Genomic DNA, 72,089 nt, shown 5'->3' on the forward strand with positions numbered 1-72,089 from the left:
ATGTTCTCTGGGTAGTAAAAGATAATTTTTCCCATTTGTCTGGATATGTCAGCCCAGAGAAAAGGTAGCTGTCTGGCTGCCAGATGTCCAGCAGCCCCAGGCAAGTGTATGTGCAGATCACCAGGTGGATGTATTATTTGATGTAGTAAGTCAGATAGACCCAAACCCATAGATACTTTTGTGTATAGGATCTGTGCCACTCCTCAGTTTGGGAAATCTGGCACAGAAAGATTGGAGCCCTATTAGCTAAAATTCCTTGGTTTCACATTAAAAAGCAGTATAGTAGTGATAGCCGATAATTTATTTTCTTAAAATACTTGTGCCTGATTTTCTACATTGCCAGCACCTTCCCTCCACTTGAAACTATCAGACTCAGCGCTCCCTACTGCAACAATAATTTCAACTAGTCTGATGATAAGTGTTAGATTTAAGAGATCTCACCAGTGGGAAAACCCCAGCCCATGTCTTGGAGAGTGAGGGGGGTTCTGGTAGTGCATTGCTGCTGGGATGGCTCCTATAGCATCACCTAATCAACTCCATCAATTTTTGGCTGTCTGAACAGCCTGAAGTTGCTGGGAACTGGGCCAGTGGCTGAACCACTGAAGGCAAGGGGTGGATCAGCAACACATGCTCCTGACCTCTCAGCATAATGAGAGTTCAGACGTTGATCCATAGTCTGTGTATCTATGGAAATGGACCTAGTCTGTGGAATTCATGACTCTAGCTGTCTATAGGAGTTTTCCTGTATGTTTTACACACTGCCATATACTGATTTAACTTGTATCCCTAGTTTTGATCACAAACTCCCCAGTAAGAAATTGGCTAAGTATATGTGGATGTGGTGGCTCATGGGGAACATAAAAGGAGACAAATGCAAAATGGGCATTAGTACTGCTGAGAAGGGGGTCTAAGATGTGATGTCAGAAGCAGATTTTTATGCTTTGCTGCGGCCCTAATTTCACCCAGTGGAGTGAAAGGAAAGCAGCTGGTGTCATGTTGTCTTGTAACTGATATAACACGCTTATGAATTCTCCTCATCCTGCCCTACACACTTTGTTCTCACTGCTCTATGCTTTTTCCAGTGGGAAAAAAAAAAAAATAAAAGTAAATGTTCTTTTTCTCTATAGCCTCAAAGCTACAGAGCTCTACCCTACATTGTTATCAGATGATTTCCTTGAGGCTGCAGGTCAGCCTCCCAAATTTTCTTTGTGTACTGGGAGCTAAAATGACCTAACCTTCTGTCAAGTAACAAACTCTGGGACATTTTTTCCACTTTTGCAAACATTAGTCTGTTTAAGTGAATCAAGTACTTAACATGGTACAATGAGAAGGAACTCTGGGGAAAAACTAGTGAGCTCATAGTCCAGAACTGATGAAGTCATAGTACTCAAAGAAAAAGAAAGAAAAAAGCCCTCAAATTTTCCACTATGATAAAAACAGAAGCAAGTGCTAGAATAAGTATGTTTTGACATCCATTGTTCGATGTCACTAGAGTGTTATTTCTTCCAATATAGCAGAACAGTGGTTAATTCACAGCTCTTGGGATTTTTTTCAAGCATAAATCACTATATGTTTTTTTCCCTATATCCATCAGTGGTTTGTAAAAATCCATGGGGAGAAATAAACCATACAAGCTGGCAAGTAGTTTTAGTGGCATTTAAAACAACTGTGGTAGTTATAAACAGTAAACAAAACATAGTAACCAATTAAAACACTAGAGATTGTTGTATCATATGAGCATAAATCATTAAGTTAATAATTTCAGCAACAGTGACTCAAGTACAAAATTAAGCCAACAGTACCCCCTGTGGCAATAATGAAGTACTGTACATGTTACAGAAAAAAACTGCCACGATTTGTGGTTGATCCTTGGAAGAGAGACCTCCAAGTCACTTTAGCACAAAGTACTTCTATAAGGAATTAGGTTTCAGACATATTTTTGTAAGCACCATTCTGATCCTATGAACAATCCTAGCCTTATCTCAGGCTAGAAGCATTTAAAGGAGAGATGTACACATGTAAACATGATGGCAGGTCACTGCTGAGATGCAGTCTGTTCTGTATTTTTAGAGAACACTGCTGGCTGTTTTTCTGAAAAACCTAGTGACACGCCAGTGTCACACAGTAGCAGATTAAAACATAGAAGGGTCTGAAGATGCAGTGTTGACTCTGGCCAAACTCCTAGTACAGTAGGACTGAAGGGTTCAGTTCCAAATATCCCAGCTGGCCCTTTACAAAACACTGAAGCATAACTGAAACGAAACTGCACTCTCCTCCCCTCAGCCAAATTCATCCTACAGCACTTCCTGCTGCCTGAAAATGACGCTCAGAGGGAAGGCTTCTCTCCGGGCATTAGTCATGAGTCTAAAGTGGATGAATCTTAGTTTTAAGTCTCCTTAGTTTTCAAAGCAAATTGCAGAACTACTAGGAAATGTAAATACTGCTCAGCCAAAATTTAATTATCATCCTTAGATTTTGATAGCTCTTCAAAGAGATGAGAAAATCAAATAATGGCTGCCAGAGTTGGTAGGCAATACAATCAACTTTAACCTTCTATCTTTTTATGTTACTATTTCTCTGCTATTACTACTTCCAGTCCTGCTTTTTATTCTGTAAGACTGTGTCATGACATACACTACAGATGGCAAGAAATATGAAGTCATTCCCTGTATACTAAGGGAGATACAGTCTGAAAAGTATGCAAGTGACTGCAAGTATTCCTGAACGTAAATCCAGACTATTGGTTCAGGTTTATGTATCATAATTAGCTTATTCATTAGCAAATAAAGGCGATGGAAGGAATTTGCAAAAACGACAGGCTGCAGTGCTATGTACTCTGGAACCCAGTTTCTAAGATTTAATCTTATAGAACTCATCTAAGAAACTATCATCAGCTGCAATGGTTTTAACAATATTACAGAATCCTCTTTAAACATGTCTGGAAGTCCCGGAACAATATGAGGTATTTTTATTCAGTGTAACAGAGGAGAGAAGACGAAGCAGAGTGCTGGAGTGCTGCTACTACTGGTAAGTAACGTGGGCAATTTGTCTGGGAACCCATCGAGGGCAATGGTGATCCCCAGCTACCTGAAAGCCTTTCTCCTGGGACAATCTCCTGAAAATCAAAGTGCAGCATAAGGAAAAGAGAAGAAATCCAGGATGGATGCAGATCATTCTGAAGCTTGAAACCAACACTTCTGTCAGGTTATTAGGTAACAGAAGAGCTCAATTTCCAAACCTGTGGCAAAGCCATCACGCATGCAGGTGGTACAACTGCAGTGAACCTACGCACCAGAGGGGCCAAGGGGAAAGACCAGGGGAAGACAGGCAAGTGGCCATGGTAAAGGGAATCCAGGACTCACATCGGTAAGCCCAGGCAATTGTAAAGAGCTGCAGAGACATAATGTCTACTGTTAAAAGATAGCCAGCACTATTCTCTATATATTTACAGGTAAGACCATGTAAACAAAGAAGGGGTACTTTGACATTTAAGGTAGCTTTAAGATGGTGTCATTTAAGTGTTAACAGGTAAAAGACCAGAATCCTTCAGCCTCAGAGCTCCAGAGTGAATTTTCAGATCACCTTCCAGAGTGATCACTCAGATTTATATCCATTTAATACTACTTCGATAATAACCTGTTGATGTGGATATTACCAGTTACCTCTAAATCTAAACTATACATGAACCATGGGAGTGAGACATGCAAATCTTTGAAAGGGATGAATCCAGTCCATATACAAACATCTATCCATCACATCTAGCAATAACATGTACAAAAATATCAAGTACCTTGTTTGGTTTGAGATTTTCTCCTTTCAGATGTGACCTAGTGTTTGCCTTATTTCTGAAGCAGTGTTAGCCAAGAAAATCCTGACAATGGCTGGCCATCATAGCTGTGCAGCCAGACTGAGAATTAATAACACACTGAGCCCAAAACAGAAGGTTTAAGGATACTTCCTAGCTGAAATATTTTTTTAGGTAAAAAACACTGCTATAGATCTTTGCATGCAAAAGGATTCTGCATCACTCACTGAGAAAAATACCATCACCAAGATGATTCCTCAGAGAAGACCGAAAGCTAAATAGATGGGTCAGCACTAGCTGCTAGTAACAAGCTGTTTAAGAGGAAGAGGTGGTGTGTGGATCTTTGCATTGTTTGCATTGCAAACAGAATGCCCTGTTTGTTTTAGCTCAAGACTATTGGAATCATTGGTTATCTGTAAAGTCATAAATATTGCCCAGGACTCCAGCTGTGAACCCTTTGGGAGATTTAGTGAAGAACGAATGCTCCACAAGTGAGTACTCCACCAAAGTCTACACCCTCACTTTTTGGAATGAGTGGGATTTTCTTTACCAGTGAAGGCCAGCCATAGTTTTACATAATAGAAGCTAGTTCAGGCCCCAAAGCCATCTCTACCTAGCACTCAGGTGGCTCACTATTTACTTACAGACATACATTTAAAAAAAGTCCTAAGAATTTATTTGAGATGCAGAGTTCACAGATTTGTAAAGTATGACAAAATGATGATTTTTTTCTTCAAAATGCTGATGTTTTTTACAACTGAAAACCAAAGGGGTCTTGTTCTGTTGTACATAAGCAGCAAACACACTCGTATTCTGGGTATGGATTAATACACATCCTTGGAAGAAAATAATTAGGTTCTTAAGTGTGAGTCAAGTGTCACTTACATTACGAACAGTGCATTTCAGTGTGATGAAGAAATGCTGAATATATATGAGATCAGTCTCCTAACTGAATTCTCAGCCAAAACTGCCAGAAGTTACTTAATATGTGTGAACAACATAAACTGTAAACAAACCTAAAGAGGGAAATTTGGTCCACGAAATATAGCGCTTTAGGTTCCAGAGATTATTAAATCAGACAGTTTGCTCTACCATTAGTTTCTGTTGAACAAAGGTGGTCTACTGGTGTCTTAAGTGTGCATGACAAACAATGAGATAACGTTGTGACAAAGTGGTAGGATGCCAGGCAGTGCTGCAATGTTATATTAGAGGGCACAGTGCTGTTCTTCAACTCCTATCAAGAAACATCACACATCTTTAAAAAGATTTATTTTGTAAATATTGTGTGAGATTTTACCAAAGTGGAATGCTAAATAAGGTAAAATCATAACAATGCTACTAGACAAGACGCCAACATATCTTAATTTATCCAATTCCTTATAAATTCTCACAAATCATGTTAATTTATCTTTAGAAATGCCCGAATGCTCTCAATGTGCCATAGTGCTTAGTCAGACTGGGAAACAGGTCATCGTTCTGTAAACACCTTTCTGAAAAAACACCCACACTTCTCTTCCAAATTGTCATCCGGGATGACATCTCACTGCAAAGTCATTGCTCTTGTTCCCTTTTTTGGTCACAATCTTTCTACTTCCTTTCCCTTTTTCTAAAGAGTACATAAACAAAATTTCATCTAAAATGACAAGTCCAGTTCATGATAACTCTGCTGGTGAACTACTAGGAAGGACATTTGTAAGCATTTAATCTTGATTGCCAAAAATGTTGTTCTGTCATCTGGAAACATGTCTCACCATCAGGAAAGGCTGGAACAAACCTGACTGCAACTAACACACTGTCATTATTTTGGTGACATGAACATTCTGTTGCAAGACAGCCCACTTTTATGCACATCAACGCATAACTTGATTGGGTTGCTTTGACTGCCACTCCAAGTATCTCGCTAAAACTTATACAACCCATATTATATCTCTATAATAGAAAAAATCTGCTATTTTAATGGAACATGCAAAAGAAAACACCCAAAGCCATGCATGTTTAAGTGATAAAGGAAAGTGTGACTGTTAATGTTTTCATAAAAATTAGAAGTGAAAAAACTTTAGCTTGCCAAAATTATCTTATGAAGAGCCTTATGCTTCCTTATATTTTTAAAAATATGATCTTGTCTCTCTTTCCTGTACAGCCAAAATTCTGGGATGGCAGCATGATGAATTGTATTATAAAACATATTTAAGGATAGAAATCCAGTATACATAATGCGTTTGAACTCTGTGAGTAACTCATAATGCAAAACATACAATCGTTCCAAAGAAAATCTATTTGTGATTCCTATTTAGTACTCCAAAATCAAGTGAAAAAGTAAAATATGTCAATATAAAAATGCAGTGACAAGCCATAACCACAGAGATCACTTCAGCATAAACTTTGAAGATCCTGCATGAGACCAGGGATAATTATAAATAAACATGTATTCAATAGTCAATATTACCTTTTGATGCTGTTTTGATGCCTATAAAATAGGCCCAATACAAGCAGAATGGAAAAACATAACTGTATCTAGTCGTGTTAGAAGCAATGACTTTCTTGAACACCACAATCAACACGCTTGAACACTCAACATTTCTAACTTGCCTTGTCTGTTGAAACACTGAAAAAATTCACAAATATGTAATGGAACCATGTACTAGCAGTAGCCAGGTATGTTCAGGATTGCATTTGCATTGTTGTCATACATGGAATTGCCCATCAAAGTCTGACCCAATACAAGGTACTATTCAAAGACAAGAGAAAATAAAAAAATGCTATCAAGCTAAGACAAGGTGCCATAAGGGCGTAAAGAGAATAGTGCAGCCAGGATGAGAGAAGCAGCATGAGAAAATGCCTATGTGGAATCAATGAATGTCTATAGTTAAGGTGGGCAATCTATTCTGTCCTTTGCTGCTATATCTCTTTTATATATTTATATCTTTTTAGCCTGATGCCTAAAAGGGGGGATAGACAGATTTCTTTTTAAGTGAAAAAGGAAGTAGTGAGTTCTCTATTCTATTACGTCAATATTTTGTCTGACAAAGTAAGATATATTGATGGAAAAATTCTGTGTATGTTTACATTATGAATCTAAATGGTAGCATACACTTTGAGGCAGTCTAAAGAACCGGGCATCATTTGAGAGTCCTTTAGGAAACTAAGCTTGTGCTTAAATTGTTGATTCACTCTTGCATAAACTGTCTATTCCATAGATTTATGCCTTACAATAGCAATTAGAAGCCACACAAACAAGATTTCCAAACATTTACAAAGGACTTGTTTGTTCTTCAGTTTCTGTTGTACCTTCCAGCCTTCTCCAGTTGCACAACAAAAGAAGAAGCAACAATCACAGGTGATAGGAAGGAAAGGTCTGGCTGGACTTCTGAGAAAAAAAAAATAATGAAAAAAGAATCACACTGCAGGACTGGAATAAGTGCGCAGAGGGGCTGTGAAATCTCCATTGCTGGAGATACCCAAAATTCAATTGGACAAGATCCTGAGCAACTTTGACTTTGCAATTTGACTAAGAGGACTCCACGGGTGTAAAAGTATACAATTCCACTAGTGTGACAGGGGCCTTGTCACATTACACCAGCAGAGACTGGTGTGTAGGGCCCGATTTTCTAGAGGGAGTAAACTTCAGTTGTTTCCGCTGAAGTCTATGAGAGATGTCGATTTTCATTAGCATGAGGAAATTAAAGGTAGGTCACTGAAGATTCAAGGACTGGATTTTTAAAACTCCTTTATGGAAGGTATTAATCATTGAGACAATTGCAGACACATTGATCCATTTACCTACCCTAAAACTGTTACTAAAACTCCATAGAAAATTAGGCCTTCATTGTCTTACGTGTCTCTTTTTTTAGTTACAAGGCTCAGATCTCTTTTGCTATCCCACAGTGCTAATATGTGGTGCTGTGTTTATTTTCCAGGTCAAGTAGTTTCATGCACTGGAAATTTAACTTTGTACAAATAATATGAGGGAAAAAAAAAAAAAAAGAAAAAAAAAAAGAAAAAAAAAGATAATCTTAAATCTACTGAGTTTAAAGGGAAGAGAAAAAACTTCAGTTCACATGATTAACTGTCATAAGCACAGTACATACCATCAGAGGTGCCAAAGCCCAACTTAAAAGGTTTTAAATGTTTCAAGCTGTGCAAGCATGCATTTCTTCAAACAGGCAGAACTGATTATGATGATCACAGGCAAAACCTTAGTTAAACAGAGGATGTGCAATTTTTGTAAATTGTTATACTGTGATTACTAACTATTCAAGTAAATGGTTTGAAAGTTTATTAGCATTAGAGTCTTTTTTTCCCTTCTGTATCGCTGTGAAGAATAAAGAATGTTGCAGGTGAAGAAAATTTTTGTCATCAACAAAGAGTAGGCAATGAGTTCGGGGAAAATCAAACTTTCAATAGATTCAATAGATTTCAATAAGTTTGGTAAACTTTGGGATACTTTTTATTCCTGAATAACTCATTTTTTAACAGCTAAAGTAAAAATACCACAAAAATGCTGATTTATAGATTTTTTTACCCCTTTATTACTTAAAGTCTATACTTTCTGTTAGTACCAAGAAGCTGAATGAACACCTGCTCCCCGCTGTGTCAGGAGATGTCAGGAGTATTCTTGACATATTAGATGAATGGACAAAACGAAACACAAGAAATATTGAAAGTAAGGATAGGGTCACAAAGTCCATACATTATATCTTACCATTCATGTTCTTAATTCTAAATAAAATGTTACTCAGCTGAAATATATATATTTTAATACTTTGCTCAATCAGATAATGACAGTACAAGGGGGGATGGTTTTAAACTAAGTGAGGGGAGATTTAGATTAGAGGTTAGGAGGAAATCTTTCACTCAGAGGTTACAGAGGCACTGGAACAGTTTGCCCAGAGAAGTTGTGGATGCCCCATCCCTGGAGGTGTTCAAGACCAGGTTGAATGAGGCCCTGGCCAACCTGATCTAATGGGTGGCATACCTGCCCATGGCAGGGGATTTAAAATTAGATGATCTTTAAGGTCCCTTCCAGCCTGAGCCATTTTATGATTCTGTGATTCTATGATATTTTTAAAAATTAACTTATTTAAACTGGTACAGATCATTGTTTGGCTATTCCCAAATCTCATTTAACTTGTACAACAGACTGAATTGACAAAGATATTGACCAAGCTAAGTATTTAAATACGGCTTTGTAAGGGGTAAGTTATATCAAACTCAAGTTAAATTTTAAGTTAAACTTAAAGGCACATATTATTCTAGCTAAGTAGTACCTGATAAACAGCTAAATCCTCCCAGCCTACCTCCAGAACATCATCTTCACAATTCAGCTGCAGAAGCAGATGAAAACTTCTGGAGGCTGTGGAGGAGAACATCTGAAACTGGAAAAGCTCTTTGCCTGGAAGATGATGGAGTTTACATCTTCAGCTTAGTTGAAGGCTAAATCTGCTCCTTGCTGGGAGCCTCCTCCCATCATATGGCCCAATTAACCGGTAGTTCCCTAGTACAGAAAGGTCTGCCTGTGTAGATAAGATCACAAACGGAGACTTAAACGCATACTTGGTATGTTGTGTATATCAGAGTCAGAAATTTTAGGAATAACATTGTGACTTTCAACCTCTCCAAACAACAAATGATCAAAACTTATTTTCCAGAGAAATATGAGATTGTTTTTTTCCAAAGGGCCTAGTTTTACAGTCCTATCATTTGCTCTCCCAGCTGGAGACATCTGAAAGAGGCCTCATTTTCAATAAATGGTAAACATACCCTTCTTTTTAAAATGTTGCTACCATTAGCCTTCCATAATACAATGCAGCGTTCCACTTGTGGTTCATGAAACTGTCCATTGTCAGGATGGACTATGCTTAAGTCCACTGAAATAATGATGTGCTTAATATTTTCCTGGTGGGATTTCCTGACTAGTGAGATTCAGAGCACCTGGAATAAGCCAAAATTATTTGCTCAATTTTTTTGGAATATGAGCAAATTTGATTTGTTCAGGGTGACAAAACATCCTGACTCCTATGCCTGGCTCTTAGTCATAGTTTCTTCTTTCTTTCATTTAATTATCTATTACATGAAATAGGATCTATAACCAGCAATAAAAAACTGGGTTTGTGTTTTTTTTTTCTTTAAACCAAGCATCCCATAATGAACTGATGCACCCATTGGCAAGCATCTCTCTTCCTCTCCAAATACAGATACATACTTGTCTGTCTATTTATACTTAGCCATTTCTCATATACACATAAATATTTGTACACTTTATGAATATGTATCAATTTCTGCACGCATTATTCAGAAGGATAACATACAACCCCTAGTATATTGAGGTTGTCATTCTAAAATATCGTTAAATTTGTAATGGAAAAAGTCAGATCCAAAGGGAAATCTAAGAGGTTGATTAATACCAGAAAAGGAATAAATAAGATTGGAAACAGAGTAGATGCCTGAAAATCTTACTTGTTTCTACCTAAGGTCACTAATTTAATTTTCTCCTACCGTCCATGTGGTTTTTGTTTTTTAATTTCCAGGAATTCCTGACTGTTTATTCTATAGCAAACCAATGGGATTTTGAGGCCACGGTATGTTGTGGGAAATGTCTCAGTAGTATGTGTTCTTTGTTAAAAGTTGCTGTGGAGCTGCCTTGGTGTAATTGAATAAACACTAACTATCCCACTTTTAAAAGGGAGTGTAATCACTACATCAATTAAAGCCAAATGTCTGCTTAATGGTTAAGACAGAGCTATGTGTCATCCTCCCAATATTCAGTAAAGAAGTGTTCCATAAGTGCCTTGTAATCAAATTGCCAGCTTAAAAAAAAAAAAAAAAATCTTCAAATAGATGTGTGAAGGCAGATGGCTTGTTTATATGCGATTTTAATAGGAACAATGTTTTTCTAATAAAATCTTGTGTGATTCATCCAACATGTACAGCACAACAAAGGAAAACAAGGAGCGGGCTATACACACACACATACCAGGCTCTGATTATGCTAAGTGCTCCAACGCCTGCCCCATGCCCGGCCAGCAATGCTCTCCCTCCCTCCAGCCCAATGCCCCAGCTGTCTGGGTCAGGGTGCTGAGCTGGGGTTCAGCCTCATACTGATAACTGGGAACCTCCTCATTTTTACCCTCACCACATCCCTCCCCACCATGGAGAAACCCTTAATTATAAATGCAGATGAAAGACATAACAGAGGTGCTGCCATTGGCACTTGGTAAATATCTGTCCCTGATCTGGGTCCAACTTCATTTGTCCCTCCTTACCTCCTCCCATTGCTAATACTCTTCCTAGTGCTTCACAGATGTTTTCTTATCAAGCTACTGAGCGGTTATTTTTCAAGTGGCTTCTTATAGCAGATGTTCTCCAGGCATGTGCTCTTCAGCCTTCTGTTGACATTATTTCTCTTACAAAAGAAGCGTAGTGCTGCGCTACTTTTAAAAGGAGGAAAAATAAAACCCAGAACTTCAAATAAACAAACAAATCATTGGGGATTTTAAATACCTACTGATAATATTATGACATCCCTAATCAGCTTGGATGTTGTTATTATTGCATACTTTACAAAGCAGCTCTTTCAAAATGTCTCTTGCTCAAAGGCTCTAGTCATCCTATCTAGTTGCAAGACAATTCTTTTAGCACTTAGCAATAAAAGCTACATGACAAATAAAATGTGCCATGCATATATTTACTCTTTAAACACACTGTTTCACTACCATATTTTGACTAGTTTCTTTATCAAAAGAAGTCCGAAAATAAAACAATCTATGTTTGCTTTTATGCTAGCATGTGAATTAATGCACGCTTCATGTACTGGGGCTTGTTCTCTTACTTATTTGGCCTGAGCATCTTTCTGGTGTTTCATTTTGGTTGCTAAAGCAGATAAACTTGTGAGGAAGAACTCATTGCAGAGAAATACCATTGGAGGCTGGATTTCAAATAGAAATGTGCAGCAAAGTAGTCATGTGGAAATAAAACTGGGTTGGAGGCACTACCTGGGTGGAGAAAATAAACAAATATCATACAAGTTTGGGAGCTACAGCCAGTGGTCTGGTTTCCTGGCGGGTATAAGCTGGAATTGCTCCATGAATTAAGACTTGGCTTCACAGGATCTCTGCCAGTTAAAACCAGCTGAAGAGTTAGCCCACAGCCCACAGCTTTTGGCTTTGATGGAATTGCACAACCCAGTACATGCCCTTGATGTGGAAGCATGGCCTTGAAGAATGAGCACAAGAGTAGAAAATCTTGACTCAAGCCACCTAGTGCCTCTGCTCCAGTTGGCCTTTCTATACAACCAGTTTATTAAACAATGCTTAAAGTGCCTGATTCATCCTCTTTTATGCCAGTGAAATTGTTGGACCCAAACCAACATAAAACTGGAGCCACACACGGCTCAATTAAGCCCAAGGATTTTGAAAGGGTTGAATTAGCTAATGCTTTTTCAGTTCTTGTTCATTTAAAGCAGCAAATTCATCTCTGTCTCAGAGACTTCTTTGACTTCAGGAAACTTGGACTGTGGGGTTGACAGAGAGCTGCGGTGTGACAATGACAGGGAACAAGGGAACAAGGCAGTCCACCCACCGGGTAGCCTTCCGTAACTCTCTGAGACTTCTGCTCTGAGGCTCAGTTTTAGCCCTGAACTCACCAGTTTAGGGAAAAAGAATCCAACTTTTTCTGTTCACAGACTCTCTGTCCTCAGCCTAACATCACTCCTTTCTCACTGTCCCACATACCACCAAAACATCTGGGCTGGAGGCCTGTGCCAGAACTCACACCAAGATGTCCAATCAGTCAGGATGTCCCCAAGGACAGGACATATGCCTCCTATCTGACGACTCTCTATTCCACTACTAGTTTTGCTACACAAGGAAAATCTCAGTGCAATGGTCAGAGGAAAGAGTAGGATGTAAGCAAAAAAGGCTAAATACAGTTCTGTGTGTGCATTCACGTGTATATTTACACACACACACACATATATAAGCTTGCCTCAAAATATATAAGACGGATGAGAAATTTCAAGGGTGAGTAAAAAATATTACCATAAAGCATAAGAGAAATAAAGTAGCTGACTTCGAAAAAGTGGAAAGTACTTTTGATTGGATTTCTACTAACTGTGGGAAAGCTGCTAGGGGAAAAGTGGGAAATGTTTAAGCAACTGTTGGAAAGAGTGCAGTTGAAATTCTTCCCACTTCAATCTAAACAGGGAAAAGTGCAACATAGGCCATTGTGGTTAGGTAAGGAATGAAATGCAAAGAGTTTTACAAGCAGAGAGCTGAAAGCTTTTAAAAAAGATAAACAAATCTGGTGCAGAGGATTTTGAGGCACTGTATGTAAAAATAAGCAGAAGTAAGTTAAAGGATCAAATTAAAGGAGCAAATGGAATTACTGAATGCTAAACTACATAAATATTTCAACTGACAACAATGGGCTCTTTAGACATACTCATATTAAAGAAAAAGGAAAATATAATAGTGGTCTCCTAAAAATGCACCAGAAAAAAAATGAGAAACAGGGACAAAGGAAATGGTCTAATAATAGTATAGAGAAGCAAGGGAAAAAACAAGGATTACATTACTGTTCCTGATTTAGAGCCCAGTCCTACAGGAACTGAAATGCATCTCTTTACTCCTTTAGGGACAGATCTTCAACTATGCCAGGTGGAGGCGAAAACAGAAAAGGCAGGAAAAAGTGGACACTTTGTCCACCTTTTCCCCCCATTCCCCCACCTTGGGGTGACTAGGAGGGTAGTTCAGGTTGTAGGGGATGGAGGGGAGGCATGAAATTCCTGCACATTTCACCTGGCTGCAGTGATCCTGGAGACACCTTTCCGATATTTGGGAGTCACTGGGATCAACTGTTTCCTAATCACTTACTAAATAAAGCCCCAAGCTGATGCCAGAGAGCAGGGTGCTATAAAGCCATTACGCTTCAGCACCCTCTTCTTTAGAGAAATCCCAAGGCAGCCTAGTAACACATAGATTAACCTCCTAACTATTTTGTTTATACCTTGTGTCCATGAAAGGGAAAATGGTTATTTCAAGAAAATATCAAATCTCAGTATAATGGAACAGATTGTAAAATGCTATGAATGCCAATCAGGTGGCCAGTGGCCTGGGATTTTTGGACAGCAAAGATTTGCTTTACTTTGCTCTCAGTCCCATGGGCCTCCAAAGCAAGGCACTCATGCAGAGGAGGATTTAGAGAGGCAGTGGACTAAGAAGACTATACCCCCTTGGCATTAATGTATGCTCATGTTGTTTGATGGAGAGAGCCCTCTGCACTGCACTGCAGTGGATATACTAGTATTTTTCCTTCAAGTTTTCTCTCCCCATCTGGCTCCACACCTGGTATGTGTTAGACTTATTTTCAACGATGATGAAAAACATTTAGGATGACCTAATGGATGTGTACAAAATAATGAAGGAAGTGATAATGATGCACATGGCAAAACATCCTCCCATCCAAGAGGCTCAACAGCCATGAAATGTGGCAGAAGCACTCTAAACATAAACATCAAAAAAAAAAACAGTAAGAGCCTTTTTCACTAAGAGATATAAACACCTGGAATAAGCAGTCACACTGGGCAATAAAAACAAATTGCAACAGTGATTTAAGTATTTTCATGCTGCTGCAAATAAAAATATGAAACACTGGAAAGCAGGAATGATATAAATAGAACGAAAATAGAAAGAAGACACTTGGACACATCCATATACAGGCCGCAGATGAAATAAAAGTGACTGTAAAAGAACAACTGTTTATTATTATTAGTTATCATTATTTATTTGTATGAAGCCAAACGTATACGAAATCAAAGCCAGATACTTAGAGTAGAACTTTATGCATTTACTTACTAGCCTCACAAGAACAAATCCTGTTTTCTTACTTTGAGCTATCACTGTTCAGGATGTTGGCACTGACATATTATGCCCGACCACTCAGGAAAGATGCCAACCTTTCAGAGGTTACGACCACTGTTACCAAGAGTATGTTCTTCTTTGAAAAACACCCTCCTGGCCTCTCAAACTGATTAGCTCCATTTCAAGCTAAGTCTGAATCCAAACTCCAAATCTAAAACCTCAAAGGTGTAGTTTTGCCCCTAAATCTGAAACTTGGACCCTTTCCTGGTCCTCCTTCTTAATAGCCTTATGGGTGCCACAACAATTTACACTTGCTGAGTGTGTAGCTGTGTTCATTTCCTAAAGACTGAGGTGAAAAAATACATCATATATCCTATGCTTATATACGTTTTGACACAGCTTTTGAAAGTAGTGTTAAAACAGTAATAATGTTAAAAATATGGAAGTAAATTAAATTTCTTCTTCAACAGCTCTACTCTCTCTCAGTTCTGCAAATTTTTGCCCTGAGGTGGAATGCTCACATGCTCAGATAATACTACCCAAACACACTGGATGACAACCCTCTGTTTATACACAGGACAACTCTCAGTCCAAGTTTCTCTTCTCAGTCCTCACAAGCTGCTTTTTGTGTTGTTCTTGACAGATGGTGCCTCGGGGCCAGAAGCAACATGGTTTCGTTACTGCGTTGCCTCGATGACTGCTAATTACTGCCCGCTCTGGATGTAGGCTTTTGTGATGTCTCAGCCTCAGCATGCTGCAGCTCCCGCCCCACGTCCCACAGCCAGAGCAGCAGAAGATGGAGAAGGCTGGAGAAGGCTGTCAGTCCTCACTGCTCATTGCTCTCTGCTGCCTTGGGAGCTGGCCACTGAGAAGCTGCATCTCATTACTGCCTCTGGACAGTGCCGAGCCACATTCACGGATGATGATTAATTCAATGAATTTGGCACGCAGAAATGTATTGAAATTGCATTATTCCAGTGAAAACACCTGGATGCCCTTAGGAAACAAATATAACAACACTAGTATTGAGAGAAAAAGAATTACTAGGAATTTCAAAAGGGGGAAATAATTCGAAGCCATAGCTTTTTTATATCAGAACCAGCTTGGTAAGCCAGACCCTTTTGTAATGTTATCAAACGCTGACACATGGATGACATGCACAGTACATGTTTCCTTTTCTGCTAAGATATTAGGGCAGAACTTTCATTTGTTGAACTAACAAGTTCTGCTTCAAAATTAAGTTTTTGCAGATGTTTTCTACACCATCACAAAACAAACAACAAAAAATATCAAAAGGAGTTATACTTGTAAGCCCCTTAAATTATATGAAAATCTACAATTTTGCCTTACTCCTTCATCCTTATGCTTTTTGTTAAGATAAGGCACTGGACAATTTGTGTGTCACTCAGTTTTCTTGCTTCTCTCTTAATAAAATAGAGTAATATTGGAAGATGCAATAGATTTACGAACCCCATCCTCATCTAGCAAGAGTGAAAGCTCCTGATAAAACTCAGAAGGCAGGGTATCTAAACCCATAATTCTTCTACGTTACCACTACAAAGGCTCTACTATTAAATCACCTCAGGTAAGTCAAAAGTCTCGTGGTGGCTCAGATTTTTGGAGCTTTTCTAAAGCTGAGATTCAGAATTACAAATGGTCACACAATGCAAAGAATCAGCAAAAAAAACTTTACCTGAACAACCCCATTTAGTATTTCAAACAGGCCACATGGAATGGCAGTCACCAGGTCAGACAGGGGTAGAAAAGAATTTCACCCCAAAATCTATTCTATAGGATTTTATTTGTTGTTTTAATTAGAAAGAATAAAACTCTGTATTCCTAAGCACTGGCATCAGATACATAACAATTTCATGTACTTTGAGATACCAGTCATGTATCTCTCAGTAATCCATTTCAGGACAATACAATCTTATTTCAGTACTCTGAACTAATCAAATGAAGGCCAGCACTTTTCTGCAGATATCTCTCACGGTCCATTCTATTAGCAAAAATGTGAGATTCCTTTTAAATCTTCAATTTCTGCATTCAGTCAGCAGAGCTAAGTTCATATATGATCTTATGGAATGAAAGAAAAGGTATATCATATTGTGACAAAGGCGTTTATTTTTCACTTTGCAGTGCTATGCAAGTGCATCTTCTCAAGCTCCCTGCTTGTAACATCAATTTAAATGAGATAAAACAGAGCAATTCATTATTTTTCTGCAACTTTGACCTGGTTTGCAAAATCTTTTCAGCATATACAATTTCTTGTGTACCTTTCTGAAAGAGTTTTTTAATTCAATGTTGTGGTAAGAACATTTTACACTTCAAGGACAATCACCTTTGATAAAAATATAAGGCTTCAAAACCTGCAATGTTTCTTAACGTAAAATACAGGAACGATTTTCACTGATAATCACTGTAAGAAGATACACAAAGGTATTATGTTTATATAAAAAATACACCAGAAACTGAGTTGCACCAGTCTTGCCTACACAACTATACCTACATGTGATAGATGACAAATGCTTGCATCACATTATGGACCTCAGTAGCTTTTCATTCTGTGTATCTGAATAGCAAAATATGTGATACAAAAGCCATAGCATCATTAGTAACTGGAGCTAAACTCATATATTTGCATATTTAAACTGCTGTGTGTGTACTTGCAAATTGGCATTTGCTTGTTCAAGATCTTAACAATTTTGGATGAGAACCTTCAGTAAAAATACTGATTTTGTTCACTATAAAAACTAACCATGACAGAAATCTCTTACTGAATCTGTACTGAACTTTGGCTTAACTTGAACAAAACTTAGATAGCAGTGACTCTTGCTTCCAGAGTATCTCTAATTAATAATACACTAATTTGAAAAAACTTCACCTAAAGTTCCTCTTGGTCCTCCTCTTAAAAAAGGCCTATATTCTCTTCCTGACCTCTTTCCTAGCAAAGACACATAGATTGTGTGCAGAGTTTATTACGAGATTGATCAAGATAATTGAGGTATAATTTTCTCAGCGATTTCTGTCATCATTTTTAAAGGCAGAGATGATTATGTTTCTCTTTCACCCATCTGGGAAAACACACTGTGTTCTCATGTAATTTGAACATTTCAGCAAGGATGTGAGACCATCTTTTTGGATGTCTCTGCCATTAGGCCATCCTCTCCTGAGACTTTATTTTTTCTTATTAAGAATTGTCAACACTATCTCTTTTTCGGAAAGAACCAACCACACCTAAGTCCTCTCTTCCTCTCTGGCATAACAGCCAATTTAAAATCTAAAATGTGGCTTACGGTTATAAAGATCATTTAATATTCATTTGCTCCTTATGAAAATCTTCATGGAGAATTCCTTTTCTATAGCACATACTTTTTAAAGAATGATTATTGAACAATTATGTGAAAACAAGCTCTGTTTTCTTAAAGGTCAATTCAAACCTAAACTCCTGAGTCCCCTAATCTTGCTTGAGTGACCATATGAAAAGTTCTCTTATTTATGCCAGTCTTCCTGGGCCATAATTTCAGTGAATTGCTCTTAATTGCATCTAACCTTTCAGAAGAACAAGATCCTGACTGCTTTGTTATATTTCACTCAGACTTTTTTTTCCCTCTGCACTATTCTGTGTTTGTAACTGTGATATCTTCCACCACAAGAAGCATTCTTTTCCTGAAATACAATTTCTTTGGTCCAGTATTAGATAATTCTCTGGATCTGTGATGACAACACTCTGTTTTACTGTTATCACCTATACTGCAATCTACTTTAACCATCAGTGTTCTACCCAGGAACTTTGTATCGATCGCTTTCAGTCCTTAACACTTGAAAAGGTTAAGGTTTCAAGTCCAAGTTTTACCTCAGCTTACTGTTGAGGTAAAACCAAGACATCAAATAGCTTAACACAAGCTCTAGTGTACATTATTGCGTACGTAGTTTGTTTTAGTGGTTTGACCCCCGACTTTGTTATTTTTCTCTTACTGACAGAGATAAAACATTCCTACTGGATGGATATAAGACCAGTGATTCCCAATGATGTTCGTGACACAAGCGTATCTAAGCTACAGTGTCCACATCATCTCTAAGTGTCTATGTCCACATTAAACATTCTTTGCATTGTATATGTACAGAATCTTTGATGTACCCCGTGCACCAAATCCAGTCACTTTATAAACATAAGCAAATATAGCTGCTTGCTCTCATTTGACTTAGAGTAATAATAATAATAAACACACTGTTACAGCTTACCCTTTGGCAAGATTTTTTCTCTACTACCAAAATAATGTATTTGACCTAAGCTGATTTCTGAAAAGAATTAAAAAACTTAAAAATAAAATTAAATTGCATTGTAAACTTTGAAAATTTGGATCGTAATGGTTGCTTTTAGTTAATTAAGCAGGACTTCCTTCAGGACTGTCAAAATCTCTTTTAAAAGGAACTGTAAATTATTCAGCATCTATCTGGAAAGTTCAAAGCACTTCAACATTTTACCCAAGAGTTTGCCTGATCTGACTGGCAGCAAAATAAATATGATGGGTGGTCTGTTTAAGGCACCTGTCCAAGTCCAATCACATTACATTTCTATAGTATCAACATTTGAAAACACTATAGCTGTTGCATCAACAAAAGTACATGGGAATATCTCCAAAGCAGATGGCAACTAGCACATCACAAAAACATGCAGATTCCTGAGCCAATTTATATAGCAAAACAGCATCTACCAGAGAGCAAAGAAAAGAATAATTAGCATATTCAAACGTTCAGAACTCCACAACATCACATGGTTTATGCTAGGGACCATGAAAAGTAATTGCTCTCACGTAATACTGGCTTTCATTTGGATGGGCCCCGCTTCAAGCAGGGTTCAGTCAACTAAGTAATTCCCTTTGAATCTGAAAGAATATACAATTCTTTTGAAAATTGTGGCTAAATGTTGCATAATGGAAAGCACAGAAATCCAGGCAAGGATTTTCATAATCCAAACACTTAAATATTTTAGTGTCAGCCCCTTTAAAGAGATATGTTTCTAATGTCATAAACTTAGCATATTTTATTCTAATTCACAGGCATTTAATAAAGGTCACATTTCCAGACAACAGTGAGCAATTTGCACCTACATAATACATAACTCTTCAGGCCAGATTTGTTCATATACCATGTGCCTAGGCCTCTCTGCAAGTGCTTCCAAAACCACTGATTATGTTTGTCTGAAAATCTATTTAATCTTCTACGTAATTCTCTCTGTGTTAATTGACTCAGAATGGAGTCATCCAGTTTTTCAGTTTTCACAAGCATGAGAATTCATCCAGGTATATAACGGAAGAACTGCTCTACAGCTAGACTTAGAGCAAATACAACACCCCAGTGGGTAACTTTTTTACAGTGACCTGTTCATAATTTCCATACTCTAATTCCATAGTTCCTCTGTTGCAGAAAACAAAACAAATCCTTGTTATTGCTAGCGTGACGGAGCTGGTTTTAAAAATGCAGGTACATTTCAGATATGGCATAACTGGATAATAGCCACAGCCGTCATCTTCCAACTATGAGAGTTTAGAGATCCAAACTGGGATTGACTTAGACTGCTGAGAGGCATGATTTTCAGTTATCTGCTAGTAGTTGCATGGCATTGATCTGGAATCCAAAAACACAAAACCAAGGTAGAAGCTTAGGGTGTGTTAAATCTCACTGTAGACATCCTGACTTCAGGTGACCATAAGTGTGCTAATTGCCATAGGCACCTGCTGCCATCCATAAATAGACCAGTGTCTCTCTTGACTACAGAAAAAAAAGTATTACTGAAACAGAAAAGGATACCTTAAACTCCAATTATTTGTGAACAGTAAGGAACAACCACAGTTTTTATGATTCTTAGCACACAGAAAAAAATGGTATATCCAGAATTTATTAGCAGAAATTACAGATCAACTCTTTTGGGACATAATCCATTTAAACACAAAACAAAACCCATAACTTAATAAATGTGTATATGATATTCACTCTGCATATTGTCTTTATATTCAATAATAAATTTCTATGCAAGAAAATTTTATAGATGTATCGTATGCACTTATACCATATCTGGTCTATAATGAAAAAGATATACCACATAGTTTTATCTTCAGGCATTACAGGTGTTATCTTAAAAGCTCAAAGTACAGTATTACACCACACCATTTACCTCAGTGTTAATATTATACATGTATGTACGTACATGTTGGACACTCTTTTAAAAGAATTTGTAGCACTGACATTAAAATAATTTAAAATAAAAATATGACACATTCCATTTAAATAAATTGGGTTTCCATTAATCCATTGTCTGAAAGTGGAACTATATGTCTTTAGGATTCTCTCAGATTTCCAGTGTTCCAGAGTTCTTGGTGGTTGATCCTGTCAAATAGCCACAAAATTGTGCTGGAAATGTGAACAAGATACTCATTTTCCCAAATGAAACGCTACAAATTTAAGCCAATATAAACCTGTCAGAATTATGCCTCTATAAGTCTCACACCAGGGTGTGGTGCTGCACAGCTGAGAAGCTGAGCTAATAAGTGTTGAAAAATGCAAAATGCTGCTTTATGGCATCACGTAAATTGGCACAAAAAAAAAAATAAATAAATGTTTGCACCTACGCCCCAGTCTTAACAAATAAATGCCAAAATGTGGAAGCCATAGGAATGAAGTCCCACTGGTATGAAAGCGGGAGGAAAACAACAAATAGGTCTGTCAGACTGTTCCATATGATACATTTCCTGAGTTAATAAAAATGTGTATATTTTACCTGCTGAGGCTCAGAAGGGGTAAATTAATCAAAAACAATAAAAATGTGAAAAAAGATAGTTTCTACTTGCAGATTTAAAAAGTGATTTCTGCTATTTCCATGTTCCAATGTCATGACAAGGTCATGAGTCCAAAAGACTCTTTAGTTGGGTCCAACATATCTTTGGGTCAACCAGAGGAGTTACTCCAGATTGACAGTAATGTAACCAAAACCAGATTTTAGCATTAAGAAAGCAAATTTAGATATTGTTGTGACTGTATAAAGACTTGCCAATATATTTATGAGCAAAGCCCTCTTTCAGACTTCCAATTTATACTGGCAAAAGTACTTCACATCAACACGAGATCCTTTGGTTGGATAGATTACATTTCTGTGGAGAAAATAGGAGAGCTTGCTAGCACAGCTATGTTATTTGAGAGCGTGATATGTTTAACACTCCCAATCCCCATACCTGTGAACGCAGAACAGGGCAGCATGGAGCTGAGCACACCCATTTACGAACTCCAGTGCAGTAATCTCACTAGAAAGCTCCCATTAATATCCAGAATTCCTAGTTCATAAACCAGAACTCAAAAAAATGGAGTCAAAATTATGAGAATCTAAAAAGAAGAATCTTGGGGATTTTTTTCTTGTATGTCTGGATTTTAGGTTCATGTTTTCAAAGCTTTTTCCTTAATTCAGGAATGATTATGTCCTTTTAAACTAATAACAACCTGAGGTTCATATTCAGTCATATTATGTGCAAGAAGTGGTCTTCAAGAGAAAAATACCAAAAAATGCAAGGAAACCAGGAGTAACAAAGTATAAATGGACAAAGGATCCTTCATTCTGAGATCCAAAATTTTCCAAAGATTGGGATAATGTGTTCCCAGGACAGCCATACTTCCACAGGCGATCCTCCAACGGAGTCAAACCCTCCCAGAGCACTTTAGCTTCCTCCAAAACATCCTGAACTCACATCTCCCCTGGCCAAGGTGAGTATGGTGATGCTTACCCAGGGTAAGGGGATGCTTACCCAGGGTAAGCATCTCTGAAATACTGTTTGCAATTTAAAGCAGCTCGGCCAGCAGCTGTCAAGTCAATGTAAAACCAGCCATACCAGTTAGCAGCCGTAACTCTAATTAGTAACGTATTAAAAAAAGGCAGACAGCACCAGTCCCTGCATTAATAGAAAGCAGCTTCGCTATTTGCTGAAAACACTGTTAACGTGGTTTTGGTAAGCCCTGAGCATGTCTGTGGGATTCCTTGGGGAATTCTGCATGAGGAACATCCCTCCAGGCTCCAGCGGGCTCTAAGCTGAACAAGATGGGCCAAGGAGCTTGCCTGGGAGATGGCTGCAGATGCAGCAGCCGAGTGGACGTCCAAATGACTCAGAAGCAGCAAACCCGCTACAAAGAACAAGCAGAAGAAACACACAGGCCCTAGTAATGTAGCCAAGACTGGATTTGTTTTGGCAGGGTGTTGGCTAGCTGCAGACTCAGATTTCTAAAGAAGGGAACTGCCTCCTGTTGTCCCTGGGACTGTGCCCTCATTTGTTTTTAAACTAATTGGATGGCATGCAGTAAATATCTGGCTTCTGCTAGCAAAATTATCTCACAAGACCCTAAATACTAATTATACATTGGGCCAAAAAGAACACCATTTGTTTATTTATTACTTGTTTACCTTGCTGTGGTAACTAGAAACACTGGGTCAAGATCCCGTTGTGCCAGACTGTATTCAGATGCAGAACAGTACTTGATTTTCTCTTTACAGACTAATTTTGCCCACCAAACTGGATGGTAAATAATATCTGTAATGCACAATATAAGGGATGTAGCCTGGGAGCTACAGAGGAGCTTTTTTTTCCTAGTAAGGAACAGAAGAACCAGGGACCAAAATATATTTCTCACTGGACAGAAAAACAACTTTTCAAAATCCACATATTTCGAATGTTGATCATTTGCTAAAAACTAAAACTTTTTATTAAAAAAAAAATCAATGTAAATACATTTTTTGTTTGGATTGGTGAAGGCATGAATCATTTAGCATGATAAATGGGGCACTAAACCGTGCATTTGAATAGCAACCACTACAGCACTTCCTACCTCTACCGTGGCACTTTAGCAGAGAACTATTTGGAAGAATTTTTTTTTAGAATTAGCTATGCCAAGATAGACACTCAAAGAGTGTCTAAAAATAAAACGTGCCAGATAAATTTTGTCAAATTGCTGCAATTCATCTCCTGTGAGTGAAACCACCTGCAACCTGTTCTAAGGAACTAACTTATTTTATCATATCACAGTAACTGGCATGATGGTCTTAACAGACAGAGTGGACAGATCTTTCAGCATGCAAAAATATGGGAGAAAGATATAAGAGGAAGTATAAGACGGATGGAATGTACAAAAAAAGTCAAAGAAATTCAGCATACAACTTGAATGCCTTTAATTTTTGCTTTCATTAGAAGAAAGGAAGTGTATGATGGCTGTCACTCAAGTAATAAAGACTAAATATAAGTGATGCAATCTTCTGACACAGTGACAATGCCGTGTTATTGAGAAAGAAATATAGAGCGTATGTGGAAAGATCCAATACTTGATATTTTTATTTCCTGCTTCTGTCAAAATCACCTAAATTCAGGTAGAATTCAGATATACTTCTTTGTAATCTTCTATGATGATTCAACTCATCACACCTTTAAAAAACAAAAAACAAGGAGAAAAAAAAAAAAAGACCTCCACAGTAACCATACAATATCTACAAACTATTTTTCAGTGTGGGATTCAAAGGTATTAATTCTGCATATACAATTATAACAGTATTTCTTGATGTCACCTACGGAGACATGGTGTACATAAACATTACTCTGCAACTTACTGTTCTCAGCTAAAATTAATTTTGAAGTTTAAAGCCATTTTAAACGAGAAAAATATCAAAACAGTTGCAAGTAAATTGAACTCTTCTGGTTTCTTCTGAATTCAGTCAGTATGAGAGGACACAGTCCAAACAGAAAGCCCTGTGAACAACAGCCTATCATACGGAACAAAACACAGTTCACACTTCACATTTAAATTTGTTAGAAAACTTAAATGTGTGGACACATATTTCAATTTTTTATGCAGTATTTAAGTCAAAATTGAATCAATTTATTTAAGGCCAGGAAATTTTTTTTCCTGAGAGAAGCAATTGCAACACAATAGGCTTTTAAGGGTGTGAGAAGACATTTTATTGAGGTTGTGAAATGTAATAAATTCCTTTTAGAGATGTTACATGTCAGCAGTGAAAGACTAGTAAAAAAACATAAGCATCAGAACTTAAGCTTATGCTGGTTTAAAAAAAATAAATTTGCAAGCTATTTTCATACTGTCTAAAATTTTCTAGAGCTATTAACATACTGTTAATTCATTCAGGATAGTCCTTCCAGTTTTAGCAGCAGCCACGATTTTCACGGGTTTTCTGTCTGCTTCATAGCCCAGTGAAATAACTATAATCCTTTTCTACTTCTTACACCAAGCATATTCCCTCATTCCCCTCCTTCTTAGGATAGAAGGCAAAACTGGCAAGGGAGGAGACATTATCTAGCAACAGAAAACTCCCAGAATTGAAAAAAAATATCTCGACCATTTCTGAGCACTGATTTCAGCTCTATCATGGTTAGAAAGTGTTGTTTGTTGTTTGTTTTTGTTTTTAAATCCATTAAAGTATTTTCAAATATAATTAAAATTTAATATAATTAATGCAATTTAAAAATCCTAAACAATGGATTTTCCTCTGGTCTGTAATAACAAGTTATTACAGTAAGTTTGTTGTCACCAGAACTGTAATTCAGCTCTTTTCCATTTATGTTTTTTCACAGCTCTTACCCTCTCCAAAAGTTTCTACACTGTTGGCTAACTTGTGTTTAATTTTTGAAAATTAGTGGTCTTTTCCCTGAAGCCCTCTTCATTCAGTGAAAGACAAAGATAGCTCTTTGCTTGTTTTCCAAGGGAAAAGAAACTAGATTTTAGAACTTGACTGTTTCTCTTCAAAAACAACAACACACAAAATCCTCTAATCCTAGCATACTATTTTTGCATGGTCTGATATTTTATCCTTTGTTTCGTTCCTGGCATCAAGCTTTATTTACTGGCACAAAGAAATGTTGTACCTCCAGCCTTCTAACTCACCAAGGCAGGGAATGAAAAACCATAGTTTTAAAAAGGCTTGACGATGGTTTGTTGCCATAACTGTGCAGAAGAGTTTGTCCAAAGCCACCCATCACTGTCGTACTTTGTTCAGTCATCCCTGACATACAATAGCCCTCACAAAACTATAATGCCCATGAAAGAGAACATGATGTATTAAATTATTATAAATAAATATGATGAAGTGAATGGCTATGTCCTATAATCATGATTTAAAAACTTTCCTGCTAAACTCTTTTTTTTTTTTAATAGAACCTTGATGTCTCAAATATAATTATTTTTGTATTTTGAAAGTCAAACAAAAAGTAAGGTATGTCTCAGCTATCAGACACTAACAATACTGACTGACTGCCTGGGTGATACCACTTTGCTGAGATTTCGTTCTTGAATTGGGCAAACGAGACTGTAGAAAATCTTGGATATATCAAGAGGGATATTTCATCCCTCCCCAACATGCAATTTTCTCATTTTCCACAACTATCAGATTTTTTCCTTCTTCTATTTACTTCATTGACCATCTGCAGAATGCTCCTAGCTATACTAAAAAGACAGCTGCTCACATTTTTGTAGGGACATCATAACATGCTGGTGTGGCACTTCAGTTTTAACTGGTGCCCTAAGATTTCATGGCCTAAACATTTAAGAAAATAGTAGGCAGAACAGTAATACAGAAATACAAGTACAGCATGCTCTTCATATTACACACACACCAATGTTTCATCTACTTAACCCACAGGCCATTCTTAAGGTAATAACATGCTACCTCAAGAGGCTAGGGTTTCATTACATTTTTAAGGACTAACAGGTGTGCCCCTGTGGCTTGCCAAAATACTTCATGATGAACTGCAAAACTAATCTGTAAACTTGCTGCTCACCCCCTGGATCACACTGCACCTGGCTAGTGAAATGGCAATAACGGAGTTTATGCTTGGTCATCTCTGTTCCAGTGCTGCAAACCTCAAAGCATCAAGGCAGGTGGTTAATCTACACATTACTAGAAAGAAGTCTTATGACCCTGATGAAAGTGCATATTTAACATATTAAAAAAAAAAAAAAAAAAAGTAAACGTGCAAAAGAATACTCCTACTTTTTATTCCCATATAGCAGCACAGTACAACCTACCAAGAACATCAGGGTCACTATGCTCAGAAATTAATTAAGGTCAGATAAGCTTGCAAATGGTCACTGGGCCTTTTTTATTCTGGTCCTTGCAGACCTTTCACTTTCTGAAATGGGGTCTGAAGGAGCCATCAAAGGGCCCTTTGCCACCTGCCTCTCCTCAGTTCATTTGCCAATGGGGCCTTTATTCTCACAAATGTGCACCTGGTGAGACTGAAGCCTAATCGCATTTCCAACCACCTAAGCTACATAAAAGGGACGTCCTCCACTCCCCCCCTCTTTTCTGTTTGATCCCTGGTTTGCCCACCATATGGTATTTCTAAATATAGGGTCTGTACAGATATAGTGTCTTCTATAAATAGATGGCAGTGATAGAATATGGAATTGAATGGAGTGAGAACTTCAGAGCCAGGCCTAACTCAGAGAGCATGGCAAGATTTTTACTTGGCCTAGTAAAAAAAGGGCAGATTTATAGGTACCTATAGAAACCTAATTTTAAACCTAAGACAATGCTGCTTGAAAGGCTGAAGAAGTACAGACGAAGATGAAAAAAATCAGTGAGAACAACCCAGTAACGCTGCAGTTTTATTCTATGGCCTGGACAAGAACAAGTAACAAGCTGCTTCCCCTGGAGTGACAGTGCCCGGAACTGGGGGCTCTGGGCACAGCTGCGGTGAGGCAAACCCCTAATATTTATTTATTTTTATTTTCTCAACGTAAAGCCCCCAGCCTTTCAGGCCCGGCTGCAGCGACCGAGTAGCGTGAGAGCTATCGCTACACAGCCCGACTGTGCCGGAGGGGCGAGGAAAGTTCCCCGGTCGCCCGGCCGGGCGCTACCAGGCGCCGGCAGGGGCAGGCAGCAGCTGCTGGGCAGGGCCAGGGCCAGCCCGGGGCCGCCTCTGGGCCGGGCCGAGGGAGGGAGAAGGAGGCGGAGAGCTCCGGGCATGGCGGCGCCCGGCGTGCTGCAGCGGAGCGTGGTGCTCCCCGCGGGCCGGCACAGCGCCTCCCTCATCTTCCTGCACGGCTCAGGTGGCTGCCTCCCTCCTTCCCTCTCCCCTCCCACCTTCCCTCTGCGGCGGGGCAGGGGCTCGGCGGGCGGGCCTGGTCACGGCGGGGCCGAAGGGCGAGGAAGAACCGTTCCGGGCGCTCGTGTCCCCGCGGCTGTGGCCTCGCCTTCCCCGCAGGGAGCCAGCACGCCGGGCCGGCCCGCAGAGGTGGCGTGCCCCCTGCTCTGCTGCGCCTGGTCATTCGGCCTCCTGCGAAGGATGGGGGCTCGGGCTGATGGCAGAGTATCGCTAGGTTCTTTTAAGGTTGATGGCAGAGTATCACTAGTTTCTTTTAATGTGTGCTTCTGCTGTGCACAGTGCCTCGTCAGCAGGTTGCCGGCCAGTGCCTTCTGGCCCCTGCCTCAGCCACATCGGTGAGCAGCCTGCGGGCAGGACCCACAGGGTTAACCGAAGGGTTAACAGAACCGTTAAATAGAGCAAAAAGTCTATGTAACAAAAAAAGTGGTCATAGGTCACAGATTAGTAGATACAAGGCCTTGGAAATTTGTTCTGTTGGCCTTTGTGCACGTGTCAAAGTGCTTAATTCCTTCCGTCTATCTCTAACCTTTGCTTTTTGCTAGTAATTATATCTAGTTTAACGAAGATGTAGGTGCTTATTAATTTTATTTCTATAATACAGATTATTTATGTTTTTCTCAAATCTTGTATGTTAAAAAATGAAAGTGAAAGGCTTGGTAAGATGTGTTCAGCCCTCTTGTTAACACTAATGCTTTTATGCTTGAGGAAATAATTTCCTCTCATGTTGGAAGAGTAAGGAAAGATTATGGTTAGAGGCTGATGCCACATGTGGTTAAAGTACTCTACAATTTTTCATTTTTGATATGATTTCAGTCATAGTATTTGCGAGGGAGAAGTACAAGGGTGCTTTTTTTTTGGTTTGGTTTAGCAATTCCGCAGAATAGAATTTAAAACAGAGGTGGCCACAGTGCCGCTGCTGTGGGCTGGCGTATGGAGCGGAATTGGTGCTTTCTGTACAGTACTGGTGATGGAAAGTGGCAGTCAGATGGCATGAATCCATAATGCTTTCTGCAGACAAAATGTAACAAGTGGAGAATGGAAATGCAAAATGGTAGAGAAAGACACTAGAAAATTCCCAGTGCTGTACGTCTAATTTTAAATAAAGGATCCATCCGTTTCATAGCACGGCAAGGAAGGCAAATAAATCAATCTTCTACTGTGCTAGATGTACAGTAACTTTATAGACTTCAGTGTATAACTTTGCATGTTGTAACATGCACTTACGTGTAAGTTTACAACTTTACTTGACAAATACAGAGACAAAATTTGAAAATTCAAGCTATATTTTGAAGGAAAGTAATTCATGTTTTACTTCAGAGGGGAGAAAAAGATAGTGTTACCATTCGTTTATTTCAGGTTTGCAACAGATCTGACTGTGTTAATTGCCTGTTACCAGTAAAGGTCGAAGAACATAGTGTTGAAATCTACGAACAACTTGAAAGACAAGTTCTTTGGAAGTCTGTTGCTGTCTCCCTCTCCTCAAAATCATGTTATTACTGAATCAAAATGCTTTACCTCTGCATACAAGTGCTTGCAGATTGCAGAGCCCTTGGACTATGGGGACTCTTGGCACACACAATGCCGTAATCAATTTTTCTATTACTAACTGAGCTTTCTGTTAACTTTTCGTTGACAAACTAGCTCAAGAACTGTAGATGCTTGTGCTGAAGTTGGCGAAGCTTAAGAAATGCGAGTAAATAATAAAAGATGTGTTCTGCATCATTAAGGAGTTTACAAAGACCTAAGTCCTAATCCTGCAACTGTTTGCATAGTTGCTTAGGTTTACTTTCATGAGGGTTGGTCCTGTGCAAGTGCTTGAAATGTGTAGATTTTCTTTGTAGTTGGAGGGGAAAAAAGAGTGTAAAAAAATTTTATTGATGCCTTCTTAAGAGAAACATTTGGGTTTCAACAGTGTCTTCTGAGAGGTTGTATTGGGACTTCAGACCTTACAACTCGTGTAAGGAAAGTGCTTGTGTTCAGGAGCATCCAGTTAGAGATTTAAATTTGATTTTTACAGTTTAAAATAGCATAGAGTAAGATCTGTGTTGGTTTGCAGACCCTATTGTTTAATTGCCACTTGGAATATTTAGGTCAAACAGAGTTTCGTAGGCTGTTTGTGCTCAACCGAAAAAAAAATGCTGGGCTTAGATCCTTCTTGCTTTCCTTTTTTTATTTCTGAAAATGTATTGTAAATGTAGATAAGTCTCTAAATTTTCTGTGAATGGTAAAGCAAGAGAAAACCTTCACTGGGGAATTTTAATCACTTTAGGAATAAATTAGTATATTCATGTGTCGTTGTTTGGAATAAGCCATGCAAGGTGGCAGTAAGCCTGGATTAGGACAATACTTTTTCTTGTGCCGTGGGTGTTTTATTGAATACAGTGAGTTTTAAAGTCAACCTGACCAATCTGAGATAAAGTAATGGAGCAGACTAACTCTGATGTATATTTGTTCACAAGGAACACGTGCAGCATTTGAGTTCTTGTATATCTGTTCATTGCCCTTCAGTCAATAGGGGTTTTGTCTATATGCTGAGTTGATAAGACCAGGAAAAAAGCACGCTGAGAATCAGATCTCAACTAGTCTTCAAATGGAACTGTTGGATTAATGTTTTTGAGCAGCCTGCAAGATATTTTAATTCAAACTCCCAACTATTCATAAAAGTGTTCAAGATATGAATGTCTGATACTTTGCTTAAAGCTTATGTATAATACTAGCATAATTAAATGTGAAGGTCTTCCTTATTGCTTGACTAAATTTTGAAGTGGGTTAATATAAAATGCTGTAGTAAAAAATGATCCATTTTTTCTAAGGGAAGCAGCAGGTTTTCTAACTCACTTTTTAAAATGTTCACTGGTATGTTTTGTTTGTTTCTGTTACCAGCAAATAAGGTAAGTTGCAAGTAAGACAAAGCCTTGTGGCCTGATTAGGAGGTACACTGGACTGGTATACACTGGATGTAGTAAAGTATTTATTAAGCTTAAGCTGTTGAGACTCCTAAAGAGTCTGTTTCTGGGAATCTTTGAGTCCATCTTCATTGTGAAAGCAATAGAGGTTATTAAAGAATATATATATATAAATAATACAATGTCAAATATATTTACACTACATTTCAAAATTAGATCTGATTTTTAAATCACAAAGTTAATCCTTCAAATTGTTATAGTTTTTCTTCTAAATGCACAGGATAATTCTTATTGTATGCTTCATTGTGATACAGGTGATACTGGCCAAGGAGCAAGAACATGGATAAAACAAATTTTGAATCAAGACATGGCTTTCCAGCATATAAAAGTAATTTATCCAACAGCTCCTGCCAGGTATTGCACAGTATATTTTAACAGTATGATTAAATTACTGTAGTCCAGTACTGTAAAATATGCTTTTAAATATTGGTACAGATTGTGGTAATATTTCCTTCTTTCTTAGTCTATGCTTTTTGACAAAAATCAGCGCTCAACAGTGCATTGCTGTCCTGCATTGGTAATGCTGAATGGTTAAGACTTCACATAAGTCACAGTTTCTAATTCACTTTCAAATGTTGTCCTCGTAGCCTCTTTCCACATCCTTGGTGCATGTAGAAGATACTCCAGTGTGTGTTGTAATGGTATTACAGAGCTGTATTCTGGGTCACTGTCCTACCTATTTTAACTTCCGTAAATTAACCACTAAAATACTTTTTTGTATTTAATGCCAAGCTTCAGTCCTTATTGGTGGTTGATCTTTGTGACAAGTACGATATGAAAGATCTTCAGCTACTGGAGGAAGGACTGGGAATTTAAAATTACACGTTTCCTTTACTTTGCGTCAGACGCAACTTTTTAAAAGAGAATTGTGTTCAATGGTCGCTGTAGGTAAAATCTTGTTAGGTGACATTTGTCATAGTGGTATACTAGAAATAGAGATAAAAATATATACTCCTGTCAATTTGGAAGCTAAGGAGGTTAACCAGAAAAGGCCAGAATTTGGGTACCTACCTTCATATTTAGCAACCTAAAGACTTGCCTTTATATTTCAAGGATGTTTAATTTTTCTTAGTATCAGTCCATTTTTTAAGGTGTCTTTGGGCCAAGGTTATGTCTCCTTTAAAGATAACAGGACTTAAGTTTCAATCTGAATTTGTTCTGAAGTGTGGTTGGATGCTGAAAGGGAAAGGAAATTGTGACATTCTACATGGACTTTCAAGGTACAGAGGTTTGAAAGAAAAAAAATCTTGGAGCGTATAAACAAGTATAATAGTAGATTTTGTCTGGCACTCACTAATATGTTAAAAGCCTTTCCTTGACCATGTATTTTTGTGATCTACTTAGGCAGGAAAAGCCATTGAGAGACTGTGTGAATATACTCACTGTAACAAAAATCAAGCCCATGAGAAGTTTTTGAACCAGTGTATCTGGGGTTAGTAGGTAGTAGATATGACTGTCTGTAAATAATGTGATCATTAGCTCATTGACAGGCTAAAGTGATGGCTAGAGTTTTCAGTATTGTATCAAACATGCTGATGGGCTCCGCTTCTTCCCAATCAACAGCAAGTACAGGAGAAATGCTGAGGCTTTGTTTCCTTATGAAATTCTTTCTTCACATGCTATGTGTAGCCAAAGCATCTCAGACCGTGTCTGTTAGGCCAGTGCTTCACTTTTCCATCCCACTGCAATTTTGAGGTCCAGTATTTTTCTGTTTTTTGGATAACCACGTATATAAAGTATGTATTAATAACCAGTAAGATCAGAGTCAAATGAATGGCATTTGGGGGAATTTGTTTTTATCATAAGGCTTTGGTTTTATTTAATTTGGTAAAGGGATGGGAAGAAATATATGGTTGTAATTGCAAGATCTGAGTAATAGTTAACTTTCTTTTTTTAATCTGAGGCCATTCTTACTCATTTCTAGAGCAGATTGAAGTTGTTTAGGATTTGATTCAGAAGTGTTTCATAGCAAAACTGTGAGCAGTTTTGTATTCAAAGAAAAAAGTACACACACAGTTTGGCAATATGAAGTATGCTTAGGAATATTGATGTAGAACCCTCTGTTGCTGATAAGCACTGTTATCTGACATAGTGAAATAAAACAGAAATCCTTAATATGATAATGTTTGCCACTGTTCACAGCAATGAAGTGAAATTTGTGAAGGTATGGATTACTGGTGGAAACAGAAGTAACAAGCCTTTGCAGACCCTTTCAATGTTGTTTTGGTATTCAAGTTCAAAACACACTATGCTTTTTGGAATGTTAGCAATGTTTGCTCTCCTTCTGTCCACAGAAAAGAAAAACAAGGCCTAGAACATCCAAACTTGAATAGCAACCAGTAAAATAATTTTATCTGCATTAGCCACTTGAATATATGCTCTGATTTTTGTGTATGTGTAAATATATATACACATGCACATACACAAAACATATATGTTTTGACAAGAATGCTAAATGCTTCTGGCATCACAGGAGAATTAAGTGTCCTTGATAATGATACCCACAGGTGTGCAGATAATGCTGAAGAAAGTTCTAATCCAGCCTTTGAACATGTGGAAATAGAGTGGTGCTGGTAAAAAGCTACAGGGATGAGGGGGATGGTAAACCTGCCACTGCATTGTCAATTTTAGGAGCACAGTGCAAAGCTTGCCAGCAGGTTTTTACACTCATGATGAAATCAAAGAGAAGCTTGAAGTTAAGCAAGATGTGGGATTGCTTGGCTAATAGGATCTTCTGGCAAAATGCTGCTTATGTGGATGTAGTTCATAGCCTGTAAGCTCCTGTCTTTTCCAGCATAGCTTACCACATACATGTTGAACACTCTCAAAGTATCTATGCCAGTAAAAGCAGGTTTGATGATACAACTGCAGTGTTACAGGCTCTCACAGGATAAAGTGCGGGTCAGAAATACCTCTTCACAATTCTTACTGATACAATTCTGCTGATAGGTAGATCTGTAGACTTGGCCTTATATGCTCTTCAGCACATAAAAAAGAGTTCTGAAAAGCAGTGGAATTCAAATTTTTCAATGAAGCATTATATTTTTTTGTTCTTTGTGGAGGGTGGATTGATTTTGTTTCAATTTATGTAGATTTTATCTCCAGTGCTGATACATGTGTTTTTCATTTATTACTACAGCATCAGATGTTCAGGCGTGTTTTGATTCAAAAGTCAATACATTTGAAAATTATTTTGGAAAACCATCCCAGCATGTAATCTAGAAGAATTCTAAAACATGTTTTCTGCTTGATTAGCATTGATTTCAGCAAACACTGTAGAGGGTACTTTCCTTATATGGGTACAAGCACTAGAACAGTTCTGAACTACATTTTATAAAAAATATTTTGTACTGTTCTCCGTAGGTCTCTGTAAAATGCTCTAGACCTTTTTATAAAAGCTTGCTTTTATTTGATCAATCACTTATATAATATACAGGGTCTATGTAGAGAATAAGCACTCCCCCAAACAGGTAAAATGTGTGCAGCATTTTCACGCTTTCTCCATCACTTTGGAGTGTTTTAAGTGTCTCAAACTTGCCTGTTTCCTGACTGAAAATAACAATGTAGTTAGAAACTGTGCAGCTGTTTTAATAGCAAATCACAGTAAAATAAATTCTTGCGGTTAAGAGCATGCTTGAATAATACACAGATCTGAAGACTCAGTGTGATGCAGCAAGAGTAGCAGCACCTGAAAGTGCAGTATGTTTGGAAATTAAATACCTGAAGGTGGTACATGCAGATTTTGTTCAAATGTCTTGCTTTACAAACTTGAATTTTAAGATTATTCTTCTTAGAGAGGGTTTTTACTTTCTCTGTAATATAGGCAACTGGGATACTGAAAATGAGAAGTTTTTATTTTAGTAGATTGCTCTTTCAGCTTTAGCTTTCTTTCAAGACCAGTACTAACACGCCGGTGCAATGTGCTAAAGACAACAGAATTGGTATTTCCTCTCCCTTGTAATGCTAGTGCATATCTCCTAATTAAAAAGCAGAATCTCAACTTGTAGACCTAGTATCTGATGCAATCCTTAAAGCCACGTCTACAGTCACAGTTTTAAAGGAAAGGGTTTCCTTTTTCCTTTTTTTATTTGGGTCAGGATGGTTACAGCTTTAAATACTGTTTCAGCTGCTATGCCTGTGACTTAAACATTAGGTTTCTATTGAGTTTCTAAATCAGAACTGAATACCACCCAATTTACCCTTTTTTTAATAGAAAGTGATAGTTTAAATTGGCATTGCAGGAGCTAATGTGGTAAAGTTAAAACCATTTAGGCTCCATTTGTTTTAATAAGTATACCTTACCTTCTATAATTCCCTTAAAAAATCTAGGTCAAAGATTCTTTGCGTTGTCTAGCATTCCATTCTGACAGTCCTCTTCTGCAAGTCAGAGAGTAAACTATAAATACTGCTCAGGCTATTTTGTGGATCTTTTTGACATTCACTCAACATACCTTTCTATGGCCAATATGTCTCTGCAGAGTTTGTCTATTTTTTCAATATATTCTAATTTCCGTTGTCTGTAACTATGTAGCTGCTCTGAGCTTCTCCGTATTGTATGCATTGGTCTTCATCCTTTTACCTAGGTTCGCATCTTTGCTCTGCTCACGGGTGGAAATGAGTTTCATCTCATCACAGTCCCCATTTGGCTATATTGCAAAACCACCAGACAGTTTGGCACCATTCAGCTGCATTGGCAGTCTCTCCTTGTGAGAGGCCTAGGATTGGAAAAGCAGCAGGGGTACTGCAGGTCAGACTTGAGATGGATTGGCAGAGCCGCAATGGGGAGCGTGCATGGTGCCTATCATAGTATGTTTGGCTCAAGCAAATGTTATTAATCCTTCACTTTTGTGAGCCCTAACCTCATTCATAAATTTAACACAAAGACGTCTTTTTAGAAGTGGAATTTTGAGGGACAAGTGAAAAGGGTTTTGGTTTGTATTATGGGGTAGTTCTTTCTTCTCCTCCTAAGCAGAAATTTATCATATTCTGTATAATAATGATGAAAGCATGCATGGATAAACTTCATATTTTCCTTTTATTGCTCCTCTTCCATTAGCTGAGGAAAACGTGTATATACTAAATACTATGTGGAATGCAATAAGCTCTTGTCAGAGATGCTTTAATAGTGCTTGAGGGAGACAAGGGAAAACCTACTGGCAATAATCTAGGATTATTAATCCTTTTAACTACATCACACTCTTAAACATCCTTTTGCTTTTCTTCCCTCAACCACTTTCCAATGCTGAAGAACTGGAGATAGTCTTTTACATATAGGCCCTCCATCAAGCAGTTGTGGGATTCTAAGTTGTCACCCTGTACTATTGCTTTACAGTCTTTTTAGAGTTTTAAGCATCTTGTGCTTAGCTAATGTCATACATCCATCTTCAGTGTTCTTTACCACCAGCTTGTGAAGGGATACTGTTCTGAAAACTAAAATATCTTTCAAACCCCTTAATGGAGAACTGAATCAGATCAGAGCCTTGGTTTGCCTCTTGCAATTTTCTTTCAGTGAATTTATGAAGCAGCCACAGGTAATGTGGGAAAGGTAATTTATGGCGTACTCAACCACAATGTTATTGCTGTTTCTCTGATATGTACAAATCCACAAGTGACCACCCCTACACCTGGGGAAAAAAATCTGATACATATGCTGGGATTACCATACCACAAAGTTTCACTGGTAAGCTGTGCTGAGCCTCAGATTTAGCGTAAAGTACAATTTGGATTAGATCTTTGCATAATGCTTCTGATTTGAATAAGTGGATTCTCTGCCTTCCCCCTATCTTTTTCTAATTCATTTTTTGATTCAAGTAGACAGTGGGAATCAAAAGCAGAATTATGAACCAGGTTTTCTGTTGCAGACTGGGGAGTAAACTTGCTTTCATTGGAAAAACTGCCATCAGTTTTAACAGAGTCAAGACTTGCTTCTAGAACTTGAGTAACCTGGCAATGTGCTCTGTAGATTTTCTTGAAGGCATGTGTAGACTTCTAAAAGACAACATTACAAAGTCTTATGTGACTCTGTGCTTCCTAACTGAAAGGAGATGGATTTGGAAAGGAAGCAAAATTAAAGATTTCAGAAATTTTAACATGTCTTCCTTTATGTGAATCTTGAAGCCTAACTTCATGATAAATTCCCAATTCTGTCTGACATCTCAGGAAGTTCTGTCTGGAACTTCAAGAAAGTTGTAAGCCATCACCAGTGGTTTGGGGTTTGTATTAGTAGGGTGATCGTAGTGCTGAATGTAAAGGCAGTGATATATTTTTTCATTAGGAGGAAGAGTTGGGGGAAGAATACTTACTGTTTATCAAGGTGCTGTCTCATGTTTCTTATTCAAAGCAGCTAGTTTTCTTGCTGTTGTATCTTTTTAGGTCTTAATGTTTGACAGGGACAGTGATTTATTGGTTAACAAAACACATTTAGTTTTATTTGAATTGCTATGTTAATAACATTTTGGAGATGGAGTTTTGTATGCCTTTAGATCTGAATTTGAACCTTGTGTGGCGTTACTTGGTTCCTGTCCACTTCTGTTAAGATTACTTCAAATTATTTGACACAATTCTAAACATGGTTAGGCCTCTGTGTCTCACGTAAGTGGAAGAAGATGGAGGCATTACTGCTTGCTTTCATTACATTTTCATCATTGGTACATAACTTACATTAGCAGAAGCTTACCTATCTTTAATTTGTGAAAACATGAATGATTTGTGTTACTTAGGAACTTTGCAGTGGAAACCAACAGTGAAGATCACCTCTGTATTTGAATATATGCTTAAAAGATTAAAAGGTTGACAAATACAGAGTTTTACAGCATATGTTTTCCTTTTAAGACATTCAGATGTTAGGTATGTAGGATCTTCCTGAAACTGCATTCTCATGTTCAGTCCTTCAAGAAGTGTACTCATAAGGCAAGCATTATAGGTGCTTACTAACCCTTTAAAATGCTTACACACCCTTGAAAAAGACCTGTGAAGTAGTAAGAAAAAATGGCCTGGAGCAAGTGTTAGGAAGCATTTTAAAGATTCTTTTCCAGAGGGAACCTGCCTGCAGTTTCTAAATGCTGTTAGCCGTGTCTCCCTTCCATCATCTTATCTCAGTTAGAGAGTTAGTGCAACTTCTAGGAAGTTGTTTTAAACATCTCTTAAAATTGGGAACAATTTGGGAAGTTGGATATATCTGGAAGAAGGACTCGTGATTTTTGTTTTCTGATATCTTGAGTCCTTTGTGTGCTCCGGGGCCTAATAAGCAAGGGAAAAACACATCCTTCAAAAAAATGAACAAAGTCTGGGGTGTGGGCAGGGCTATATATTTGTATTCAGAGTTTCCAAAGCATGTGGTTTAGGGGCACAGAGCTTTATTTTTCAATACCATTTAAAAAGAGAATAAGTGAGGCACACAAAAAAATGCATTAGGACTAGTGTTTCAAGTTTCGATTGAAATTAGGAAAGTAAAAAAAAAAAAAAAAATAAAAAATCCAAACTTAAAATGACCATTTGGCCTGATACTGTCTATAACTGACATAACTGACCATGCTGTGCTTAATTGGAGACTTCACTCCAGGCTTATTTCTTTGCATTAGTGTGTTTTAGTCCAGCCTCTTGTGTCAGTGTTACATAGGGAATTTTTTTCTTTTGTGGTTTAATTGTATGAAGAAATTTTGTGCTGTATTCTTGGAGCTGTACAGATGGTTCCATGCCAAACATATTTGTTTACCGTGGTAATGTCTGAGTTGTAGTGTGCCAACTAATAAAGGGATTTATTTAAGGAACAAGGTGAATGACTAAAACAGATGTGCCAGTTGGGTGAACCATTAAAAGAATCTTACTTCTCAGCTTTATGTAAAAGTTATTTTTAATGCATTTCTGAGAAATCAAGAGTGGTTGCAAGGATGTTTTTGAGACAGCTGAAAGAGTCTTGCCTGTTTGCTTGGGGGTCTTTTCCTGTGGGATTAAGACACATTAGTCTTTGAAGAATTTGCAAAGACAGAAAGGTAAAAGTCCTGAGTTTTGACTTCTGATCAAGTGTTATAATCTCATCATGGACTTTGTCCTGATTCTAAATTGTCTTTCAGTTATGGGGAAGTACATTTTAATATTTTTGTAGTCTATTTCCTTTATTTAAGGCAAAATATGTATCAATTATATGGAAATCATGGGTTGACCTTCTGTACTAATACTAAAACCTTACACATCTCTTCTAACATATATGTAAGTTACTCTGGTTTTACAAGAAAATAAAGCATTCTGGCTCTAGCTGCTAAGTGTTTTTACCAGGACTGATGTAAAAGTGTTTGAGAAACCTAAACCATGAATTAAGTGCTGTTTGCTGAAGTGCTTAGTCTGTTGTACATCAGATCATCCAAGTGACTTTCAGAAACTCCATGGACTCTACTGTTGGTAATTTTGGCTGGAACGGCTCCTCTTAGAAACTGATAAACTTAGGTAAATTAGAAACTTGTAATCAGAAACTTGTAATCTTGTTTCTTAGGTGTTGATGAATTCATTTGGGAAGAGTCCTAGATACAGTCTTAATGCTAGGAAAGTAAAACAGTTTTTTCATTTATCTTCAGCTTGTTGGGTGTATGAAATATTTCCACTGAATTTCCTTTACTTTAATAGTTACCTTTTTTAGTGGAGAAGTAAGGGATAATTTAAAAAGTACGTGTTAATTCTAGTGCTTAAGTAAATGTTTAGTTTCAAATTAAGCGAATGAGGGACAACTTAAGGTGTGCTCTGTACTAAAGTTGACCACATACATGTGTGCCATTTTGAGTAACAGTGGATTGTTTCAGTTTTTACGTACTTTTCACTGAGACTGTGTTCAAATAGATGAAACAGTGTAGTGTGTGTACCTGTCTGCTGTTCATTGCCTCTTTCTTTATGCTTGGTTCATCAGCTTTTGTCATGAATCTTACATATTACATGTTCATAGCACCTGGCAGAAGAAAATCTGCATTCTCATTTTAGACCTGTGTGACTGAGCAATACAAAAAGTCATCAACCTCTTGTACACTTCTGCTAGTGGAAGCATTTGTGTGTTTGGAATAGACATTTCCATATATGAAACCTCTCTGGTATTAATAAAAGCAGAATTTGTTCCTTCATTAGGAATAATTGAAATAGTGGCTTTCTCATTTTAGGCTAGTTGTGGTTTTGTTTAATCCTAATACTGAAAAAAAGCAAGAGAGCACAAAAGTCAATGTTAGCTTTTCAGTGGGTTCTCATCCAGACAAATTTATCAAAGGCTGTCTGTTTTTAGGCAAATCTGATCTGTAATCTGATCTGAACTCATCTGAGCTTAAGTAAAAAAAAAAAATGTGCCAGCTGATTAAACATTGCAATTAAGGATTTTAGGGGGCTTGGTTTTGAGCTGAAGCATCGAACTCAAAGCACTGTGTTTGGTATTAAATTGTGGAACTGTTGCAAGGCAATTAGATCACCTTTCCTGGGATTTCAGAGCTCAATTAATCTTCTTTATTTAAAAACAAAGAAAAGGCTGCTTTAAATTGTACCTTTCATGGTTATCTGAGGTTTGGGCAGCAAGTTAAAGAATCTAAAATACCAATCTGACAACACAGTATTATGGAAGGAAAAAATATTGTGCCTTTAATTTGTCTGCACACCAAGCAATACCTCCATGGCATTTATTTCAGTTACTTTTGAGATAGTTGCCTCATGAAGGTGAGGATGGCTGTATTTATTTAAGAAAAAAAATTAACAGAAGGAAGAATTTTTCTGTAAATACATGGAGGTTCACCCTCCGTGTATTTACAGAAAGTAGCCCTCTCCTGTTAATTTCAACAAAAATAAGACAACTGGATCACATAAAGCTAGATCCTTCAAAATTGTCTTGTTGAGCAGTTATTTCAGTCTGTCCTGTTCCCAGGTAAATTTCAACCCAAGCTTTGTTTAGGATTAGGAACCTCTTGACAGGATTATGATTGAAAGTGTTTAGCTCAACTAATGAACCTTGACATTGAACTGACTGAAACTTGCATCTTATAGTTGCCAAATGTCGTCTTCACTCTTGAAGGATGATAGTGTTTTGAGTGCAGGAAAATATGAAGTGATTGAATTAGAGCTGAAAGAGGTTCCTTCTCTCCTTTGTTGGGCGGATAGTGAATTGTTTTTATTTATCAGTTATGTGGACCACTTTGATCTTGCGCTTTGTTAATCATTTGTTTCTTTTCCTTCCACCACTCTAGGCCATATACACCCATGAAAGGAGCGTTTTCCACTGTGTGGTTTGACAGGTATAAGATCTCTAATGACTGTCCAGAACACATTGAAAGCATTGACTCTATGTGTCGGGGACTTACAGACTTGATCAATGATGAGATTAAAAATGGCATCGCAAAGAATAGGATACTAATAGGTAAGACTGTTTTTTAGAAAGTGTTTATTTTAATCCTTCTAATTGAGATCATCTACTTTGAAATTATTCTGCCCTGAACTCACATGAGCATGCCTTGCTTCTGTTGAACAACCCCTTCAGCAGCCAGTCCTCAAGGATATTAAATAGTTATTTAAACTTGTATCAGATGGTGAATGAGGCTAACTGCAAGCAGTACCCTCAACAATGTAACTTGAAACTGTTTTTATTGTAAATTATAATTTGTCGTTGTGATTTAAAACATAGAGTGAGCAGTGCTTTACTTGAAACAGTGAAAAATGTATACCTCTTACCTTTTGCCCTCTTCAAGGATGGAAAAGCATACTTTCCCAAAGCAGCTTGTATTTTGGAGAATGCAGAAGTAGCATATAAATAATCATGGACTTTTTCTTACTGCTCTAAACATTTTGGTTTAAGCTAATTCATGGGGAAACAAGTCTCATGTTACACCACTAAAGATTAACACTTGATAACAAATGATGTGTTAGCTGTCATATTTCATGTCTGTCTTCCTGCCCCTCTTAATTTCCACAGGTTTCCAGCAGCCTTCACAGTAGTTCTATGAAATAGGTAGTGGAGTGTTGAGGCCAAAGAAGTAGCGTGCGTGAGAGAGGGAATGAGAATTCAGGAGTCCTTGGCTCAGTATCCCATTCCTAGACCACAAACTATTTCAGGTTAGGGAAAAAACTCTTAATGTGGGAACTTTTAAATTTATGGTCAACTGAGTCATGCCATCAAGCTCCTGCATGGTGGAGCCACTACCATTCAGCCTACGTGTTTTCTTGGTCCAGCCCTATGTTGCTCTTTGAAGGCCTCTGTTTACTTTCCCTTTCTGGCTTGTTGCCCTGGCTGCTGAATGCATTGTTTTGGATGACTGTCAGCACACTCTCTTTGATCTGTCTTTCCTGTATTATACCTGATGGCTTGGAAACAGCTGAAGAAGCACAGGTGCTTTTTTGTAGGGTGAGCTGGGAGATGTTCTGTTTACAGATCCAATTTGCTACTAGGCTTTTCTCCTTTCTCTGTAGCCCTCAAAATCAGTAGTATTGAGACTGCAGAGTATGAAAGGTTTTTTTTGCAAGTTGTAAACAGAGTAAGGAAGCTGATATGCGCCAGTTGTTTCAGCATGTCTTTGGAAGTCCCTCTCTCTGCATACTTGCATGCCTCCTCTGTGAGGAAAAAAAAAGTATTGATACCTTCTTTGTTCTTAAGAACATTGGTTTCAGGCTTCTAGAGTAAGGTACTGTTTCCTTGCCTCTGTTACAGATGTTGCTTCCATACAGTTGAATCTTATTTTTATGTAACAAACAAAATAAGGCAGTCCTGAATTAGCTCCAGCCAAAGTGCAGAAAGGAATCTGTTTAAAAAAAAAAAAAATTGTCTAGTGGAAAATGAGTTGTCACATGGCTGCACAAGATTGTGCTCTTCAGTGGGAACTTTGTGCTTTCTCTGTGCTGGTTTTAATGATTAGCCATCATGGGATCCAATGGAGAATGAAGCTGAACAGATCCTGTGAGGTTTCTGTGCATAAAGGTTGGTTTAAATATCAGAGTCAGCATAATGTGACATCCTTGGTTGTTTTAGGTGGGACTATTATGTAAATAGTTTCCCAGATTCTGGCATTGTTTCTTAGAGGAAATCAATTCCTGTAAAGGCACCCAGCAGCCTTATAACATTTTTCATCAACAGAGAATGTGAGGCCACTGTTTATGAAGATGGATTCAGTCCCTCTGCACCAAATTATAAAGCCCATAATGATACATGTCTTACAGAAGGTACAAACAAAATAGCTTAGAAGGGGACTGGAGGACACGGACAAAAGTCTGTGAAGAGCAGTGGGGGTCCTTTTCAGGTAAGTCACAGAATCTGAGAACAGTTGCATAAGCAGGGAGCCACAGAGAATGAGATGGTTGTTAAATGGTTAAGGAGAACTGGGTTGTAGGACAGGCTATTTTGCAATATGTGGGAGTTTTAATGAGTGGAAAGAAAACAAAGTATGAGGAGGGTAACAAGATTGAAGGTTATGGTTTTATATGGAATAGTGGACTAGAAATTACAGGCTGAGGATGAGTGTAAGATATTGTTAGATGAGGGCGAGCTAGGTGTTGGGCAAGCAGGAAGGTGGGCAGCTGCTGACAGCTCTGAGGTGTGGGATAAGAAGGCAAGATCTGAGGGAGCACTGCGTAAAGGAGAGCGAGTGGGATGAGAGGGGAAGCAGGGGCAGGCACTTGAGCAGTGGAAAATGAGAAGCCCAGCACCTGGTGTTCTGGGGGATGATTGTCCTTCTGGAGTCATTCAAACTTTCCACCAGGCTGAAGACTATGGGTACAGTAAGATCATGTGTTCTGAGAAAAATTACAGCCTGTGCTGTTTGGGTAGCACAGTTAGCTCTGAAATCCAGAAGCAGCTGCCTGTAGAGCTGAACCCTAAACCTGAGGATGGAGTCTGGTTGTGTCATGCCCCTCATTTTCTATATCAATAAAAACATTGCAGCAACCTTGTTTTTAACAGCTGTACTGTGAATCTGCTTCTAAAGAATTAATGCACTGGAGATAAAGTATTATTAAAACCTGCAAGTAAATTCACTGTACCAACCAGCTTATAGTGGCATGTGGCTCATCTACCCCTTCTTTTTTCCTGACAGTTTGTGTTGCTTTCCCCCTAATACAGAGGTCTTTGGATAGAAGTGGACTTCTGGTTCATTGAGGTTTTTATTCCCCTGACCTTGTAGGGGGAAGGAAGGAAAACTGTTACTGAAGTATTAATTATTCAAAAATAATATCATCCTCTGAATTTGATAATGGAAGTCACTTCCCTTGTCACTTCCTTTGATGTTACTCTTAGTGGTCTTCCTGGCTAAAGCACTTGCAAATAACTCTGTAAGTAGTTTATATTGACTTTGGAGATAAGAATATGATGAAGTTTGTCAAATTATGACACTTGGACCTTATTAAAAACGGAATGTAGTTCTATATAAATGTCTAAATTCATTACTAAATTAGTTAAGCAAATAAACACATTTTGAAATGTGGGATAATCATTTCATTTTCTACTTAAAGCTGAGTTGTTTTTTGGGGGGTGATGGGTCTTTTTGTCTATTTCTTTTCTTTTTTTTACCACTTCCATTGTGATAGTGTGTAAAAATACAGAAATAGCCACTTCTCATTTGGAGCATACTGATTCTGCTCAATTCGGTCAACTACATTTCAGTGAAAGGCCGTCCTTTTGTTCTCTGTTCTTGTTTTAGTACTTCTTTCCTTCTTTTACAGGTCACTTTTTTTGTATAGTGTAGAAATGCTGATCCAAGCATGTTGGGCTTTGCCACCTGTAGTCACTTGTGTAAGCAGCCAGTGAAAATAAACTTTCAGCAACAGTCCTGTAGATTTGACTGTATGCCAAAAATCACATGCATGATTCCTAACCCCTTGTACTGTAACAATAACACAAGACACACAACCACTTTTGTTTATTGCTAGACTTCTTACATAGCTACTGAACCATGGTGGAAGTAACATGAAAGTTCTGTGCCTCTGTGTGTGTAAATATTAGCGTTTCCATCTGTGTGTGTGTGTGAGAATGGGATGGGGAGGAAATAACTTGGCTTTGACATCCCAGAGAAAGAGGATACTGTAAATATGGTGGGAAGATGAAAATTCAACAGTGAATCATTAAAACACTGGGCAAACTACTTCACCTACAATCTTGGTATTTTATGATTTTGGCCTCGAAAGCTTTGGGTGTCATCTCATCTTGTATCTTCTGTCTTTATTAGGGAAATGTTGTCTTTCATTTAGAGGGACTTAATACCTTGCTCTCATAGAGTAAATTTTTGGTTTCGCATTACCATTTGTCACTACAGTTCAAATGAGATTTCTTTCTGTACCACCCATTACATGGCTTTGCGGCTTACCTACATTATGCTGATGAGGTCCTGGGCTCAATGCAGTACTGTTAGTCTATCTCACCCATAGTATCAGAAAACTTAACATTAATTTTCAGTGCTTCAGAGTAAATTTGCATTGCTTATTGATGCACCTAAAAATGGGAGGCTTTGAAAGGTGGCAACATATCAATTTTGATATGCAGTGTGAATGACATTTCACATATGAATGACATAGTTTCTGTTCTGTGATCAGTTTAAAAACATGAATACTTCTTGTACTGTGAGCACAAAGAATAGGCTGTTTTCGTCCTCTTTCCATGTTACACAGTTACAGGTTGTTACAATCACCCTGCTTGCTTTTCAGTTTTAAACCTTTCCTAGTAGACCATATTTCCTACTGCTCTAGTCATTCTTCTTTGTCTCCTTTGGGCCGTTTTCAGCATATCTATACCTTCCTAGAAATACCACCATAGATCAGATGCAGAGTTTCATCCAAGGTCTTTTAAGGCTGAGATGACTGGAAATGGTTTCTTGCTTAGTTCAGTCCTTTTTTTCCTAGCACTCTGACATCTTATATGTAAGACTTGTGATGCAGTAGAATCTCCAGTTGACTTATTTTTAAGGAAAAGAAGTCAATTGGAGGTTTATGTAGTTGTGTAGATAACCTTGCAGTTTGCCCAGAAGTGGTACTTTGCACTTCTGCATATCCTTCAGGCATTTTTTCATTTCTTCAGTGCCATATAAGATTCTCATTGTCTCCAGTATTGGTTGTACATTTCTCAGCTTGATGTCATTTGCAAATATAATAGGGTGGTTCTTGACACTTTTCATTGTGACACATCACTATCTCCCCTCTGAATGTAGTTATCCTATCCATTTTATACCTTTACTCATTTCCCCTGTTTTACAAAATATAAACATTTTAGCTGCAAGCAATGCAGCAAATAGTTGCTAGAGATTTGGTTATTTGAATCGTAGGTGGTACTTCCTGCAAAGAAACAGAAAATGTTCTATTTTTAAGGAAGGAGTTGAAAAGAGGGAGGATAAGTATTCAGGATGAGTTTGTTAGTGCATCAGTTTGCATGGAAGAAGCAAAGGTATGAGATGAAAATATGGAAGGAAGTAGTGAGCAAAGCTGAGGCATAAATGACAGGAGGTGTTGCAAAGGAAGTTTTCTAAGTTTATTTTTTAATGTAAGTTTAACAATGGGGAAACTTTTCTTTAACAGAATGGCTTGTTTGATCTTATTAGATTTTCTCTTCAGTGACTGGCACTGATGTTAGACCATGTTTATACTTAAAAGGTGGTGAATATCTTTTCCTTGCTGTGCTCACACCTAACTTTTTCCTCTCTTCTTTCATTTTGACTTGCCCCCAGATGTACTCCTCTTCTGTACCTCATGCATACTAAGTTAGGACTTCTCGTGTTGGGAGCAAATTTGGAGTATTGTCATGCGTCTTTCTCCATCCTGCTGGTTATAGCCTGACTGCTAAAAGAAGAGGTACTCACAGCAGAGCACCATAAAACCACATAAGGGCTATGGGGGTATGCACTTGTAGATATTTCAGAACTCATGCTCAATATTAAAAGTGCCCATAAAAATGTCAGGTAAGCATTGCAGCAGGACTCTGTCATTCTTAGAAACAATCATGAACACACATGAGGTGTAGATAGAGCAGTAAGAGCAATACTTTGATAGAGTAATATATGTAAAAATTAATTTGAGACTTTTCACGATTCCTATTTTTTTCTGTTGCTAAAAAAAATTATCATTCTTAGGTACACGTATTGAATTCCCCTCTACCACCTGTTTCAGTTGAAAAAATGCATAATTGGATTGTAGTTTTATTGTGAAATGATGCATTAGAAACTATCGTATACTTTTTACAAGAAAGCAGTAAAACTTGTGCCACTTAAACACACATTTAAAAGCTTGTTCTGTTTTCTGGGGAGAAGGTTGAATAGCAAATTTATTCATGTTCCTAACAAGAGGAAGTGGCTGATGCAGTCAAGGGAAGTTGCCTTTGTTGTTGTAAAGACACCGAGTAACAAACAGAGTAACACTTCTAGCAGGGGTTAAACCATTCATTTCAGTTCTGCTAGTGTGTAAGGTTTGGTAAAGTTTCACAGATAGGTTAAAAGGAGAAAATTGCTGCTCTGAGGAAATTCACTTGAGACAAAGTACATGTTGAAGCACTTACACAGGAGCAGTGTTCTGGGAGTTCTGTAGAGAAGGGAATTTGATGTTCCACTGGCATTTTTTTTACTCTTCTGTTATTCATATATGAGCACTGTTAAATGTATATAATACTTCCATTCACATGCGAAAAAGAAAGGTCAGAACAGAAAGCTTCTTTGCAGATGATGTGTAGAACAAGGTTTTGCTGTTACCATTAATAGAAGGTAAATCACAGAAAGTCCCTAGGGAGAGCAGAAAGTAAACTGAAATGTAGCTTTAGGAAAAAATTCGTGATAATAAACTGATTAAAGCAACTCTAAGTTAAAATCTCAAAAAAAGAAAGGAGAAATTGAGAATGAAAAATGGTGGGAAAATGGAAAGAAAGTTAGGTAAGAGTATGTAATGTATTGTGATGATAACAGAATGGGCAAAGGCAATTTCTAACTGCTGGTGTAGCCTCAGAACAGAAGTTAACTTTCTCTGCTTGCACTGTGCTGGCACAGGCTCTGTGGCATCCAACTCTTGCCACTTTGTTACCAAAGCTGTACTGACAAATTTGGAGAAATTCAGGGAAGATGAAAGACAACTATTGGAGAGAAACAAAGGAAGAAATGTTGCTTAAAATAAACACTCCAAGATGAACCCCCTACACACAAGCCTGTATCCTTATCTTATAAAAGCCTGAGGCATAGCTATTCCTCTTCCTCTTGATGCGGTGCTGTGCAATGTGCTCGAAGTGATCCTGCTTGGTGGGGGGTTACTCCTCTTCAGGGGTCCCTTCCAACCTCAACAATTCTGTGATTCTGTGCTGTAACAAAGCAGTTTCTGCCTCTGCAAAAGTAACTCATGCAAGATTTCAAGTTTTGTCTCTGCAAGCAGAAGATCTGTACCCTATGCAGGTGGCAGAATTCATGCACTAAATATGATTAATAATGAAGATTGCTTCCTGCCACTGTGATTTCTACTGTTGAAAAACAGCTGTGATTACTTTTTTTAAAAATTATGCTGGAAAGACCTGAAAAGTGACATGGTTTGGTGTTTCATAAATCCATAATCATTATTTGTAATAAAGTGACTAAGGCATCCTGGAAGGTGTTGATGATAGCTTCCTTTTCCAAATGATAGAGAAGTCAATGAGGAGAGGTGCTATCTTGGACCTCATTATCACCAACAAGAACAGGCTGGTGGGGAATGTGAAGCTCAAGGGCAGCCTTGGCTGCAGTAACCATGAAATGATTTTACTGAATTGAGTCCATTTTGTATGCACTTATGTTTTAGCCTGTGCATAAACCTCCTTTGTAATGCAGGAAAGTTAATGCAAATGGCTAATTGCTTTCCTGAAATGGAAGGAGAAATAATACTATTAGATCACTGCTCCTGCACATTATAGATCCAATTTTTATTTTAACTCCTAAGCAATAATCACAGACCTCTTTAAAAATAGATAAGGGGTGGAAAAATGGAAAATACGCACAGTTTTTGTGTGAAACATTTGTAAATTCTGAACTTTGTGTACAGCCTTTGTTCTCTTAGCATATAGGTTTGTCTTGAAGGGTCTTGCTGCGTTTTGCCAATTCCCATTTGAAATGTAGTGTCATTTTTGATCTGAACTTATTACAGTCTGCTTAGCAATGCTGTAAGGTTTCAGTATTTATTATACTGAAACCATCAGTGTACATAAGTACATTTGTACTTTTGTGTTGCTTATGTTCTGTCACTTCATACATTATTTCATGTAGTATCTGTACTGTTTTTATCTTAATCTGAAATTTGAATTCCGTAGAAGTAACCGAATGAACATGCCTTTTTTGTGTTATGTCAAACTTACACTGTAGTGCTTCTTGTAAATGAAAGATTTTGCCTCCAACTGCAAATGCTTATCCAAATTGTTGTTTCTGAAGTATTTACAATATGGCGTCTGCTCAGAGATTGTTGTGTCAAGTGATAAAATTCAGGTTTTCCCCTAGAAAACCAAATTCAAAGAGCTATTCCTATGTATTACATTTTCTCATAGTAGTATAAGCCACATGAAAGCACCATTACCTAATATTTTTCTAAACAGAAGGTGACTGCATTGTCAAAGACTGCTGGTGAGTAATTGCAGATAGAGTTGCCAGATTGTGACTAACTGGGTACAAAATTTTAGATTAAATCATTTACAAACTAGTAATGAGTTTTCAATACAACTTTTTCTTTATTGTATTCTGAAACACTTAAAATGGGTTTTATTTATGTATGGAGAATATTTGTAAACAAATGCAAAAGGATCTCTTACAGTGTAAGTGCCTGGGTGGGAAAGGTACAGCATTATTCAGAATGATCAAAAGGAAATGAACAAGTAAAAGACTGGATTCCACAGAAGAGGATAAAGAAAAATTCAGCTCAGGACAGGTTATTTATGTAATAACTGTGTAACTTGCTTTGTTTTTATATACTTTCTCGGAATCTGTGTTTTTCTCTTTGAATGCGGGGTCAATGGTGTAATTTTTGTGGTTACTCTGAGTCTTGTGCAATTGTTTTTTCATTTTCACTGTCAAATTCTTATACATGTGACAGAACATATCTGGTAGGAAATGATGATGCAGGTGAAAGGCTTGCAGTAGTATATTTGATCTTTTTGTGAAGACGGGTTTCTCCAAAATTTCAGGTGATGAGGGCTATGCGAGGTTTCTAAAGTGTGCTTTGCATTTGTTTATTCATGCTTGTTCCTTCTTTTCCTTAACAACCTATGTTTCTGAACTGCCATTGGGCACTTAGACACATTGCTTTTAACTTTAAACTAAAGATTGATTCAAAGAATAAACAGCAGGTCTGTCTTTATTTACCAAAGATAAATATCGGTGTTATATCGGTGTTATTAGCTCTCCAGTGCATAGCTACAGAGTGTATCACCTGGTTTGAGGATACAGCTCTCCGAATCGATTTGAGGACTGTGTTTACAAAGGAAGGCTAGACTACAGTTTTCCCAGCTGTGTATTCTACTTTCTCCCTAAGATTCAGGTTCTGTAAGTCATGAAAATTCAGTTACAGTTGTGGCAATATTCATTTTGAAGACTACAAGGTGACAGCAGAAACAAAAATTCAATAGAAATTCTGATAACAAAATGATCAGCAATGAAAAAATACTGTTGTGTGGGAGAAAAATCACTTTGTCTGGATTAGTCTAATGATTGTAGGAAAAATTCTTACATAAGTCAAGCTAAATCTTCCAGTCATGGTGCAGGATGGACTGTGAGCTTGAAGGGTCTCAGACCTGGTGGGACCTGGAGTTAAACATGCTGGAAGATTACCTATTAGGGACTGTGTTGCCTTTACCACACTAGTAATTGCAGAGTGCAGCATTTTCTGCCTCTGAACCTGCACCAGGGACTTGCTGTGTGATCCCAGGATCCAGTGAAGTGTCCAAGTTGCTTGGTGTCAGTGGGCTCAATTTCAGTGCTGCATAGGCACTGATTCCTTTGGCTGGGCTTTTGTCTAGCAGCCGTGTGAAACTTCTGCATAGGACAGCACTAAGTCAACCCATGGGAGTTTGTACAGTCATTTCAAATGAGCTGTGCTCATTTTGAAGTCTCCTTTTGATCATTCCAGAAGGGTAACAAGCCAAAATGGTTGGATATTTTGTCTGCTACTTTTGTATGTATCTTTCAATCTCTAAATTCATGTCTTGTGTGTGAAAAGGTCTGTGCACAGAATTTTGCAACTGATTAACACCAGTTAACAGCCTGGCACAAACCAATTATAACACCAATACTTGTATGTTACAGCTTGCTCTGAGTTGCAGTCACAGCTGTTCTGCCAATTGTCATCTGTATTCTGAAGATGTTTTAGCAAGCCAGTCATTCTTCCTGCTAGTAATTATCTGGATATAGTCAATATAATATCCTACGTACTGTGTCCTTGTGAAGTAACGCACTGGTCTGGATTTCTTTCCTTTCCTAATGAGTAAACGTTTGTCATGTAAAAAAACATCCCTGAGGAATCCTCACATGAGGAATTGGTGCAGCTTAAGAGACCAATGGAACACAGAAGGCCGTTAATTCAGAGATCTTGTTAGAACTCGGGTGGGGTATGTTGCTAATTTTCCCTATTATCTATCCTAAGGAGTAACAATAAAAAAAGACTTCAAACTCTGTGTGGTAGTCTAATGATGTGAATGTTTATCAGTTATGTACAATAGTAAAAAATCTTTCATGCATTAATGATATTAGCCTAAGGGGAAAATAAGTTGCATTAAAAAACGGAGAATTCTGTTTAAAGATTTTGCTATGTTAACATCACAGAATATATAGCCATGGCACTCAAGTACCTGGTGGGGACCATACAGAAAACACCTTCTAAAGTAGTGTTTTGGCCGATTTTTTTTCCTAGTAACGACTCTTTAGCAGTTCTTTAGCTGCCCACTCAATTCTTAATTGAATCATGTTTTGATTAAGATTGTAATAATCTTCCTGTTATTCAAAATGGTTTTCAGTTGCATTGTGTATAAAAGATAAAAGTCTGAAGATAAAAATAATCAAACTGGACACTGGGTTATAAATACATAGTAAAATCTAATCTTTGTTTCTTTTGTTGCATTGTAGGAGGCTTTTCAATGGGAGGTGGAATGGCAATGCATTTAGCATATAGGTTTCATCAAGATCTGGCAGGAGTCTTTGCGCTGTCTAGTTTTCTCAATAAAGACTCTGCTGTTTACCAGGTGAGTATGTGAAAAGCTTTTACAGAAATATTGCTTAGCTAAAAGAAAAGCATGATAATTAAAAAATAGTGTTTTTCATCTGAGGCAATAGGTTAATATTCTAAACTTAAAACATTTCCTGGAAGTAGATAAGGGTATTAGGGAGACAAGGCTTTAAAATTATCCTTGATGTTGCTTTTTGCACAGACAGAACAACTACTGTGTTCAGAGTAAGTCAGTGTAGAAGACAGATTAACAAATTAAATGTTTTGCACGTTGTCATTAGGTATTACAGTCCCTGTAGATGTAAATATACTTTGAAAATTTGTGGTGAATTAAAACACTCATGGGCTCCACCTGCTGTCTTGAATTTTTTCTGTTTCTCTTATTTGGAGAGGGACATAGCCCTAAATGTAAACCTTATAATTTGTCAAGAGGTAACACATGGGAATTTGAAGTGCAGTTTTTTCCAATTATATCTCCTTGTTTGCTTTTGTAGACAGTATATGCACACTAAAAGACAGATAAGTAAATGAAATGCTATGTGAATTGTCACCATGTAATTGTAACTACTCTTTGAAAAATTGTAGTGATGTGTCTAACAGTGTTTCTTCTCCATCTAGACTTTGAAAAGAAATGAAAGCGTCCTTCCAGAATTATTTCAGTGTCATGGAACTGCGGATGAATTAGTTCTCTACTCTTGGGGTGAAGAAACCAACAAGATGTTAAAGTCACTGGGAGTATCAACATCCCTTCATACTTTTCCAAACCTTAACCATGAGTTAAACAGAACTGAAATAGAAAAACTAAAAACCTGGATTCTAAAGAAATTGCCCATTGAAGAAGCAGAGACAAATGAATAAAAGATGCAGCTTTCATATACTTTCTGATGTTTCTGGGTTTAATATCATATATACTATAAGCACACCTTCAGGTAAACACTTATATTCCATACACTTCACTTAAGTAATGACATGATGGTGCTGACTATTAAAACTCACTTTATCATATGGGTTTCTCTTTCTGTTTTGCCCGGTTTTTGAAGACGCGTCCATGTCAGTCTATGGGACATAATGACTGATAATATTAAAAACATTCTTAAATAATAAAACAATATTCAGGAAGTAACCCTCTGCATTTCTGCAGTTCTTTTTTGTGTTCTGAAGTGGAAAAATGTGCAGTGGTATGGTTGTCTTCACTGGCAAGACAGCGGACCAAAGGACAGTCATTAAAATAATGGACCTTTACCTGTCAAAATACAATTTGCATTAGTTAACTTAGAATGGTATGTGCTTGTGTTATATTTTTAAAAGTCACAAGTAGAAGTGTCTAGCTATACCACTGACTCTTGGTATTACCTGCTATCATTGTGGTGTTTACAGATCGAGTTTTATGTGAGCTAACTGAGGTCTGTGTGGCTTACCATGTAGTTTAAAAAAAAAAAAAAGCCATGATTATTGTTAAGATACTGTTTTTGAAGAAATCATTCTTTGGGCACTGTTCCTGTAGAAACTTATTTTTGCCAGTAGTTTCACTTTGGCTTTCAAGATCACATTTTTAAATTAAAAGATGAGGATACTTGACTTCTCCATGAACATTTAAAAGAGTTGTAAATAATGGTTGTGGTATAAAGAAACCTTGTATCCATTTTAATCGTGGATGATTCATCTCTGTGTCAGTTTGATAAATTAACTCAGAGTATAAATATCTATTTTTCTGTAATTTTTATGCTTTGCTTTTATTTCCCCCTCCTCTGCCCAATTTTCTCCTCCCCAAATTCAGTAATTTTATTAGCATGACAAGGTATCCAGCCTTTTGCCAAAGTCCACAGATCCACGTCTCTTGCTTAATCTTCTCCTTCCCCCTTTTCTGAAGAGTGGATCTAGGACACTGTTGTTTGCTCTGTCACAGCAGATTCTTGCCAGTACTGGCTATGACTCCAGAAGTGTCGGCCAGCTCCAGGGGACTGAGTTTTGTTCAAATTCTCATGCACTGAGACCTAAGCCAGCTTTTACCTATCTTGAAGAATAAGCAAAGGGGAAAAAATGTCACTGTTCAAGTACAAGGCATGTAATTGGCAGTAGCAAGTAACAACTTCCTGCTGCTAAAAATATTTTGCTTTATTTCATTTTGCTAGCATTAGCAAGTCAGCAGTCTGTTCTGAAAAACAGGACTTTAAATGGCACATGAAAACTCTATTTGAAACAGTAACTGAAAAGTGTTTTTTCCTGGTTCCCTAGGCATCCTAATTATTACAAATTAAATTGAAACAGGTGTGTTCAGAGGCAGCTGAGCTAACATTGCTTTAGTCCAGCTCTAATTACAGTCTTTGACAAGTAGAGTTTTAACATTTGAGTGATAATACATCATTTTGAGTTTTGCACTATTTTCTGCTCTTCCTGCAGTTCCTATCAGGAGGCTGTTTGAACCACTAGTGCAAGGTGGTAATTCATTTTGGTGGCAAGCACAGCTGGATGGGAAAGTGGCAGGCTCCTGGCAAGGTGGCTTTTAATGAGGCTGGAGAATAACACAGAACAGTTGAGAAATTATTAGCAAGTCAAACCCTGTTCTTTTGGCAGGTTGTTGTTGTTGTTTGTTTTATGTTTTTTTCATTCTCAATAATTGCAAATACAGTGGATACAGAGTTTGGTTTTGTTCTCTTGCTGTAGACTGAGAGCAATTACAAAGGCCTGTGTACATTCATGACATTCTTAGAAAACAGTGAGGTCCCTAGTTTGTCTCTGTTTCCTTCCATCTTCCTTGGTCTGTGACTGAAACTCCAGCAATGCAGGAGATGCATCGTGACACAAGACTGGAAGTCTGTTAGGCCTATACTGTAAGGGGATCCCAAATCTCAGAGTCTGAATTCAACATTTTTGGAAGGTAGAGAACAATAGTATTTTCCTTCAGTGTGCAGATAGCTACGGTGAGGACAGTGCAATTTGTCTGGCCCATTTGCTGAGGATGGTGTGGTTTTGTGTCCCAGATGATACCTTGCTAAGATGGACAAACAGATTAAAACTTAGCCCAGAAGTTGGACTGCCAGCTGGTATTGAGAACCAGCCAGAGGCAATATTAGTCCTTGAACACAGTGGGCCTGCTGTTAAATCTCTAGTCAAATGAAAACTTTAATAGCCAATGTTAGCCCAGCTGTTTGACAGAATGTTACAGAGGTGATCTGGATAGGTTTTTCACTGTCTGGGCTTTCCTTTTTGGCCTGGCCCATTTTCACTACAGTTTTAAAATTCCATTTTCAGATCGATAGTGGAGCACAAGGCAGTGGTTCATTACCCAAATGGGCATCTCAACAAAGCTTATGGCACTACAGCTGTGGAGTGTACCTGTTGATTGCTGGGCGGACTTTGAGATACTTGGTACAATGCTTAAAGATCGGGAAGTGTTCCCTTTTGACTAACTGGAACTGGTTGTATGTTAGGCAGGGATGCCACCCACTAGATCAGGTTGCTCGAGGCCCCATCCAACCTGGTCTTAAACACTTCCAGGGATGGGGCATCCACAGTTTCTCTGGACAACTTATTCCAGAGTCTTACCACACTCTGAGTAAAGATTTTTTTTTTCCTTATGTAATCTAAATCTACCTCACTTTAGTTTAAAACAATTATGCCTTGCCCTATTGCTATACTTCCTGATGAAGAGCCTCCCCATCTTTCTTGTAGGCCCTCTTTAAGTACTAGGAGGCTGCTACAAGGTCTCCCTGGAACCTTCTCTTGGCTGAACAACCCCAACTCTCTCAGCCTCTCTTCACAGGCAGCTCCAGCCCCTTGATCATTTTTGTGGCCCTCCTCTGGACCTACTCCAACAGGTCCACATGTTTCTTGTGCTGGGGGCTCCAGGGCTGACTGCAGTGCTCCAGGCCAGGTCTCACAAGAGTGGAGTAGAGCAGGAGAATCGCTTCCCTTGACCTGCTGGCCATACTTTTGATGCAGCCCATGATACAACTGGCTTTGTGGGCTGCAAGCACAGCTCATGTTCAGTTTTTCATTCTCGTACACCCCCAAGTCCTCCTTTCTCCCATTTCTTTCTTTCAGATTGAAGGAGAAAAAACATTTTTAGTGATACGGTCCTGTACATCATTTTGAGGAATAAATGGGAAAAAATTCAGTGCCAAGCATGGATCCATGTCGCTTGAATTACTGAAGATACAAGAACATTAACTAGGAAGAAGATGGCTCTGTGCTGATCTGGAGAAGGCAGGAGCGATTAGTTGGCATGCTGTTCATGGCCATAGCGGAACTCTTCCAAGGCCATTTTTAAAAAAACTTAGAATTTGGCATTTTCGCATGAACGCTTAATTTAAAAATATAACTGAAATAACTGACTGAGTAAAACTATTCAGATTGATATTATCTTGTTGGATCTTGGTACTGTTTTGTTGAAAAGCAATTTAGTGAGCTAAAGAGTACTAGTTTAAATGAAAATTTAACTCTCTTGGGCTCAGTGAGGGTGTTCTGTACTGCTTCAGAAACAAAGCCCCAGTATTTGGACTCTTCTTAATTTTCTGATATCACACAGTTGTATTTCAAATGTTTGAAATCTGTGTCTCAATTATTGCTGTGAGTACCTTTTGAGTAATTAGTGCGCTAGAACAAGCATGCGGAGCCAGAGAACAAATGTAAAGGAGGCAGTAATCAGCTGATCAATGTGGGAAGCCAAAAGTCATTGGTAACATAACTTTGACATTAAAGTAAGAAGTTCTCTACTTAATCTCTTCTCCTGTTAAACCTTTAGCTCTAGTTTTTTTAGTAAATCATCTTTAAAGCTATTTAACAAGTCTCTACAGATGAAGTGAGCCAAGTGGGTGAATGTAACTTGTATTTATAAAGATGAGATCCAGATGGCAAAACATGGAAATGGGAACCTAGTGGGCTATGACAGAATAAAATTTGTTAAGACATAGATGGAGGAAAGCAATGGGAGTTTACTTTCCAGTTAGCACACGTTCTGGGACAGCTAAGAAGGTTGAGAAAACTTAGAAGACAAACCTATTCCGTGACTGTTCTGACTTGAGTCAATCTTTGTGATGCAGATAGTTAAAGGTACTCCAGAGAAAGGAAGTAATGCTATTACAAATTCATTCCGTTTCCTACTTTCTTAATATTTTTTTACCCCCTTCCATTGGGGGAATCTGATATCACTATGTAGAAGAAACAGCTGGCAGTTCTATTTTCAGGATCAGATTGCATGCTCAAATGTGTCTCTGTGCTCTGCCATGGGACTTCACTGCATCCTGTTCATGTCTTAGTTACCGGCTGATCAGTAGCACTCACCCAGAATGTGGGAGACAAGTGTTTTTCCTGTACAGAGTGGTGAGTGAGAATATTTGTCTTTACAAATGAGAGCCAGAAGGAAAAGTCAGTGGGTCCCCACCCCCATTCTGTATTACAATGGCTAGTTTTAACTAGAGATGTGATATGCCTGGATTTAATTCCCATGCCCATCTGTGCATGTTCACCTGTGTGCCAGGCCTTAACATGTTACCTATATAGTCCATTTATCAAACATCTGTTTAGTATTGATTGTATTCAGTGGAAGATTGTATTCACTGGAAGAGAGAAGGTATCACAGATTTTCTTTGCTTAGGTGAGTAGCTGCGAACGAGTTCTGCTTATTCTCCATCTCTCTTTTAAGAGAGTAGTTAACTGTTACAGTTGAAGTAGAGGAGACAGAGTATATTGCCTCAGACTACTGAATAAACTCTTTGAGTTTGAATAAACTCTTGTGCATGTGGGATACTGACCTGCCCACTCTCGGGCAGATTTTTAAAAAAATCTTCTCTGGATTTAAAAAAAAATAAGTGTTAGCAGTGCCTATGGTTTGGATCTAGGAAGGCCCCTTACTCCCCAGGGTGTAGCTGACTGACTACCTTAGCTTACCTAAGGGTGATTAAGATAGCTTTTGTGAGTGATTTGAGGTACAGAAATTGCACTCTTCTGTTATGTATGTGAGGGCTGTAGATGCTGCCTTGGTGTGGAGGCACATGATTTTTATTTATTTATTTATTTATTTATTTGTGGCTTCTTTCTGTAAATCCATAGGTTCCTTTGAAAATGCAAGCAAAGGTTGCTTGTTCCTTATTAATTTAGGTTCTCAAAAAAAGTTGTGTATTGAGTGTTACACATTATTGTTGGATCGTGAATTGCTAGCAATGAGGAAGTTAGATGCCTGAGAACAAAGCCAATGAGACTTTGTAACCTAGGCCTTAAAACATAGTGAAGACAGTCAAAATAGGCCAGAGTACACTTACAACTTTTCCACTACTTCATGGGGCCGGTATTTTGTGGTTGGAGGATATGTTGCACAGGATTCTGCAAAGCGCTTATTGTTTTAAATTAAACGCAACATGAAGGAGTAATAATCTAATACTCTGATACTGATACTCAGAAGAAAACTGCAGAAGATTTGTTAATAGATTGCTTGTGCTCTCTTGATGTAGTTGAAGGTGTTTGTCAGAACATATACAGTAGACATCAAACATCGTATTGTAGTTTGAATTAAATAGGCCATCAAGTCCATCCAGAAGTTGGACTTGATGATCCTTATGGGTCCCTTCCAACTTGGGATATTCTATGATTCTGTGAGATGCTACTGTCATGTATACAGTAAGGAATTTATAAAATACAACTTCTGCTGGTTCATGACCTTTGAACTACACAGAACTAAATCAGACTGCTAGGCTTACCTGCTGTCATAGTTGATCTTAAATTTAAAAATCCTCTCTGGAGTGTGTTTCAGCCAAATACTAGTATTCTAGCATGTGAACAACCTCTGCTGCCTTAGAGCCTATGGTTCCCACTGATGGATCTGAGTAGCAAGTCTGACTTCAAAGATGGAGTTTGTTTTGTTTTAGCTTGGAAGGTTTAGGGTGAAATTCTTAATGTAGCCAAGGTCTTGTGGGGGGCAGCCAAAATAATTATGAATCTTGGTCACGGTACTATGCCAAAAATGCAAAGGCAGTGATTTAATACTTCCAGCGCAGTAAGAATGGTTGAATGCTCGACCATCCATCCCTTTCATGGCTGAATTTCATGCTAATTTCAGTTAGCAATTTTTAATTGCTAATCTTCAGCCCAGTTAAGGTAAGCCTATATCCGAGAAAGGTCTCTCCTTTAGGTTTACTTTTTCCTGAAGTTTAAGGTAGACCAATTTGCAGGTTAATGTGATGCATCATTCTGGCAGCAAACTTAATTTATACTTAAAATTAAGCTTCCCTTCCTTATGTTTACAGCGCGGAAATAGTAATGGCTGACTGATGACCTTCTGGGTGAGAACAGCACTGCCATCAATAATTTTTTTCCAAATACGCAGAAATTAAATCAGGTTCTAACCATAGACTTATCTTGACTTAAGCCTTGGTCCTGCACCTTTGAGAAAAATGAATGCTTTCTAGTATTGAAAAGTTTACAGTCTAAATAAACAACCAATGAGGAGCTCAGGGTTTGGAAATTGGAGGTATCCTTTCTTGTTATGCATTTTTTATGTATTTTTTTAGTTAGGTTTTGCAAGTGCCTGTTGGACTGTCATCTTTCCTTCCCCATTGGTTTGGGAAGGAAGACAAAGCTTGTTTATAAGTAGATTCCCTGTCCTATTGACCAGGCAGCCTGTGGAGGAATAATTGGTCCCATGACACAGTACGTCAGATTTACATTTAGAAAACCATGCAGATTTTTCATTACAGGGAAAGGTTTTTATACTGAGACATCACTTGCAGCGTATATGAAGATGATGTGGAATGCCATGAACTAATTTTAAATAATTTTCTCAGTGATGAACCAGATCAAAAATGAAGGATGGTGCTGCCTGTATTTTTAATAATATGTTGACATATTATTTGGAAACAATGTGGTCCATGCTTCTGTTTGTATTTATAATTTAGCCTGACTCATAACCAGAAGCCAGAACTGTCCTGGTGAAGAGAAAAGAATGTGATATTAAGATTACAAGTGCCAAGGCAGATTTTGTATATCGAAAGCTGACAAAAAAGACAATTTGCAGAGGTTTCAGTAAGAGCACCATTAAATCATCCTTGGCTCCTTCTCAATTGTTTTCTTTAAATGATGCTTCTCTAAGCAAAAATATAAACATGTGAAACACTGAAGGTGACTTTCTTGGAAGAACTGTTTTTTTCCCACTAAGGAAATATGTTTTTTCTGAAGATGTCCAATTGATTAATGCCAGACCACATGGAATTATTAAGTGAAATCCTCAAGATGTTCTATTGTTTTTATAGCACAACTCCATCACCAGTGTTTTTCTGTATGTGAAAATATTTGGCAGCTTTGTTGACCAGATAGGAAACAGTATGTGAATTCTGTGTTTTCATGTAAAGGCCTTTGTTTCATATCTAAAATTTAGGATGTTGATGCTCAGCTAAAACAGTGCCTTCATAATTTCTGTAGAGCCTCATGAGGAAGGAGAGGATTGTATTGTGCTTCCACTCTACCAAGACTAGACATACCTGTTTGGTATTTCTGAACATGGTTACAGCAAGCTCTTGAATTTGGCGTTAGCAGCTATCCCCACCATGAGCATGCATATCACGTCTGCTCTGCTGGTATTACAAGAAGGTTCCCTCTTCATAGCAGAACCCCATACTACATTTGGCATGAGCAGCACTGAGAAACATACGTATTGTATAAACTCCCTTCTTGAAGCACTACCAGTACTTTGGTTAAGCCACTGTAAAACTACTGGTATGCATTTGTTCATAGTTTGGAAAATACTGTTTTCATTACAGTAAACCAATATAAACATCAGCAATATTCCTATCAAACAAATTAGTTCTCATGTGAAATGTATGGTAAGTAAATTTGTTGTGTAGCCGAATACAGTGTTATTTAATGGAACTTGATTTGGTGCCAACCAAACATATGGATCTTTAAATGCATTCCCCTTGTGGCTATGTTGAAATCATCCACCAATAATGTGCTGAATTCCCTTCCAGACTTGCAGGCTGGCTGCCCTTATTGTATGAGGTTTTGAAATGCTACAAATAGTATTGATGGAAAAAAAGAAAAAAAAAAAAAACAGAGAGAGAGAAAAAAAAAGAAAAAAAAAGGACTTTTTTCAGTGCAACAATCTTTTTTTTTTCTTAATTATTTTTCATAAAAATTTTACTCGACTAAAGCTTTTATTCTCTCATTTCTCTGCACTTTCCATCTGGAAAAGAGTTTTGCTTTATCTTCAAAATCCATGAAGTTTTTTTCATTCCTTTGAGGATTTTGTCTCCATTTCCCTTCTATTTCTTTCCTTTTTACCAGTGGAAACTGATTGAAAAGGAGGGAGAAAAACTGAATAAAAGGCAAGGATTTTTTTTTCCAATGTTTAAATTATTACTGTAGGAATTACTATTTCTGAAGAAATACTTTTTCAGAAAGCACTGCTTTTTTTTTTCCTTAATTATCACAATCTGTGTTCTTTGAAAGGAAGCAATATTGAGAAAGTTTTGCTTCCCAATCACTTTGCTTCAGCCATCACCTTTTCAACCACAGAATTTTAATGGGATAACACGGTAGGTTACATTACACATACAGATGAAGTAATAGCATAGATCCTTCCCTACCAGACATTTCGTTGCATACATACACGTACTACTTGTGTAGCAGTATTTGAAATCAGTGTTGTTCCCTTCTTGTAATGAAACAGATACACGTCAGAGTTTTGCATATTGTTCCTCCATAGCAGTCACTGCTTTAAGGTGGGCTTTAGAAATCACTGTACTGTAATTAACTTTAGTCACTTAACTTTAACTTACCTCACTGCAATTTCTTTAAAACCTTCCCTTTGTACTTAAATGTTGAAGTGGTGCTAAGAGTGATGGGCCTCATTTTACTATGTCAACTCCCTCCTGTGCTATAACCACAAGTGAGTATGGTATAATGCTTTACATGTATAACATCTGCGTGCGCTGATGTCTCATGTAGCCAAAATTGTGTTTTGGTTTACTGAGACCATTAAACAGTGCAAGTCGTGTTCCCGTATTTGTGCCCAGCATCACATTCAGAACTTTGAACATGTTTTAACTTCTGGCCAGCTAGCCAAACCTGGTAACACTACCTGACTGTGGCACGCAGGACTTACGAGCATTCAAAAATAGCTCAGCATCCAGCTCCAGGCACTGGACTGAGACCACCTGGAAAGGACTTGGCTTTACAGCACAGCAGAAAAATAAAATGTTCTTTCAATAAATAATTAGAGGACCTGTTAACGCTATACGGAGTAGAGCAGCATTATCTGTGCCAGTTCCTTCTGTAAACTGGTGTAGCTCCTTTGGGATCAGCTGAACTGTGCAAATGTGCATCAGCCAAGGAGCTGGCGTTAGTGGAGCTGCTGGGGGTTCGACGCCGAGCCGGCTGAGGAGCCAGCTCTCCTGCATTATACATCATGTAGAAGAGGATGTCAAAGAGGCAGTCCAGTGGGGTGATTTCTAAGGCCTGAGAAACTGTAGGTGAAAAGGTAGCAAGAAGCTGGCAGACAGAGAGGGGCACTTGTGTTGTGATTAATGTAGCAGCCAGTGGCAAGCTGGAGGATGTTCTTGCTCTCTCAAAAACAAAAACTAGGGGCTAATTATAGAGACACTGATGTAACGGGAACATTCTGACCCACCATTATCGTCATAACTGTAGCTGTCAGTCCAGTAAATTAAAAGGTCTGTTTTCCTTGCTTTCTGTGTACAAATTCCATTTCATAACATTTGGGGCTATTTCAGGGAGGTTACTGCATTCTGTAGGTGATTAAACTTACTCAGCCATCAGCAGCTTGACTTGTAACCCACCCAAGGACTGCTTATAACAGTGTTGATTCATTTTGTTATTTCTCCTGAAAATCTCTTAGTTAAAGGTGAGATGTGGTCTACGGAACCTCAAGTGCCGAAAAATTAAGAGCTCTGTACAGCTAAAGGAATTAGGTGTTTTGTTAAAAACTTGGTGAGGATGGAATGAGGAGGTAAAGCAGTCTGGGGATTGAGTCTCGTGTGCTGTACTTCTACCATGTAGTACCAAGAGCAGGGCATTCCTCCTCTAGGAAGCCAGCACAAGGGTGAGAGGTGACTTGTTGGCAAAAGGCTCTGTTGTGAAGGGGTTCAGGGCCACCTTGGAGGCTGCATGCTCCTCATAGTGGTGCAGGGCATTACTTCTGGCCTCCAAGAGCCAACAGGTCATAGCAGTAATACGTATCTGTGTGGTTTTGCGTAAATCCAAATTCCATCCTCACATGTTTGGTGACACAAAAATTTAGGGCATGTTTTTGCCAGATGATTGCACCAAGTCTGTCTGCAATCTTATTTGTAGGCCTGTGGTTCCACATGGAAACCGTGGCTCGTGCCTGGAGAGACAAAACATCACAGTCTTGAGGATGTTTGGATCCCGCGGTGCAAACAAAGGTGTACTGAGTGAGTTGCTGTCATAGCAGCATGCATGGGAACGGAAAAAAATGACATTATCCTTCTTTTTTTGTCATTAATGAAAATTCAGGGATTTATGTTTTTTGTTTGTTTGCTTGTTTTGTTTTGTGTTGTTTCTTTAATCAAAAGCAGTCTGAATATTTTGAGCTGGAATAGTGTTCAATTTTGACAGTCAATACTTGCGAAGCAAATATCAGAGGTACAGGCATGGTTCACTTCAATGGGACATGGTTGGAGAGGGTGAGGGAGGACAGAAAAGACAGTGAATAACCTGCAGAGGAAAGACCCTGGGGCCTGTAACGTCAGCTGAGAGAAGACGTAATACTTACAGGGGCCAAAGGGGGATTAGACAATGTCACAAGACTTTGAGAAGGGCAGAAGGTTATATGTTCCCCAACCACCACTTGGAGATAAGCTTCTGCTTAGGAAAGAATCAGCAAAATTTAAAATTTACGTGATGTGCATAAAATAAAAAGCTTTGTCCGCTGATCCTTCTGCCAAATATAAAACCTAGTCAGAAGCTTTTCAAAGCTTCATAATCTTTTAAATTGTAAATCAATGTTTTTACACTGCATTGAGATTGCCATTAACTACAGACTTTGTAATAAGCTACCACAGAAAGGACTAGAAGCCAGCAAATATTTCTTGCTAATAATCTGAGAACAAACTCCTAATTCTCTACCAAAAGACTGAAAAAACGTTTCCCAAATTCTGTTTCCAAAATTCTGTTCAGTGTAGATTAATCTGGGAGGATTCTGGAGTTTTGGTTATACACCAAATAATTTTTTAGGTCAAGATTGGAAGATTACTAGCTGAAAGATCTTTGAAATTATATTAATTTAACATAACAGAGTGAAACAAAAGTCAAGCTCTAAAAAAAAAAAAAAGAGAGAGAGAAACTGTTCTGTCTAGTTTCTCTGTACTAAATAAATTGTTAAAAGTAAAACAACTATATAATGGGATACATGCAGAGCTAGAAACTCTTGGGGTTTGTTTGTTTATTTTTCAAGTTTCATGGTTTTATGCTGTATTTCATAAAGCTGTAACTCCTATAGACTTGTGATTATGCAAGAATTTCGCTTATTAGTATGGTCCAGTTTTCAGTCTTTACAGTTGTGGGGAAACTTTGGACATGTTCTCTAAAAACTCTAGAAATACAAAGGAAAGGGGAAAAAATACCAAATGATATATATTTAAGCTGGTCTTACAATTTAGGAGTATATATTTGAGTGAACTATATTTGAGTGCTATGTTTCACCACCAGCTTTAAAATGATTATCCAATCTCAAGAGAAATATTTGCTAAGTAATATGACCAGGTCAAGATGAGGCTGATTCCACTGTATGACTTCACTACCATGTATTTAGGAAAAAAAAATAAAATACAGACGTGTAACTTAAAACTTCTTTCTTGCAGATAAACTTACATTTTTATTACTGTATATGAAATGAACCTGGAAAGCATCTCATCACCATCCTCCTTAGTACATTTTTTTGTGTATCGGGAAACTGTTACCACTTATTCCTTGCTGTTCTGTTTCTAGTTGAAATGTAAGTTCTTTGGTCTTTCCTCATATGTCATGTTTTGTAGGTCTGTATCATTTTTATTGTTCTTCTGCGGCTTACTCCTTTTTAACACATGATGCTCAAATTGGGTAGAGTGCTCTGGATGAGGTCTTGCCATTGCAAAATTTCATAGAGTAACTACTGCCTGTCTCTTAGGAATGATGCTCAATTTTTTAACACAAACCAAAAAGACTTTTACCTTCTTGCAGTGCAGTAGTATTGACATGTGTTTGGTTTGTCATCCGGTATAACCCCAGATCCTTCTAAATTAATGTGTTTTGACTTAGTACAAAAACTGTCAAAGTTGTTATTACTATTATTATTATTTTAAACTGAATGGGCTTGAAAATAAATTCTATTTAACTATCTTCTTTAAAAAAAAAACGGGGGGGGGGGGGGATGGGGGAGGGATTAGTTTTTGGCTGGAAAGCTTTTATTTCTAGTTTCATCCCAAAGCAAATTTTTATGGCTGAGTTATAAACCCCTGAAAATTGCAGTTCATAATGGAAACATTGGCAGACCCTGAACGGCGCCGCTGTAAAGTAGAATGAAGCTTTAAGTTTTTCCACTTTTAGACCTGGAATAAAACTAAATTACAACACTTTCCGTACAGGCATTTGATTTTCCCCCCAGTAATTTTTGCTGGATCTGCCCAGTGTTTCCTGACTTCCTATGTCGCCATTGGACTTTTTCCTATTGACTAGGCAGTTCATTTAATTCAGCCAATAGATTTACTAATGAAGATACTCAAAGTGTTGTTTACCAGGGCAGAGGATGCTAGGAAATGTTATGTTGGCATGAAGAAAGTTACAGTTTTGCTGTATGGATGAAATATTCAGCCAATGGGGCTGGAACAGAGGCTATGGGGCTCACAAAATGTGAAATGATAAGGGTCCCTACAATGTTAGTCTGCAGAATGGAAATATTCTTCCACACTACATCCAAACCCACTGAAAAAAAGCATATGCAAAGGTACTCTAAGAAGAAAATATTAAGATTGTTTTCCTTTCCTAAGGCAGGAGAAATAGAGTAGCATTGTAATTTCTTGTAGCATTTCAGTACACTGGGATATTCCAACCAGGAGCTATTTTATCTCAAAGTGATGTGAAAGCAAAAGGCAGAATGGCTGTCACCAAGTGGACAGGGCTTTTTTCTGGAATTATTCCTGGAGTCATTTCTCATACTGCCACTGGCTACAGGAAGCCAAAGACCAACATGTGGGTTATTTATAACCATTTTCTAAATTACTTCAGTGCAAAAGATGTATGCAGTTGGTTCAGCCCTTAGTCCGCAAGATTTTCAGTGTGACTCATTTGGCCCCCATGGTGTTGTTCTTAAAGACTACGAAAGATTATGAAAGGGCATAACCAAAGCAATGTACCCTTGCTTTGGTGTTTTGGGTGCCTCCTTGAAGATGATTTTTTGTTTGTTTGTTTGTTATTGTTGTTGTTATTACATCCTCATGCACCTGTGGAGGTTCCTGGTATGAACAACCGAGGGCTATGATATTTTCCTTGCTGGTTCATATTTAACCACTTTGTCCAGACTTTTGTTCCTCAGCTCTGTGAGAACTCTTCAAGTTGTCAAGGTTGCTAGGACTTTGGCAGTGCTACATGGCCAGCAGGTACATTTCCTTGGGCTGTGACTGGGAGAAGAACTCACTGAGAGCAGCCCTGCAAACAACGACTTGGGGGTTCTGGTAGACAAAAAGCTCAGCATGAGTCAGGAGCACGCACCTGCATCTCAGGAGGCCAACTGCATCTTGAGCTGCGTCAACAGAGGGGTGGCCAGCATGTCGAGGGAGGTGATTGTTCACCACTGCTCTGCCACTCGGAGTCCTGCATCCAGGTCTGGGGCCTGCATCATAAGAAGGATGTGGAGCTGTTAGAGTGGGTCCTGAGGAGGGCCACAAAGATGATCAGAGGGCTGGAGCACCTCTCGTGTGAAGAAAGGCTGAGAGAGCTGGGGCTGTTCATCTTGGAGAAGAGAGAGCTCTGGGGAGACCTCGTTGCAGCTTTTCAGTACTCTAAAGGGGCCTATAAAAAAGACAGAGAGTGACTTTTTACTTGGACAGATAATGACAGGACAAGGGGGAATGGTTTTAAACTAAAAGAGGGTAGATTTATATTAGAGATGAGGAAGAAATACTTCGCTCAGAGGGTGGTGAGGCACCCAAGGTGGCTTGAAAACCTCCAAGTTTTTTGAAAACCTCAGCTGGAGCAGACCTCAAACAACTTGGTCTTACTCTGAAGCTGGCACTGCTCCAAAGAGTTTGGACTAGGTGGCCTCCTGAGGTCCCTTCCAACCTAATTTTTTCTTTGAATCTGAATTCATTTTAACAGAATTACAATCCAATATGTATAAAAAATAAAAAATCCTGGTAATAGAGTGAGAGAAACAGATTTCCAGCTATTTACTTCCAGTAGTTGAGTTTTCCTTTGGAAAATAAAATTGGGAATAGTATAGACTCTAAAAGAGAGAAATCCAAATACAAGCAGCAGAGCTTAATATTTTAGTTCCTGTTTTTCAAAAGAAAAAACATCATTAACAAAGAGTTTATTTCCACTGCAAAGCAGTAAATGATTGCAATATTCCTTAACACGCATCTGAAAGTATCAGTCATGTTCTCCAAGTATGTTTGTGCATGTATATGAATGTGTATGTATAAATATGTATAACTCATTCATATATTTTCAGTCACTTAATGTACATAATTTTGCATTTTAAAAATAGTGATCTTGGAGCTGCACATATGATGTATGTTTTAGAAAACTGCTGTCAAAACACTGCATAATGTTATGAAAAGGTGATTTTCACTTATTGTTGATTATTTATTTATTTATTTACTTATTGTTTCTTTTCTTTTTTTTTTTTCATCTGAAGCATGATTGTAGAAGGTAAGAAATGTGAAGAACTGGCCTTTTGCTAATGTATTACCAGTACAGCAATCAAAGTCTTGTCACTTTGCATTAGCTTTACTTTGAAGCTTACCAAAAAGTTTGCCTGCCCTTTAGAACTTGTAGTCTAACTCAACCAGATGAATAAACAACCAGAAGACAGAATAATCCATGCTCCACAGCATGGCATGGCACTTTTGTTGTGGAGGCTCTGCGTGCAGGGGGTGTGTTTGGGGTGAGAAAATGGTTCTTCTGTATTCTGGGCAAATCCAGCTCACTTTTCCCTATCCTGCTCAGTGCATTTGTTGTCAATACAAGAACCAAAATCAACCAAGAGCAGATAACCCTGTGTTATAGGATCCTGATTGTTTTTAAACACTGATAAGGGCACTTTGTAAGACCAGATTTTGATTTGTAAGTGTTTACATTTGGAGGAGACTGAGAGATGCTAATGTCTCTTCTGGCATGTGTAGCTATTTTGCTTTCTGATGATTTGTGGATTTTACATGGCATAAGATCAAGCAATAACAAAGCTGTGACAGACAGGAGTGCTGGTGAGGTACAGAATGGGTCTTTCAGCTCCAAATATGTTGCTTACTTTGCAAGTCAGTGTCTGCTCATTCCAGTGACTTCTTTTATGAAAAGGTCATCGCTTCAGATACAAGATTTATAAATAAATAAATAAAACCCCAGTTGGATTGCATCTGTGAGTGGATGAAAGAGGGATCTGACCTGGGGTTTCTTCTCTGCTCAGGTAGTGTTTTTTTCCTGTGCCCCACATGTCCTCGCAAGACAAGCAAATGCACTCTCTGTTATTAAGCCAAAAGGAGCAGATAAATCTGACAAAATTTGTTTTTCTGTTGTTTTTCTCTTCTTGGTTTATAAAAGGTCACAGTGTGAACCACTTCAATGCCTTCCACTGTTTTCTTTTACGTTTTATAGTGCTTGCATGATCTCAGTGAGGGAGCATATTTATTGTGCATGCCATTCAATTTAGATTCAACTGCAGCAAATGATTACAACAACTTAGAGGAAAAAACTGGAAAATAAGTCCCTGATGTAAAACTGGTAACTGAGCCAAAACAGTAGTGCCAGTTATTTCAATGCCTCACACAGTGATTTACGAATTCACTGCAAACACATTTAACAATTTATTGGGACAACTGTGCATACTAACCAGCTCTCTTAAAACCTTAGATGCAAACTTCTTTTGATGATATTTTTCCTTTTAATATTTTACGGAGAGGCATTTGAAGGTGGCAGTAGGGAAAGCTTGTCTTTGCATCATACTTTTCAGAGCCACCCATGAATTTATCCCTTCAGCCTCCACTGTACTATTTTATTTGGGAAAATGTATGCAATGTCTCATGGAACATAATCATTTTTTTCACATACACATATTGCTCGTGCATGTGCCTTCATGGCTTTTTTTAGGCTGCTGAAGAGTGTGAGAAGCAATTTGTAGTTGGCATCACTGGTGGTCTTCAAGCCTTTGCCTTTTTCTTTCCCAGTTGGAATAGATTCAACCTGCAGGACTTACAAGAAAGGACTGCTGAATGGAGGATTGAAGGTTGCAAGCAAGGACAAAATTTTAGGTAATTTGTAATTTAGGTAATTTAATTTTTGCCAATTTCTTGACCTTGATTTTCTTGGTACATGCAGAAACTCTGTCAAACCTTTTGAACAATGTATGAGACACCAAAGTATCTTTTGATTAGAGAATATTACAAAATCTGCCTTCTTGCTAAACTGGCAGCGAGGAATGACCAGATACAGCCTACACGTTTTTTTGGTTTTTAAAACAAAAGTTTTAAAGGTAAATGGAATTAATGAAATATCTGGTTTATTTCTCTATGTTCAGCTTAGATGCTAAGAGAGGAGATAGCCTAGATTTTGTAGTTTGATGATGTCCCATCCCACAACCCTTGGCAACATCTGTGTGGTGGTAAGGTAACGCAGAGCAAAGTGCCAGCACAATGTGGATAGTGAGAGCTATCTAAGGGTTTAGAAGTTTAGAATTATAGATTTGTATTTTACACAATGTGAAAGCTTGATCTTTGTCATCCCATGACTGACTACATGCAAATAAGGTAGATAGCATTATAAATACTTCAGAAGATATTCTTATTTCTGTAAATGTTCAGTAAAGCTTGGGTGGTAACGACAGTGGAGAAGATCACTTCAGTTTTGCTGCATACATACTGCCTATTTCCAGGGCTCAGGTATTTCAGTCCTGTTCCATATCTATTTTTAAAAGCTGTATTTTTGTGACTTACATACAGAGTCTCCAATGCACATTTACATGCTACAATGAGGTCATTTTTCTGGATAATTGGGAAAGTTAAGTAATTGCCTGAAAAAGTAAACATTTCTTTTCACATCCATGAAGCAAGTCTTAGAGCTGTTTGATACCTCTACTCCTGAAATTAAACAGTGGTTTACGTCAACATGAAATCCATCTTGAACTATCCTATGATGTCATGTGGAACTGCCAGGGCATGTGCAGGCTACTTCAATGCCCCTCATTCATGATGGGGAGCCTCATTGTGATTTCACTTTTCCCTTTGACAGTGAAAGGCAACATATAAAACATGGTATCCACATGATTTGTGTGTATTTGTAGTGTACCTGTTGACAGCTTAAGACACCAGTGGGACAGACTGGGTTTCCCTAGAAACTGGCATATTGGGTGTTCTCTCTATCTTTTATTGCTGTTATGCTCTCCAAAGCATGACCTTGTGGCTTTAAAAATTTGCTTATTGGCATACTCATGCAGCATCAAGATACCTTTTTTTTTGATTGTTGTGTTTATTCAGCACCAAACAGAACAGTCTTAGTCTATGTCTAGTTTTCCTTATTTTATGTGGTTTAAGGTCATACTTTCCCATTTCAACCCTGTTGGTGATTGCAGCTTGTATGCTGATATCTCCAACTTTCACTTGGGGCAATTCAGCACTTTCCTCAGTAGAACTTCCCATAAAAGTTTCCTAATTCATCAGTCTTCAAATACGATTTAATTATAAGATTAAGGTTCTTCTTTGTACTTTGGAGAGTATTTCTGAGATTACTGCTTTTAATGTAACGTCACAATCTAATTGCATCTTTGCTTCCACCTACTCCCTGTAGTTTTTACTACATTTTCTCCTTTGCTGAACTCTTAGAATCAAGCTCCTTCAGACAAGACTTGACGTTTTGTCGTATCTCACAGTTTGATGACCCAAACTCAGACCAGGGTGTCAGTTACTTCTACTGTTGCTGTTCCCAGTAAATACTAGCATTTAAGTCACTGAGAAAGGAAATAATTTGGGTAGCCAAGAGACAGTTTGACAAGAGAACGTCAAAGTTTATATTCTAAAGGCGAAAAGAAAGGAACAGATTTTAAATGTGTTGTTGCAATAAAAACTGGTGCTGGGTAGGAGAAAGGAAAATAATCTGGTCTGAGAGGCTGGGATTCTGTGTGATGGAGTAGGCGGTAGAGCTGTCACAGTTGCAAACAAAGATGCTGTTGTGTTTTTTTTGTGTTATTCTGTTTTTTGTTTGTTTGTTTGTTGTTGTTGTTTTTTGACAGTGTGAAAAAATAAGAAATCCAGGATGAGTTCCCACAAAGACCAGTAAAGGGGCACCACAGTAGCTGAACATGAGTAGTCATTCATGACAATAAGGAGCAAAAACAAGAAGAGAAATAGAAAGCAAGTGCCAGAACTGGATTCTCAGCAGAAGTCACTGATAGGCTTAGCCCTCTGATGATTAGATATCTTGTAATACTTCAGAAGATGCTGACATGTCTGTCAGCTCCTTAGTTTCTCTGATTAGTTCTGAATACTCTTAGGCTTATATTTGGAAGCTTTGTCTTCATTTCAGTTCTGCTCAAAAAGACTGTAATAGATAGTTTTAGAATTATATGCTGGATGCAGCTTCAGTTACTTTCTTCAAGGGAATCAGAACCTCCCAGGATTTCAACAAGTCTGAGTGGATCTGTCTGCTAGTAATAGACATCAGTCACCTTTTTTTGTTTTTCTGAAATATCAGAAATATCTGCTCTAGACTAAATAAACTTTTGTTGCCCTTGGAACTAACTGATCGCACACACTGCTTTCCAACCTCTGCATGGGTTTATCTTTCAAACCCACGTTCCCTCAAAAACAGTATTTAGATTTGCCACTGTACCTTACCATGCTTCTGTAGCTATTTGTTATGATGGAGAAAAAAAGTAGCTTCTAGCTTATTGCTTCAGGAATTAAATGCACAATAAGCTCACAGCTGTTAAACTATGGCTGGCTTCTTCTGACACTTAATGATA

At 38.0% G+C, this 72,089-nt stretch overlaps 1 protein-coding gene across 5 annotated transcripts; it reads left to right on the forward strand.

Moving 5' to 3' along the window:
• The first annotated feature begins 27,038 nt into the window (after positions 1-27,038).
• On the forward strand, positions 27,039-53,036 carry LYPLAL1 (lysophospholipase like 1). Of its 5 annotated transcripts, none has more exons than XM_013174004.3 (5): positions 27,039-27,057; positions 31,033-31,132; positions 40,984-41,153; positions 51,814-51,929; positions 52,532-53,036. In XM_013174004.3, exons 2-5 carry the CDS (start codon positions 31,086-31,088, stop codon positions 52,769-52,771), a joined length of 573 nt encoding a protein of 190 aa, XP_013029458.3. In that variant the 5' UTR covers positions 27,039-27,057; positions 31,033-31,085; the 3' UTR covers positions 52,772-53,036. The 5 variants fall into 5 exon arrangements, with proteins under 5 accessions (XP_013029458.3, XP_013029454.3, XP_047913630.2 ...); XM_013174000.3 differs by lacking the exon at positions 27,039-27,057 and adding an exon at positions 27,150-27,400; XM_048057673.2 differs by lacking the exon at positions 27,039-27,057 and adding an exon at positions 27,588-27,756.
• The last annotated feature ends 19,053 nt before the right edge of the window (positions 53,037-72,089 follow it).

The sequence above is a fragment of the Anser cygnoides genome, chromosome 3 (genome assembly GCF_040182565.1).
Source record: "Anser cygnoides isolate HZ-2024a breed goose chromosome 3, Taihu_goose_T2T_genome, whole genome shotgun sequence".
Classification (NCBI taxonomy): Eukaryota; Metazoa; Chordata; class Aves; order Anseriformes; family Anatidae; genus Anser; species Anser cygnoides.

Bases quoted from the DNA above. Each gene is read 5' to 3' on its own strand.
- LYPLAL1 (XM_048057673.2), top strand. From the start codon at position 27,672: ATGGCGGCGCCCGGCGTGCTGCAGCGGAGCGTGGTGCTCCCCGCGGGC. The intron at 31,133-40,983 runs GTATTGCACAGT...CCACCACTCTAG, and splicing joins TATCCAACAGCTCCTGCCAG to GCCATATACACCCATGAAAG. The intron at 41,154-51,813 runs GTAAGACTGTTT...GTTGCATTGTAG, and splicing joins AAAGAATAGGATACTAATAG to GAGGCTTTTCAATGGGAGGT.